Below are 72,089 nucleotides of genomic sequence, written 5' to 3'. Positions count from 1 at the left end.
AGCTTCTTCCCAAGGTCACTCATCTAGTAAGCAGCCAAGCAGACACACTCAGTTCTTTATGGGTCTTATTCTCTCCAGGTATCATCCCTGTGGGATGTGTCTGCAGTAGTGTGATGTGCTTAAGAACAGCACTGTTTTGCATTATAAACATTGCAGGTATGTTGTTAATAAAATAATGATGTTCCTTAGATTTTAGGTGGATTTTGTATTCTAGACATATTTTGGAAACGTCCTACATATTTTGGCTGAATGACCAAACAAACAGACCAATGAAACAGAAATACAAGTAGATGTTACACATAAATTACCTTTATATGAGTGGAAAGGGGGAAAAAAAACCCTGTATGTTATAAGGCCACTTGTGGCCATAGGAGAACCATTCTGAAGAAAGATCAAGGAAATAAGACTGGATTATAGAATGTGAGTGGAGATGACAGTGGTGGGAGTCTTGTGGTCAGGGAAGAGAAGGCTGCTTTAAAAAGAGGGAGAGAGGAATAGTGGGAGCAATCTAAAAAACAAATTCACAATGGGAAGTATAAAAATAAATAAAATGAAGCTCTTCCATTATTTTGAGTCCCATAAGAAACATGCAAAACAACGACTTGCTGTCAGAATGAAACTCTGAGTGTTCCCATCAGAACTAAGTTACATTAAACAGGAGCAGCTCTCATGGTATTATGCTGCTGTCATTTCTTGGTAAATCCATGTCATTAGCATTGATTTCTTGAGGAGAGATTAAAAGAGGTTTAGTTAGGAGAGTAAGGCAGGAGTGGATATTATCCAAGCCAATGCAGCTCTGGGTCTCAAAGATGACATTTTCCTCTCTGCTTCATTAACTTGCAGAGCTTGTTGAGCTTTGGCTGTTTCTAATTAATTCTTTTACTGGCTTTTTTTGAATGTGTATCATCGCTGGCAAACCATATAAAATGAAGAAATCTCTCTAAGGTTTTACCCTTTTAATTATTATTTTTATTGCTTAAATGAAGCTCCAGAATTGCAAATGTTGACATTTTGGTTTATTCTAGTCATTAGAGTTTTCAAAGGGGGGAACAAAAAAGAAAAAAGAAAGAAAGAGGAGGAGGGAAAGGGTAAGAAGGGGAGGTAGCGTTGAGCTGGCGAAATGAGGTGAGGTTGGTTCTCAATTGCAGAGACAAACATTGAAAGGGGAAAAACAAACAGGTTTGTCAAATGTGACCTCCGTGATGGTTTTGCCCTTTTAAAAAAGAGCAGGGAATGAAATATCACTAGACGTAATTCCTACTGGTCTCTTACACCAGCCGGTGCTCAGATTAAACAGGGCTTTCTGCTGTCTGTGCCATTTGCTTTGATTTGAGTAAGTAGCTCCTAGCAAATACGCTACACTTATTTTTTGGTCACTGTTGCTTCTGTGTCCATTTTGATATTAGAAATAAGGAGAATAACTTTGGAAAAAACAAACATCAAGCAAAGCAAATTAGTTAACAAGGCAATTTGCTTTGGTGACCCAGAGAGAAGTTTCTCAGAAAAGCCAGCCCTGGCAACCCTAAGTCACTTTCAGCTAATATTAATTGAACATCTATGTAAAAAAAAAAAAAAAAAAAAAAAAGAAAAAATTATACTAGACATGTGTCTAAAGGCTAGAAGATGTGTGTATGGGAGGAGTGTTATAACGAAGTTTCAGAAAAAGCTCTATTTTAGTATTTTACATTGGGTTTTTAATATAAGCTAAATTGAAATAAAAACAACACCTGTTGTTACCAATAGTTTTCTTCCCAGATATTGAAGAGAAATTTGATATACGAGTCTGTTTTTGTAGTTGAGGCATTTTTTTTTCTACAGAAATGTGTTTATACATGGTGTTCATGTTCTCTAACTGCTCACAAAAGCCTACTTAAGTCATGATGTTACTGAACTATAGTAATGTCCTAATAACACTATGGAAACTAAACACAAAGCACAGCAATGTTTCTGTGGGTTAATGCATTCAGAATTTAAATTTGCATCTCCAGGAATGGGTCTCCTCCCTCTGTGATGGAAGGGAAGTTATCTTAGCTGCAGGTCATTAGAGTCCCTTTCACTTTCATTCAGAGCTTCAGCAAGGCATGGGCTGTAGAGATGTAGGTACAGAGGCAAGGTGGGGAGGTGTCGGAGCATCCTGGGGAGGTGTTCTGAGAAACTGGGGCTGCTAGTCTGTACTAAACCTGGGAGTGTGGCTTGTCCCAGCCAAACCTTGGCTGCTAGATTGTTTTTCATCTGTGTACCCCAAGAAATGCTCGGTTTCCCTCTTGAAATCTCCCAGGATTGATCTCACTGCTTTTCTCTCTCTTTTTATGCCATTCTGAAGGGGTTGTATACTTCCTTTAAGAAGTTTTTGTGCTTTGTTTGTTTGTTTAACCAACTTATATGAAAGCTAAGATGATAGGTAAGAACTTCCTACTCCTATGGAACTCCTACTTCCATACCCATCTCTTCTTCCTTCACTGCTTCTTCTCATGTTGTAGCTTAGAATGGAGAGAAAAAGACTAAATCTATGCAGAATAATTTACATTTCAAAGAACCAGCAGAAATCACTCATGCCCTCCCTACCCAGGAAAGGAGAAAATTGAGGTACAATATAAGAATTTAAAAACAAGCAGCAACAACTAATATTTATTGATTGTATACTGTGTGCCAACTGGTATTTTAGATAATTTATATGTATCAACTCATTTAATATTAAGAGTAATCCTAAAAGTAAGTACAATTATTATCCTTGGTGTACAGATGAGAAAACTAAAGCAATACCTAAGATCACAGAAGTTCACGGGTGATGACAGATTTTTACATAGGTTGAGTCGTCTTTCCAAAGACGACTGCTGCTGAAAGGACCAGCATTGAGACTAGGACACCCAAAATCACTATGCAAAGATAGGTCTTATGAAGATAATTTTCTATGTCCCTCCAGCCTCCCTTTTGTATTAATCATCCCCTACGTTCAATTTAGTCCCTCCTAGTTCAAATTAGCTCTAAATTCTAGCAAGTTAAGACAAGGGAATATTTTTAGATCATCATTTCAGGTGTGCAAGAAATAACTTTTCCTCATTTGTTTATAACTTAATTTCATTTTTAAATATAATTCCCCATTTCACCAGAATTTGGAGAATATAGCTTCATTGTTCTTGAAGTCTCCCTAAGGTGATGTAGGATTCTAGGATCTTATTTACAGGTTGAAGTTTTGAGAAAGTGATGACACCCTATCATCTGTCCATGTAGGCTACCTCAGAGACATCCATTATCCCTGAATACACAATCTCTTCAGGTTCCCAGGCTCCATGCAGCCTCAGATTCACGCCTGGGGACTGGGAATTTTGACTGAGCCTGATAATCCCATGCCCAATGCCCACATACCCTACTGTCATTCTATTTAGGAAGCTTTGACATTAACCAGCAGTGCTGCCTAGATTCAGGGAATGGAGCCTTGTGGCTTTGGACCTCCATGATTTTCTCTCCTTCCTTCCAACAAAGCTTGGGGGAGTCTCCTATCACAGGGAGGGGCACAAGTGGATTTTCCTTTGCACATTTATTCTTACTACTTCTTTCAGACCATATCCTTATATCACTTAATATTTGAAAACATTCTACCTGTTCTGAAGGATTTTGTCTTCTGGGAAAAAAAAAAATCAAAAATATCTGTAGGCTCCTCTAAACTTCCACCCTGAGCATGTTAACAATGGAATCAGAGAAGTCACTGTAAAAAGAGAAGAGAAAAGGGGTTGATGAGGAAGACCCAAAAAAATTTTGTTTCTTTAATGTTTATATTTCAAATTGTTTACCAGTCACAGCAAGAATGAGAATGGATTCCCAGGTAGAGGTAAAAAGGAAGTGTAAAAGAACATCTAAATGAAACAAACTCCATGTGGCAGAAACAGGTAGGAAATGGGGATTTCTGCAGCCACAATTTCTAAGAAGGAAGAGTAGTCAGTCTCTACTCATTATGTGTAATTTGGGTTGAGCCAAGTAGAGTTTACTAAGGCGGGAGAACACAGTCAAAGGAGCCCTGAATAAGCATAACTCTCACACATGACTTCCTGTTCTGGCCCTACCACAGACTGACGATAACTTGTGAATGGAGGTTAGATTTCTTCTCCAGAACAGGGAAGTTTTATTCTTGGATTCACTTGCTTCCTTCAATTTCTGAACCTGTAGTATGTGTATGCAGTATGTGTGAACTTGAAAAAGATGGCCCACCCTCTTAGATATTGCAAATAAAGATGTCAATCTTCTTAACCGGGAATTATGAAATGATAATATTCAGTGTGTTTCCTTTACTCAAGGAATTGACATTCTCAAGGTAAAAAAAAAAAAAAAAAAGAAAAAAAAAATGACCATTAAAAGTAAACTCAGGAAAGCAAAATATTGTTTTCTTTGCTGTTCTGGCCTGATTGTAACTGTCACCCTCCCTTGCTCTTATTCCTGGCATGAGCTACAAAACTTATTTTTTAGACTTCCCCTCTCTCTTGTTCCTCTTTCTCATCTCTGTGAAATTAGTCCCAGTGAGACCATGGCCATGAGTACAAGTGTGTAGATGACCCACTGAGGAGCTTGTGCAGCTTCTGCAGCTGTACTAATGAACCTATTCTCTAAGTACAGAGCCATTGGCATAGAGCAGTCGCGTGTTTCTATACAGCACAGATTAATTTTCCAGGGTTACTGAATGGTCCAACTCTAAATTGTTTACTTTCAATTGTCTCAGGTGCTGGGCTCTGTTGTTCAGCTCCTTCTTAATAAAACCCAAGAGTTCCAGGCTTCAAACTGCATCTGCCTTTTTTTTTTTTTTTTTCTGTTTTTCGTATAGTTCCCTTTAAGTAGCTACAGCTTTACAAGGAGACCTGGCAAGAGTGGAGGATTTTTCATCAGTCAAAGTTATTTCTTTCCAATAGATCTTGAGATTGTGTTTAATTATTTTTCACCCGTGTGTTTTTATTTTATTTATTTATTTTGCCTCCATTGGGAAGCAGAGGAGGATTAGAAAAGAGGATGAATCTGCTTGTACTTGGATGTGTCCTTACATAACCATCAGGTGTACTGGCAAAGAAAGATACTGAGTTTGAAGATATGCTGGAAAGCAGTATCCGGAAGAAAATAAATTAGAGATTAAAAAATGTCTGGTTTTTTGAGTCAAACACTTTTGACTTTCATGAAGATCATAATGAATACAACACAGAAGTAATCCAGTGTTGATAAGTGCTTCAGTTTCGGAGGAAGGAGGTAAATAGGTGACTGAGGGGGTGAAATTTTCAGGTGAGTTACACTTCTTCCAGGCAGGTGGCTAAACCTTGACAAGCTGCCAAAGCAGTTAACAGCAGCCACTGTTGCTCAAGGCACTCTTCCATGCTTTTAACTTTTTCCAAACTGAAATATCTTGAGCAAAAAATGCTGCCAGAAATTGCCATCAAGAGGATTGCATACGTGACAGAAAGTGAGTTTGAGTAAGTGTCTGAGCCAGTTGAGGCAATAGGTGGGCCTTCTGGTGATAGAGAAATGGCAAGGAACAAGGTGAATGGGAGTGGCTGCATGAATACGAGTGTCTCAGGAAAGCAAAGAATTTGCTCTTTAATCTTCCTAGAGGTTACATACAGAGTGAAGCCCTAGTAATCTTGAAAGCAGGGATAATGCTCATTATTTTACTGGAGCATTTCCAGTGTCTAGTATATAGTTATTAATATTGAACATTGATTGAAAAGGTGGAATAGGATCCAACTGGAGTCAGAATGGAAAAAAAGGGCATAAGTCAGCTGAATTAAACGGTGACAAGCTGTGAGTAGTTCCACTTTGTCTTGAAAGCTGGAGCTCCTACTGTGGAGGGCTGGCTTCTAGTTCCAGCTCTGCTGTTACTTGAGCCTCTCCAAACTTTAATATCCTCATCTGTTAAACAAAAATGACAACAAAGAATAATTCAATTATGTTTAATGTAACTTCTGTGTGTGATATTGTATTTTCAAAATGGCAGCTTCTCAAAGAAGAAAAGAGGAGTGTGTCAGAAAGTTTAAAAATAATATAGAAATGTAAACATTGCAGTTAGAAATTTTTAGCATCATGTAGGTTACCTGTCCACAGGGGAAGGTGAGCTTTGCAAAACACAACCCCATCTTCATTAACATTAACATGATTGAGAATTTCTTTTAAACTCAAGCAATATAGAATTTTACCTGTAAATGTTCCATGTCAAAATGAGAGTTTTAAGCAGGAGGAGATTTAAGAGAGTATGGGAGCTTTGCGTGAGTTTTGCAGGACTTATATTAATAGCTCTATTTATTTGTTTCATTAGTGTCTGTAAGATTATCTGTTGGGAATAAAATCGCCCTGAGTTTTTCTCCTTGCCCCTGTTTTCTGCTTTATTTACCCTCTTGGGAAGCTTATGTGAATTGGACACATATTCTTATAGACTGACTAAGGAAAATCTTAGTATGTAGCTTGGAACAAAGATGAAATAGTATCTTCTTTTGGAAGCCTAAGAATGCATAGGGAAGACTAACCATATGGCCACCAGGATAGTATAGTTAAAAGTTATTAAGAACAGAGAGTAGCCCTAGAAAACTCCTTATCTTCTCAAGCAAACTGCTTTACCATGAGCCAAAATATTTTCCTCTCAACATTACATTCTAATAGCTCAAATTCATACAGCAGCATAAATAAAGGGTAGCCAAATATTCTATGAGGTTAATTTGTACAGGGGTTGGTGGAGCAGAACATGCCACTCCACAAGGTCCATATGATTAAAACTTTAGATCTTTATCATAATCTTTTTATAAGCTGGTGCTGAAAAGTTTATGTAGGAACTAGTCAGTGTATTTATTTTATTTACTTTGTTTTATTTTGTTTGAAAGTATTTATATATAATCTTAACAGGAAATATAGATTAAAATCATGATATTAATTAAAAAAACACGGTACTTGGAATTAGATTTAAATTCTAGACGACTGCCTTTGGGCAATTCAGTATCTCTCAGCTTTGTTTTTTTGTTGTTGTTGTTCGGATGGTTTTATTTTATTTTTTTATGTATTTTTGAGACGGAGTCTCACTCTGTCACCCAGTCTGGAGTGTAGTGGCCTGATCTCTGCTTACTGCAATCTCTGCCTCTTAGGTTCAACTGATTCTCCTTCCTCAGCCTCCTGAGTAGCTGAGATTACAGGCACGCACCACTATGCCTGGCTGATTTTTGTGTTTTCAGTAGACACAGGGTTTCACCATGTTGATCAGGCTGGTCTTGAACTCCTGACCTCGTGATCCACCCATCTCAGCCTCCCAAAGTGCTGGATTACAGGCATGAGCCACAGTGCCCAGCCTTCTTTAAAAAAAAAAAAAAAAAAAAAGGTAAAATAAGGGAGACAAAAATAATTTCCATGAAACTTTTCAGTCCTAAACTTTTCAACAGCCTATAATTAAGAATTAAGTTACATGTACAGCATTTCAGATTCAAAAGAGCATCATCCCCTATTCATGGGATACTCAACATTCAATTTGAGACTATAGAAGGTGTGGTTGTATAAGTAGGGTTGAGTTGACCTATGGAAAACCCTAAATCCTGGAACAGGAATTCTGATTTGTTGAACTTAAATTTCATCATCAACCTAATAGCATAGAATGCACTTCCTGGAGAAGATGAATCTGAAAGACTAAAAAAGTGTTGATTATTAGTATGATAATTATTTTACCAATCTGGTTGCAGTCCTTACAGCATTCCTAAGATAGGACTCTATTATCATTTCTCCCCTTTAGATAAAAAATTATAAACCAAAGTGTCAAAGAATCTTTTCCTACATTCTCCAAGCAAGTTAAGTGACACAATCAGGATTTAAGCCCAAATTTCACAATCAGATTTTAAAGCTAAAAGAATGTTGACAGTCATCTACTTTAATAATCAAAGTATAAGACTACTTTGACAAAATATGTGGTTTAAGAATCTTTTACTTTAAATAACAATAAAGGCATATTTAGAAGAGAGATTTTGCAACTATATGACCAAAAGTTCCCTTACCAAAATATCTTTTTTTTTTTTTAAATTCTGACATAACCTAAAAAGGGCATTCTCTAGACAAACAATAACACTGTCAAAATCTGTTTTCTTTTATTTCACTTCTTTTTTCTTAACCATTGTCTTTATTTGGTAGTAAAAATTCTTCCTGCATCAAGTATTAGTACCAGTTTTTTTTTCACTCAGACTAATCAATAATCTCTACTTCATGATGTCTTGCCTCGGTGGCACAGTCTTACTTATTTTCATTTATTTCTTAGCATCCTAGATGTAAATTCCATGAGTGCATCATTAGCCTGTTGGCCTTGCCATTGTACCGTCACTTTGAGGAAATTGAGCTACTACATGGTGCGTCTCTCCTCTGTGGAGAGAGCTGCTGGGTGAGGATGAACAGAAGCTTCCTACAACAGTCATGTAAGTGAGCCACCTTGGAAGCAGCTCCTCCAGTCCCCCATCAAGCTTTTAGATGACTGCAGCCTCAGATGACATCTTCACAGCAACATCACAGAAAGACCTAGAGCCATCCAGCCATGCCGCTCCCAAATTTCTAACCTACAGATTATGAAATAACAAAATCTTACTATTGTTTTAGCCTGTTCTCTGGCCACATCTTGGTTACTTTTGTGTATCTTCTTTGTCTTCATCTTAATGTTGGTGTTTCTCAGCTCATCATCATGGCCCCTTTTACTTTTCCAACTGTATAATGCTTTGGAGACATCTCTTCCATTCCCATTATTTCAGTTACCACCATTATGTTGGTGTTTCCTAAATCTGTATTTTCATCCAAAATGTGTACTCTGATTTATAGATAATATATCCAGGTTCCTTCTGGATAGGGCCACTTGGGTACCTCAAATTCATGTCTAAAACTAATTTCAGTAACAACATTTCTTGCCAAACATATTTCCCAAATGGGTATTCATGATTTTGGGTGATCCCTTTATCATTCAATCTATCATCAACATTAGAAATTGGCAATTAATCTCAACTTCTACGATATATATAATGAATGTCAGTCCCTTCTGGTATTTCTTGCTTAATATCTTCTTCACTTACTTTATGTTTTTCATTCAAAAATTACTGATGTATTTAAAAATGTTATAATTTTATTCAGAATTATTACCGTATCCCACTAACTGGTCTTCCTGACTCTTGTCTTATTCTTCTCCAATTCAGTCTTCATTGTGCTAAAAGGAAAATCTGGTCAAATCCCTTCCCTGCTTAACATTCTTCAAACCATTCATGATAAAACATAAAATCATTATTTAAGATATCCAAATTATTTATAATGTATCAATTTCTTGGCCTATTTTGCCTGGTTACAAACGACACCAAAATTTAGTGGCTTAAAACAAGAAAGTTGTTTATGTTGCTCTACATTAAGTACAATTTTTGCAGGGCTAGTCACAGTCAGATCACCTCTACTTTACTCAAGGTCAGCTGAGGCAACTGAAGGGCTCCGGACTGGATTCATCTGAGGGAATTTATGGGGGCATCTGGGTCTTTCTGTGATGTTGCTGTGAAGACGTCATCTGAGGCTGCGGTCATCTAAAAGCTTGATGGGGGACTGGAGGAGCTGCTTCCAAGGTGGCTCACTTACATGACTGTTGTAGGAAGCTTCTGTTCGTCCTCACCCAGCGGCTCTCTCCACAGAGGAGAGACGCACCATGTAGTAGCTCAATTTCCTCAAAGTGACGGTACAATGGCAAGGCCAACAGGCTAATGATGCACTCATGGAATTTACTTCTAGGATGCTAAGAAATAAACGAAAATAAGTAAGACTGTGCCACTGAGGCAAGACATCATGAAGTAGAGATTACTGATTAGTCTGAGTGAAAAAAAAACTAGTACTAATACTTGATGCAGGAAGAATTTTTACTACCAAATAAAGACAATAGTTAAGAAAAAAGTAGTGAGATAAAAGTGTATCTGTTGGTCAATGTTGGCTGTTGGTTGGGAAGACTCACAGAGTTGGGTCAATCGGTAAGAACACCTGCTCAAGGACTCTTCAAGTTGCTTCTTGGCTATCTCATAGCACAGTGAAAAATATTCAAGGGTAATGAGAAAGCCAAGTGAAAGCTGTGGTCTTTTTATGACCTATCCTCAGAAGCCAGGTATAATCACTTCCTTTATACTCCATTAATTTGAGAAGTCACAACCCCTCCCAGGTTCAAGGGGATGAAAAAAGACTCTGCCTCTTGAGGGGTGAGTAGCAAGTTTCTGGAATTCCATGTGGGACCAGAAATATTGCTCTTGCTGTGTTTGAAGAATTCAATCTGATGCACAGTACCGTTGTTTAATTCACTGCTCATTGTTTTGATATTATAATATTTCTGAATTAATTGCAATTTTCAACAGAGATAACATGTTTGATATAGTTTCCTCCATAGATATTCATCCCTTTGAGTGCATTGTCTGTCAATCACTTCTTTCTTATCCCTTATTCATCCTTCAAGATTTAGTTTGGCTAACATTTTATCTTAAACTCCCTCCCTATATCCCTGGCCTCCAAAGATCGCTCCTCTGGGATCTTTTAAAACTCTGCTTTTAGTAATATCTTCTTCATGTTTTCCCAATATTATATTTTACTAACTTGAATACTCCTCTGTTTCTTCTGTTGGACTCTAAGCAATTTGAGGTCAGTTCTACATCAAATTTGTTTGTATATGTTCTTTGTTAAATGCCTAAAAACTAGTAGGAATGCTATAACTTCCATGTAAATTTTGAATGAATGAGACTGCAGAGATGCTTTGGGATCCTACCGCCAAAGACCTTGTATGTCAGACCAGTTTTCAGAATGTATCCTGGGCCAGTCTACTAAATCTTTGCTTTCGTGAATTAATGATGAGCATTTATTTTGATGGCATTAATCAAAGAAGGATGATAGAACTAACATGATGGCAGGATGATATAGGATAAGCCAAGTGTAGGAGGTAGGGTGTTGCTGATGATCCATAAAAGGACAACAGCAACTGTCTCAAGCAAGGTATTATATGCAGGTAGAGAAAAAGATTCAATGAGCTTTAAAATCTAGTTGCAATCATATGATGCATTAAGCATTTTTTTCTAAAGGGCTGTGGCTACACTGTCCAGACAATTTCTAAACTAAGCAATTCCTGACCTGATTTTTGGAAGCTGATGAGTCACATACTTATAGACTTAGAGGCTTTACTGGTGTAGGTCATTTGTAATGCTCAGTGCTTGTAGTTTAAATTAGCATGGCTTTTACAGATCCCTTAATGTGCATAATCTGACCCAATAGTGAGATGGTTTTAAGAAAGATAGAGTTTAGGGAAAAATATATATGAAACAATTTTTGAAGATTTCCCAAGTGCTAGCAGACTAATTTAAAGGACCTTAACTGAATTCTGATCAGAACCTCTCCAAATATCTCTGTCACATCTAAATGTGGCCATCTGGCCACTCCATTGTAATATTTTCAAATTGTGACCAGCAATGGAGATGTTGAATTTGGGCTCAAACCCGACTTTACTCTGTAAAATAGAAATTGTCAGTGATAGAAAGGAGAACAAGTTTGATTGGCATTTCCTTAGTAGAGAATCCGTGAACACATCAAACACATGATTTTATGTGTATGTGAAGAAATGATGCTTTTATTCCAAATAACTATTTAGCATTCATATATAGTATTTTGATGAAAAAATGATATTCAGTTAGAACCCACTGTGATCTACATAATGTAGAGATATAAAGAGAAATAGTTATTACTCTTAAGACACTAACATAATTTGAAATACAAAATACATGAGAAATTAGAATCCACAGCAGTGCCTGATTATCATATACAGCAGTACTATTGAAACACTAAACTTACAAGATGTTTTGAACAAAAGAGAACCGAGGCTACTTCAGCCAAACACTATACATAATTTCATCTATCACAATAATGCTTTAAGGTATTATCCCATTTTCAAATGAGAAAATTGAACGCATGTGTTTGAAAAAAGCTCAAATTGGAGCTTGGTTCTCACTCCAGAGATATTTATTTTTCTAATTTGCCATCCTGTCACTTATTTATTTATTTTTTTAATGATAGTATGGAGTGACAGTATGAGCAATATAGACAGTATGAGTGATATAGAAATGAATATTTTTGGAATATCACTTTTTTTTTTTTTTTTTTTTTTTGAGACTGAGTCTTGCCCTGTCGCCCAGGCTGTAGTGCAGTGGCGCGATCGATCTCTGCTCACTGCAAGCTCTGCCTCCTGGGTTCATGCCATTCTCCTGCCTCAGCCTCCCTAGTAGCTGGGACCACAGATGCTCGCCACCACACCTGGCTACTTTTTTTTGTATTTTTAGTAGAGACAGGGTTTCAATGTGTTAGTCAGCATGGTCTAGATCTCCTGACCTCGTGATCTGCCCGCCTCAACCTCCTAAAGTGCTGGGATTACAGGTGTGAGCCACACAAACTGAAATCAGTTTGACTTCATACCCGAGGTAGAAAACTAGCCCAGCCTTGAAAGATGAGTAAGTTTGGAGAGGTGAAAATGCAGATAGTAAAATGGGGAGAAAGACACGATTGAACAAATGCAGATGGGAAAGAATTCAGATTGTTGATAAGCAGGTCAATGGGAGTCAATGGGAATCCTTCCCCCCACATCAACCATCAAATAAATGAGTTGTTTAGGGCAATAAAAAGGTAAATAGTTTGAAAGGGAGGTACTGCCCATGGAGGGTCTTGATACCAGTTGGTACTGTAAAAATGTGTATATTTTCTCTTGACAACATATTCTTTTATTTTTCTTTTTTCACTAAAGGTTATTTGATACTACATAGTCTAGTGGATGTACAGTCTTTATATTGCACATGAACTGGAGATGAAATATTACTTTTAAATTTTTAAAATTAAGGTATTACAATTAATGGCAGCATTGAAATGAAGAGTAATGACAGATTCAAATGTAGGACTGCTTCCCACAAGCGCGAAGCCCACTCTTTGTAAGTCATCATGGAATCAAACCTTTCCCAAGCTACGTTTCTATGTCTGCCTTTTGGGAGGACTTGCCATGTAAAACATCTAGGTCAAAAGTAACTCGTTGTAATATACAGTGAGGGGACAAAGGGAAAATGAGTCCAAGATTCCATTCCATTGTCACCATTATCATCCACCTACGCTAGATCCCCAACCACCCCTACCAACTGCTGGGCCCAACAGTTCCATGCTATAACTACAGCAAAACATCCCACTTTTCAGTTCACAAAAACACATAAGTACCTTCAACTCTGGGGGCACTTTAGATACCTGAACCGTTCTTCTTTCCTTTCCTAACAGAAAAATCTAAAGTCAGCTAAATGTTCTTTGTTTTAGCAAGCTTTATTAACCTATTCTCCTACCTGAGTATCTTCATATTGGTGCATACCTATTAAAGCCTTTATCTATTGCATAACATTCACTTTTTTTCTGCCCAAATCTGAGTCCCTTGGAAATAGCTAATTTTGTTATTTTTTTTTTTTTTCTGTCCTCATCCTCAGTGTTTTGCTGATGTTTTAGAATAAATAAATGTTCTGAAGTCTGTGAAAATCTCTGTATTTTAAATCACAATGTTTGAGAGAAAATTCTAATTGGTAAAAATACATATGAAATATAGAAGAAAACCATTCATTTATTTTTATTTTTAGTAAGATGATTTCTGAATGGGAATCTTGATGAACTGGAAACCTGAGACCCTTAAGAAATATTATAGTTTTGTTGTCCATCTTAGGCAAAGTAAAAATGAAATCTGCTAGCCTGGGTTTTCCAACAGGCATGTATGGGAAGGAGGCAATGAGGAATAAGAGAGAGAAGATGAAGGAAATTCCAGCAGGAAAGTAACATATTTAGCTCAAGCAGAGAGAGCTCTTAAGTTAATGAGAAGCCCTACATGCTCTCAGCTTATGTTACTCGTGGAGGAACTGGGTATAGCTCTGAGTCTGGAGGCAGTGCAGGAAGCCACAGGATACCCCATCGCCACCCCTCAATAATCATATTGGTAGCACAGAGGCGCCTTTTTGATGTGGCTTCTGCCATGGAGCAATACAAAGACACCTAAATATGACTGACTCCAACACACAGGATTGCAGGCTCCCTCCTGGCTTCCACAACATAAATGGCCTTTCAAGCAGCAGGAGCCTGGGGGACCAGGCTGGCTTTTGACAAAACTGTAGAATCAGCCAACCTGTCTTCGGCACCCTCCCATCACTCACTTCCATTTCCATGCTGTTTCCCTCTCCTGGAGCTCAGTGCTCTTTCCCTGTTCATCTCTTGCCCTCAGGCAGGGAGTTATCCAGTTGCAGAAATATGGAGTCAGAAACTGGAGCTCTCCTTCTCAGCCTACTGGCTAGGTTTCCTTGTTCAATCTTTGACATCTCTGTTCCTGGGATTTTTTTAAACACACACAAATAAAAGAGTGACACAGAGAGTACCTCTAAAGAATCTTCTGTCTCTTCTTGTTTAGGACATTATTTGAATTAATGGTGAAGGTGAAAGTCTCACAGTAAAGCCAGCCCATTGGTGCATTGTTACTGGTTTAGAATTAATTTACTTTATTTCTTTCTCTTCTCTTTTTCCACCACTAGGAACTGCCTTTGAAGCTTAGACCCATCCGTCTACTACTTCTACTCTTCATGCCTCTTCACTGGTGGAAATATAGGAGTCATCCAGCATCCAGGGAGGAAACTCAGAGGGTAGGGGTGAGTCAAAGGGACCCAACCGGGCTTGTTCTGTGGAGGGTTGAAGCCAAATCCACCAGCTACTCAAGGATCTGTTCAAAATTGGAAGCATGAAATAAATAGTACATCCATATTGAGGAAAGGAAGATGGGGTGAGAAAGTAAGTGTGGGGAACTAAATCAGTGTGGGTAATAGGCCAGGATTAAGAAGAAAAAGGCAGAGGACACAGCAGCTGGTCTGGGGTCCACAGCAATATTCAGGATTTTTCCCCATATAGATAAAATTGCTACTTCAGAATTATTTCTCAAAGTGAGCTAATTATTTTTCTCCCATGTTGATACCTAGAACCAGGTTTCAGGACATCTAGCTGGTGGAGTGTGAGCAGAAGGGGTTAGATGGTTCTGCCCTTCTGGAGCAGGTGTTTGACCACAGCAATTCTGGAGCATCTGAGTCTGTCCTGAAGCTACCTCTTTGAGGTGACAGATGACTCAGCCAGGGGCCAGATGGAACAGGGATTTTATAAGCCTGGCTTTATTTATTTTTTTTTTTTTTTTTTTCCTTTTTTTTTTTTTTTTTTTTTGCCTTGCCTTCACCTCTTCATCTTTGTTTCCTCACCAAAGTCAGCAGCATGATGTCACTGAGCCCAGGTTGGGAGAGTGGAGTCAAGGTTAAGGTATAGCAGAAGAAATCATCATGACTACTCTCTCTTCCCACATCACACTCGATGGCTTACTCTCCAAATGAAGAGCTATGAATATCTAACAGGACAAATAAGCCACGGGCCTGGAGCTCAAGACTGTTTGGTGACTTAGGGATACAAGCTTAAATTGATAGTAAGGATGCCAGTCTAGGACAAACATTCTCCTCCCTAGGTAGTCATCAGTTTGGCTATCTTCATTGGAAAATTGTCTTCAGTAGCTCTCATAAAAAATGGAACAGGGTGCAGATGTTGGTTTGACAGTTCGGACACAGAAACACCTTTCTCATCTGGCAACCTAGTTTCTCAGGGATTGAAGGAAGTTCATCAACACTTTTATAAAGTTCCTTGGCAAGATTAAAAGTTGTTTGAATCGGGCCCTGAAAGTTGATCAATAGCTGCTGGTCTCCCTTTTCAGCACAGAGGCCTGCTTTTTTTTTAAATCTCTGCTAGGGTCTGAAACCTGATAGGGATCATCTTCATAGAGCTGAAACAAATGTTCTATCATGCATGGTACTGTATTCCCTTCCTCTCCCTCTTTCTCTGTGATCCAGTTATTTTGCTGTGGATAAGGTTGGTAAGACATAATCTGAATTAAGTAGTCAAATTAAAAATTCTGAGCACAGGCAAATGGTAATAATGTGCCAAGTGATAAATTACAATTAGAAGAACACAGTGTCTTTTCTGTGAAATTCCTTCTAAAAATACATAACCTCAATATTTTCATGAAGAAAAAATGTCAACAAAACTCAAATTGAGGACATTAACAAAATAATTGGCTTGCAATCTTCAAAAATATCAAGGTCAGATAAGTCAAGGAAAGACTGAGGGACTTTTCTAGATTGAAGGAATCTAAAGATACATTATAACTAAACCAACTCATGATCCTGCATTAGAGCCTTTTGCCAAAAAGGGAACTATTGGTACAATTGGCAAAACTTGAATGGGCATCTGTATATTTGCTAATGGTAATATATCCATATTAATTTCCTGCTTTCCTGTTCTTACAGTAGTTATGGAGGAGAATGTCCTTGTTTGTAAGTGAAACTTAAATATTTGCAGACGATTGGCTAGCACATCAATAACTTACTCTCCAGTGATTCAGGAACATATTTTTGGCTTTTTTTGTTTGTCTGTTTTGAGACGGAGTCTCGCTCTGTCGCCCAGGCTGTAGTGCAGTGGTGCCATCTCAAGTTTAAAAAGCTAAAAAAAAAGCCTCTATTCATAGACATAATGGTTCCAGGTGTTAAAGTTCCTTTAAGGGTCCCCTGTCCTTAAAAAGAGATTAACTTATGTGGGGTTAATGTGCATTTATTTTAGAAAGCAAATATTTAATATCAGGAAAATAGAATATTTTCATTGAAAGACCACTGAATTGGGATATCTGAGCCTTAGTTTCTAACTCGGCATGGGCAGAAGCATGTGTGACAGTTTACCCCTGACACTCAGCTTCCACTCATGTACATGGTTGATCACTCTCAAGCTTTGACAGAGAAATTTCACATTAATTGACAGAATTTAAAGTGCTTAAAATACCCCCACAGAAATAAAGGATGATTCATTTTTGAGAAAGGTATTTTAATTGATTTTTAGATAAATAAGAATGGATAGGTTTTAACCTTCTTTCTAATGTAACTGAATTTATTTCTTACTTTTATATTTTGCGTATAGACACAGACTCCGGTTACTGTAAGTTCTGTTTTCAAAAACAAATGGAGTTGCTCTGTTTGACTAACATTTAAGACATGGGGCTTAATGGTAAAGTTGCACTCATCTCTCATTTGCGACACTGACAGAGGAATCCACAAATACTCAGATTGTCCATGTAAATAATGTGCTTTCCTAACCTCTTTGTTATAGTAGAATCATGGATTGAAAAGATGACTAAGAAAGGAAAAGAGGTTTATCAAACTAATTACATCAAAGGGAGGTGAAGTTACCCTGTTCCTGTTCTCAATCAGAAAAGTAATATTAGTCATCTGAGAAAAGTGATTCCCCTACCCACACTGCCAGGCAACCGCATATCTGCTTTTGGCACCATAGATCAGTTGGCATTTCCTAAAGTTTTATTGAAATCACATAATATATTATGTATTCCTTTTTCTTTGCTGGCTTCTTTCATTCAGCATAATTACTTTGAGATACGTCCAGTTTGCATATATTGATAGATTGTTTTTCTTGCAGGTTAAGTATTACACAGCTATACCAAAATGTGTTATTTCATTCACCTCTTGAAAGACAACTGAGTTGTTTCCAGTTAGGGGGCTCTTAGAAATAAAGCTTCTGTGAACGTTCTTTTACAAGTTATTCATGATCATATAATTTTTTTCTTTTCGTTAAACATCTAGAGATAGAATGGCTGAATCATATGGTATGTATATGTTGAACTTTTTAAGAAACTGCCAAAGTATTTTCACCAGCAATGTATGAAAACCCCAGTTTCTTCACATTCTCACCAAACTGGATATACCTCAGCCTTTAAAATTTTTGCCAATCTCACTATTCACAATAGCAAGGACTTGGAATCAACCCAAATGTCCATCAGTGACAGACTGGATTAAGAAAATGTGACACATATACACCATGGAATACTATGCAGCTATAAAAAAGATGAGCTTGTGTCCTTTGTAGGGACACGGATGCAGCTGGAAACCATCATTCTCAGCAAACTATCACAAGAACAGAAAACCAAACACCGCATGTTCTCACTCATAGGTGGGAATTGAACAATGAAATCACTTGGACTCTGGAAGGGGAACATCACACACCGGGTCCTATTATGAGGAGGGGGGACAGGGGAGGGATTGCATTGGGAATTATACCTGATGCAAATGACGAGTTGATGGGTGCTGACGAGTTGATGGATGCAGCACACCAACATGGCACAAGTATACATATGTAACAAACCTGCATGCTGTGCATATGTACCCTAGAACTTCAAGTATAAAAAAAAAAAATGTTTGCCAATCTGACAGGTAAGTAGTAGTAAACTTTCATGGTTTTAATTTTGCATTTCTCTAATGACTAATGATGTTGAGTCTTTTCCTATGGGTATTTGCTTTTTATACAGGCTTTGGTGAAATACCTGCTGAAATATCTTACTTATTTTTTAAGCTAGGATGTTTGGTTTATTATGGAGTTTCAAGAATTATTAATATAGATGTAAGTCAGACATTGTACATATGTCTTGTAGATATTTTTACTGAGGCCATAGATGGCCTTTTCATTTTCTTAATAGTGGCTTTTGAAAAACAGAAGTTAATTTTTGTGTGTAATATGACACATGTATTATTATTATTTTTATTATTATTATGCATATAACTATTCAATTGTTCCAGCATCCTTTATTGACCTTCTTGGGTTTCCAAATAGATAAAATGCAAGTCTCAATTTCATCAAATAAATTTCCAAGTTGCATTACCATTATATTTTACTTTTAGTATATCAAATACTCTTTACAACTGTCTTCTGAAGCACTCAATTGAAATAGAAATGTATTACAGGATTTTGGCATGGTTTTATAAGGTAATACATAACTTACCTTTGAGAGTATTGTTCTGAAATTAACAACCATTAAAAACACTATGCGTGTCTTTTTTCTTTCATAATATTATTTTTACTCTTTTTTATTTTTAATTTTTTTTTAAATCACCTTTTATATTCAGAGGGTACATATGCAGGTTTGTGATCTGGCTGTGTTAAGTAATGCGGAGGTTTGGGCTTCTAGTGAACCCATCGTTGAAACAGTGAACGTTATAATAAATAGGTAGTTTTTCAACCCTGTTTCCTCTCCCAGCCTTCCCTCTTGGGAAGTTTGCAAAGTCCATTTTTACAATCTTTATGTGTATTCATTTTTAGCTCCCATTTATGAGTGAGAACGTACAGTATTTGGTTGTCTGCTTCTGAGTTATTTCATTTAAGCTAATGGCCTACAGCTCCATCCATGTTGCTGCGAAAGACATGGTTTTATTCCTTTTATGGCGGCATAGTATTCCATGTGTATATGTATATTCATACTATATATATTCATACTTTATATATGATATAGATATATCTATATCATACTTTCTTTACCCAATACACTGTTGATGGGCACCTAGGTTGATTCCATGACTTTGTTATTGTGAATAGTGCTGCAATAAACATAAGACTGCAGGTACGGGTGTCCTTTTTGAAACAATTACTTTTCCTTTGGCTGTATACCTAGTAGTGGGATTGCTGGATTGAATAGTAGTTCTATTTTTAGTTCTTTGAAAATCCCCATACTGTTTTCCATTGGAGTTGAACTAATTTACATTCTCACTAACCGTGTATAAGTGTTCCCTTTTCTCTGCAACCTTGCCAACATCGGGTATTTTCTGAGTTTTTAATGATAGGCACTCTGACTGGTGTAAGATGATATCTCATTTTGGCTTTAATTTGCATTTCTCCGATGAGTAGCGATGTTGAGCATTTTTTCATATTTTTGTTGGCCGCTGTATGTCTTCTTTAGAGAAGTGTCTGTTCATGTTCTTTGCCTGCTTTTTAATGGGGCTGTTTGTTTTTTCTGCTATGTATGTTTAGTGTACTAAAAAATCAGTAACACACTCTTATCCACAGGAGTATGCCCACAGTAAATGCTTTTAGACTGTTGAAATGTCGTGGTTTTTATGCGTGAACTGAGTGTTCTATCTCTTCCTCATGGTCAGAGTGTCAGTTACAATTCTAAAATGCCTCAGTGTTCCTGTACTTAGCACAGTTAACTGAATTTTATTTCTTTATTTGGGATTTCAGATTCTCAATAGTTAAATAGTAAACATCATATGCAAAATTTAAGTGAAGTTTTTAAGAAACAATATACAGGTTTAATGCAGAGATTGCATGATAGCCTTAATGGGAACTTTTTTTCCCCTACTTTTCTAGTAGAATTTTAGCTGGCTATCTACCCAAATCTTGACTTGACCAAATCTGAGGAAAGGAAGTGGTATTTTCTTACTTGTAGATGGCACTTTGTATTTTACAAAATAATTACACATATTAACCCATTCAATAAACATTACACACAACAAATATTGTCTATATTGTCTTACTTAATTTCCCCACTGCCATACAAGTGGGACATAAATCATATAACTACAGTAAATATACACATTATGTATACACTATATACATCTTCATATTCACAAATCTTGAACTGACATTTAGCATTTCATTTAATTATGAAGGAAGGCAACAAAACACAGTTCTGTTAACAATATCTTGACTTTTTCACCAACAGAAGTCACGTTTATGTTCAAATCACATCTAACTTGTTGCAGACATCCCAAAACATTGCATCTGCTAATCATTTTAATATAATAATTGTAGTTATTAAACTGCCTTCTAGCTTGCATTTTTAAACGTTTATATATATATATTTAACATTTTTAAATGTTAAAAATATAAAAATTTAACATTTTTAAATGTTAAAATATATATATATATATATAAATATATATTTATATACTGCTATGCCACACATTTATTGGTTTAGTTGTAGTTGTTTTTTGTTTTTCTTTTTTTCAACAGAGTCTTGCTCTGTAGCCCAGGATGGAGTGCAGTGATGCAATCCCGGCTTACTGCAACCTCTGCCTCCCGGGTTCGAGTGATTCCCCTGCCTCAGCCTCCCGAGTAGCTGGGACAACAGGTGCACATCACCACACCCAGCCAATTTTTTGTATTTTAGCAGAGACGGGGTTTCACCATGTTGGCCAGGCTGGTCTTGAACTCCTAACCTTGTGATCCACCCGCCTCGGTCTCCCAAAGTGCTGGGATTACAGGCGTGAGTCACGGCGCCCAGCCGGTTTAGTATTTTAGTAACTGCATTTCAGTATAATTGGTTTATTTTGAAATCCTATATATTGAGTTATAGCCACTACAAGTTTTAAATGCATTTATTTCATAATATTTAATATAATTTTATACTGAAAAGAAGTCCAAACTGCCAAAGGGGTCTACAGAGTAAGAATGCTTAAGAATTCCTAAAATAGAGTTATATACAGGATCAAGTAAAGGCATTAAAAACATAGTGTTGAGTGTTGAAAGAACAAATCTGGTTGAAATCTAAAGTACAATACCATTTATGTCCATTGAAAAATCAAAGTCACACCACATTAAAAATACATACAAACAGGCAAGCATACATATATCAAAGAGAGGAAAGTTATGAGTAAATGTACATGTGGGAGTGGGCTTTAGGTAGAAAGATCAGGTATATAAGATAAAAGTGATGAAATAAAGATCATGTAAAAATCTATGATGCTAGGTGTCTGCATAGGAGGGTCAAAAAGGAAAAATAAAATGAAGATATTTATGTTGGTTCGAGACCCATCACCTCTAGTAAGCCACGCAATATCCAAAAACATCCTTAAGAGAGAGAGTCCTTTATCTCTGGATTTACAACAGTCAGACTCTACTTATGTAGGATAGGAAGTATTTCTCTCTCTAAATAGCAAGGGGTCTAACATAGGGATGCTCTTGGAGTTTCCTTTATCTGCTCTTATCAACGGAGCCAAGAATTTTTTTTTCTTTCCATCACCACTTGTCACTTCATCAATATTTAAAGCAACCCTGTTTTTCTAAAATATGTGGGGCTTGTCTTCTCAGCACAAATGGCCTTTGAATGGCGTCTTAAACAAACCAAAACAGTGTTGGTCCATGTGTGTGCCTGTACACTGAGGCAAAGTGTAAGTATATACTATCTGTGTACCACAGATCACACTCTGTATTCCACATGTATTCCCCACAGCTCTTCATTTCAATCCTGACCACATAATGCATTGCTTCACAACATTTGTTAACTGAAAATACATTAGAATTGTTTGACAGCAAATAAGACATAATTGTCTTTGTATAAATTATGGATTTACATCTTTGACCATGGGAAAGCCATATAAATACTTCCAAACGTGTCAAAATTTCTTTTAGTAGATTTGAATTAGTATCCTATATTCTCATTATTTATCAGAAATATCCCCTTTTCTCATGAATTTTATGAATTTGACCCATGGCAGTTTATCTTAAGACATATTATTGGCACACTAGTTTGTTGGCCACACTTTTCCCTTGACAAAGCTGGTTACTCTGCATTCAAATGTTTGTCTTGGAAGCTGATCAATGAAAACACATGGAAATATGGCGGGGAACACACACTGGGGCCTGTCTGGGGTGTGGGGAGGGGGAGCATCAGGAAAAATAGCTAATGGATGCCAGGCATAATACCTAGGGGATGGGTTGATCTGTGCAGCAAACCACCATGGCACACATTTACCTATGTAACAAAACTGCACATCCTGCACATAAGCCTTGGAAATTAAAAAATTGGAAAAAAAAAAAGAGTGTTTCATCTTTCTCTATATGAAATTTACTACATTTAATTCACCAGAATATAAGTGCTATGAGGACAGGGTTTTTATTACTCTTAATTCTCTTACATATCCCCACTGAGTTATTCCTCAATAAATATTTGTTGAAGCAATTATATAAGCAATAAAAGAAAATATAAGGTAAATTACATTTATTTTTTAAAATTTCCTTCTAGTTTATATTTCTGTTAAGTTTCCCATAATGTGTAAGGTTTCTCATATAATTTTCTAATAAAATATTTAAAAATATCAGTTCATTTTTTTCAGTGGTTTCCTTGCTTACAGCCTAGCAATTCTTGACAAACTATGGTGATTATTTTTAAAACTTATTTAGGAGCTGATGAAAGCAGAATAACATTACCATCTCTAATGTGTTCTAATTATTTAGAAAAGAAAACTTTTATTACAATTTACCGGTTTAAATCACATACTGTATGCTGCTCGTTTAAAAAATACATTAATTCCAATGAGTAAATAAGCAAATTTTCAATATATTCTGTCAATCATTACTTAATATTTAAACTCATGCTGAGATATCCCTATATTGTACTTTTATAATATTTTATTCTAAAAATGTTTTCCCATCTGTTGAAATTAAGAATAGATATTTTATGACTAATTTCCATCATATATTGAATTCCCAATCCAGACCTTTTAATACCTGTATTACTTAAACACAAGTTTTCTGTCATATAAACTAACCACATTACCTACTATTAAAAGTTCTTCCCAGAAAGTGATTTTGGCAAACTATATAGTTAACCAACTATTAAAATCAAAGCCATATGAATTATATACTTTTTAAAAAAATAACTGATTAAGAATATTAAAGGAAACAAATCTGCGTGCATTTCAGGGTAACCAATGTATGTGATTTATTAGGATTTTTAAAGAGTGTGGGACAATGTTAAATCCAGTTATTCAAAAAGGACGAGAAAATGGGAATAGAAAACAAAAGTGTATGAGCTCCTAGAGAAAGTAGATAATTTAATTAGAAATGACTGGACAGAAAAGTTCCATTGTGGGAGGGACAAGAACAGTGAAAAGAGACCAGTTTTATCAGGTCAGCTCATTGCTTGCCAATCTTATTTAAACTTCATCACTTTCCAGATTGGAAGGGTGAGTTTCTAATTAGCTCCTTTTTCATCAGTCAAGGCTCAATCTCTCTAAACAATCTTTGGGTAATGATCTTATCCCCACTTTGATCAACTTTGGGGAAATTGCAGAGCCAAATATTAAACAGGTGCTTATGAAATTTTGCTCAACCACCTGTTCTCTAGACCCCTCACTGACCCAGTTAACAAAGATCAGTGTACTTCAATTAGTCCAAGTGATACCAAATATAACCAACCCTTAATTAACACTGGGCACTTTTCTCTCAACCTTGCGATCTGATTGTCTCAAATTAATCTTCAGTACATTTTATATCTCAATGAAAGAATCAAAAAGAACCTGTACCTCGAACCTAAAATAATATATGTATAATCTTGGCTACAATAACAAGGCCTATAATCCTCCCCCACTTAATTTACTATTCATTTAATTTGTTCATATTTTATTTGCCTTGGGGCTAAAACAACTGTTTGTGTAGAACTGTTAAAGCATTTTCCTTATGCTAAAAATAAATGTCTCAAACTTTGCTGTCCATAAGAATCATCTGGGGAATCAGTAAACAAGCAGAATCCCAGATTCTAGGTCTCACTTCAGAATTACAGAATAAACCTAGGTCGGATGTAGCCTAGGGATTGGTAGGTTCAACAAATTTTCTAGGTAACTCAAGTGTAGACCAACACCTGACCTGAGGATCATGACAACAAACTTTGATTTAGGAAAACCAGCTTTGAATGACGCGTCTCAATTTTTCGTTGAATATTTATTTCATTGTTTAATTGTAAAATAATACTTTAATGTAGGGTAACGGGACTATTTCCAGCAAAGAAAAATCCCGTAAGAGGTAAATGAAAAGTGTCTGGGACTTATAAACAAAGAGATAAGAATAACTCTTTAATTTTTCTCCATGCTCATCTCCAATTTGTTAATCCTTTTATTAATTGTAAAAAAAAAATCAGTTTCTATCATTTTCCATGAATATATATACACATTTATTATGTGTGTATATATATGCATGTGTGTATATATATATAAATAAATATGTATATGTTTTCCTGGAGTGTGTGTGTGTGCGTGCATGTGTGTATATACACACACACATGCTTAGGTATATATTTGGAGACAAGATAAATGCCCTCTCTACATGATGGAGTTAAAATGTTGCAGTGGTTAAAGGTTTGTGGTCAGGAGTCTCATAGTCTGCATTTGAAACCTGGCTCTACTGTGTACCAAGTGGGCAAAGTTCTCTATCCTGTCTAAACCAGCTGCTGCTTTTTCACCTGGAAAATAGGGTTAATGGTACATATTTATTAAGATTAGTGTAAAAATTAAATTTTGGCTCATAGATATTGCTTCACATATGATTGTTTACTGACAGATAAGTGTTCTCTCACTTCTTTTTACTGTTTATGCCACTATATATTTAAAATTTCTCTATTAAACTGGAAGTTTTATTTTTTATTACCTAGTATTATAAGTGTGCCATATGCATAAAAAATTCCATTTCTTAAAAAGGAATGTTTCTTCTTTAAGGACAGGCAATATTTATTACTACCTTTACGGTAGCCAGTAGAAAGGCACATGCTTAATGCAACATGTGCTCAGTAAATATGCACTCAGGTGAATTACAATACTAACCAAGTAAATTATATGTGTGTGTGTGATGTGTGTGTGTCTGTATATATTATCTACCATTGTATAACAAATTGTCTACAATTTAGCAGCTTAAAACAGCACACATCTGTGACACATATTGATTATCTCAACATTTCTGTGAGTCAGGAATCTTGACACAAATTAACTGGGTTCCCTGTTTCAGGGTCTATAACAAGGTTGCAATCAAGCTTTGGGCCAGGGCTTCAGACTCCTCCAAATGCCTGACTTGAGAAAGATTCACTTCAAAACTCACTCACGTGGTCGTAGGCAGAATTCAGTTCCTTCCAGACTGCTGGACTGAGGACCTACCTCTGTTCCTTGCTGGTAATTGTTCAGAGGCTGCCCACAGTTCCTCACCACATGTGACTCTCCAGCTTACTTCATCAGAAAAAGCAGGAAAGAAATTCCAGGAGGAGACTGCTGAAAGCAAGATGGAAATCAGTCTTTTGTACCCTAATTATGACCATACTTTATTCTAGGCAAGTCTCTAGGTCCAGTCTATGCTCAAGGGGAGAGAATTACTCAAAGGCATGAATACCAGAAAGCAATGATAATTGGAAGCCTTGTGAGCTTATGTTAAAAATACCACTATATATGTACATGTGTATGGTAAGGCATACTTAACACTTTAAGTAGCCGGGAGGTGATTAATAGGGACTTTTTTTTTTTTTTTTTAACTTTAAGTTCCAGGATACATGTGCAGAATGTACAGGTTTTTTTTACATAGGTATAGGTGTGCCATGGCGGTTTGCTGCATCTATTGACCCATCTTCTAAATTCCCTCCCCTAGCCTCCCACCCACCAGCAGGCCCTGGTGTGTGTCATTTCTCTCCCTATGTCCATGTGTTCTCATTGTTCAACTCCCACTTAGGAGTGAGAACATGCAGTGTTTGGTTTTCTGTTCCTGTGTTAGTTTGCTGAGGATGATGGCTTTCAAGCTTCATCCATTTCCCTGCAAAAACATGATCTCATTCCTTTTTGGGTATGTACCACATTTTCTTTATCCAGTCTATCACTGATGGGCATTTGGGTTGGCTCCATGACTTTGCTATTGTTGCAATAAACATATGTGTGCATGTGTCTTTATAGTACAATGATGTATATTCCTTTGGGTATATACCCAGTAATGGGATTGCTGGGTCAAATAGTATTTCTGGTTCTAGATCACTGAGTAATTACCATACTGTCTTCCACAATGGTTGAACTAACTTTCATTCCCACCAACAGTGTGAAAACATTCCTAATTCTCCAGTGCCTCACCAGCATCTATTGTTTCTTGACTTTTCAATAATCACCATTCTGACTGGCATGAGATGATATCTCACTGTGGTTTTGATTTGCATTTCTCTAATGATTAGTGATGTTGAGCTTTTTTCATGTTTGTTGGCCATTTAAATGTCTTCTTTTGAAAAGTCTCTGTTCATATCCTTTATCTACTTTTTTATTTTTGTTTTTATTTTTCTTGTAAATTTAAGTTCCTAGTTAAATTCTGGATATTACACCTTTGTCACATGGGTCGATTGCAAAAATTTTCTCCCATTCTGTAGGTTGTCTATTGAATCTGATGATAGTTTATTTTGCTCTGCAGAAGCTCTTTAATTACATCCCATTTGTCAATTTTGGCTTTTGTTGCAATTGTTTTTGGCATTTTTGTCATGAAGTCTTTGCCCATGCCTATGTCCTGAATGGTATTGCCTAGGTTTTCTTCTAGAATTTTTATGATTTTGGGTTTTACGTTTAAGTCTTTAATCCATCTTGAGTTAATTTTTGTATAAGGTGTAAGGAAGGGGTCCAGCTTCAGTTTTCTGTATATGGCTACACAATTTTCTCAGTACATTTATTAAATAAGGGATCCTTTCCCCATTGCTTATTTTTGTCAGGTTTGTCAAAGATCAGATGGTTGTAGATGTGTGGTGTTATTTAAGAGGCCTCTGTTTTGTTCCATTGGTCTATATATGTTTTGGTACCAGTACCATGCTGTTCTGCTTACTGTAGACTTACAGTATAGTTTGAAGTCAAGTAGCATGATACCTTCAGCTTTGCTCTTTTTGCTTAGGATTGCCTTGGCTATATGGGTTCTTTGATTCCATATGAAATTTAAAGTAGTCTTTTCTAATTCTGTGAAGAACGTCAATGATAGTTTGCTGGGAATAACACTGAATCTATAAGTTACTTTGTGCAGTATGGCCATTTTCATGGTATTGATTCTTTCTATCCATAAGGATGGAATGTTTTTCCATTTGTTTGTGTCCTCTTTAATTTCCTTGAGCAGTGATTTGTAGTTCTCTTTGAAGAGGTCCTTCACTTCCCTTGTCAGCTGTATTCCTTGGTATTTTATTCTCTTTATAGCAATTGTGATGTGGAGTTCACTCATGATTTGGCTCTCTGCTTGCCTATTTTTGTTGTAAAGGAATGCTTGTGATTTTTGCACATTGATTTTGTATCCTGAGACTTTGCTGAGGTTGCTTATCAGCTTTAGGCGTTTTGGGGCCGAGATGACAGGGTTTGCTAAATATAAAATCATGTCATTTGAAAACAGAAACAATTTGATTTTCTCTCTTGCTATTTGAATACCCTTTATTTCTTTCTCTTGCTTGATTACCCTGGCCAGATCATCCAATACTATGTTGAATAGGGGTAGTGAGAAAGGGTATCCTTATCCCTTACTGGTTTTCAAAGGGAATGCTTCCAGCTTTTGCCCATTCAGTACGATATTTGCTATGGGTTTGTCTTAAATAGCTCTTATTATTTTGATATATATTCTATCAATACCTAATTTATTGAGAGTTTTTAACATGAATGGATGATGCATTTTATGGAAGGCTTTTTCTGCATCTGTTGAGGTAATCACGTAGTTTTTGCCTTTGGTTCTGTTTATGTGATGGATTACATTTTTTGATTTGCATATGTTGAATCAGCCTTGCATCCCAGGGATGAAGCTGACTTGAGCATAGTGGATAAGTTTTTTGATGTGCTCCTGGATTCAGTTTGCCAGTGTTTCATTGAGGATATTCACACAGATGTTCATCAGTGATATTGGCCTGAAGTTTTCTTTTTTTTGTTGTGTCTCTGCCAGGTCTTGGTATCAGGGCAATGCTGGCTTCATAAAATGTGTTAGGGAGGAGTCCCTTGTTTTCAATTGTTTGGAATAGTTTTAGAAGGTACCAGCTCCTCTTTGTACCTCTGGTAGAATTTGGCTGTGAATCAGACTTGGTCCCGGGATTTTTTTAGTTGGTGGGCTATAAAGTACTGCCTTAATTTCAAAACTTGTTGATATATTCAGGGATTTGACTTCATCCTGGTTTGCATAGATGTATTTATAGCATTCTCTGATGGTAGTTTATATTTCTGTGGAGTCAGTGGTGATATCCCGTTTGTCATTTTTGTTGTATCTATTCAATTCTTCTCTCTTTTCTCATTTATTAGTATTGCTAGTGGTCTATTTTATTATTGTTTTCAAAAAACCCGCTCCTGGAGTCATTGATTTTTTTGAAAGGTTTTTCGTGTCTCTATCTCCTTCATTTCTGCTTTAATCTTAGTTATTTCTTGTCTTCTGCTATCTTCTGGATTAGTTTCCTCTTGCCTCTCTAGCTCTTTTAAATATGATGTTAGGGTATTGATTTGAGATCTCTCTAGCTTTCTGATGTGGGCATTTAAGGGTATAAATTTCCCTGTTAACACTGCTTTAGCTGTGTCCCAGAGACTATGATACGTGTCTCTTTGTTCTCACTGGTTTCAAATAACTTCTTGATTTCTGCCTTAATTTCATTATTTACCCAGGAGTCATTCAGCAGCAGGTTGTTCAATTTCGATGTAATTGTGTGATTTTGAGTGAGTTTCTTAATCCTGAGTTCTAATTTGATTGCACTGTGATCTGAGAGACTGTTTTGATTTCCATTCTTTTGCATTTGCTGACGAGTGTTTTACTTCCAATTATGTGGTCGATTTTAGAATGAGTGCTATGTGCTACTGAGAAGAATGTTTATTCTGTTGATTTGGGGTGGAGAGGTCTGTAGATATCTCTTAGGTCGACTTGATCCAGAGTTGAGTTCAAGTCCTAAATATCCTTGTTAATTTTCCATCTTGTTGATCTGTCTGATATTGACAGTGGGGTGTTAAAGTCTCCCACTATTACTGTGTGGGAGCCTAACCCTCTTTGTAGGTCTCTAAGAACTTGTTTTATAAGTTTGAGTGCTCCTGTATTGGATGCATATATATTTAGGATAATTAGCTCTTCCTGTTTAATTGATCCCTTTACCATTACGTAATGCCCTTCTTCATCTTTTTTGATCTTTATAAGTTTAAAGTCTGTTTTATCAGAGACTAGGTGTGCAACCCCTGCTTTTTATCTATCATCTATCTATCTATCTATCTATCTATCTATCTATCTATCTATTTATTTATTTATGTTTTTGCTTTCATTTGCTTGGTAAATTTTCCTCAATCTCTCTATTTTGAGCCTACGTGTGTCTTGGAATGTGAGATGGGTCTCCTGAATATGGTACACCTATGGGTCTTGACTCTTCATCCAATTTGCCAGTCTGTGTCTTTTAAATGGAGCATTTAGCCCATTTATATTCAAAGTTAGCATTGTTAGGTGTAAATCTGTTCCTGTCATCATGATGCTATCTGTTTTGTTTGTTTGTTTCACACTGGTTGATGGAGTTTCTTCATAGCGTCATTGGTCTTTATACTCTGATGCATTTTTGCAGTGGCTGGTACCAGCTTTTCCTTTCCACATTTAGCATTTCTTTCAGGAGCTCTTTCAAGGCAGGCCTGGTAGTAACGAAATCCCTCAGCATTTGCTTGTCTGGAAAGGATTTTATTTCTCCTTTGCTTATGAAGCTTAGTTTGGCTGGATGTGAAATTCTAGGCTGAAAATTCTTTCCTTTAAGAACATTGAATATTGGCCCCCAATCTCTTCTGGCTTGTAGAGTTTCTGCCGAGATGTTCACTGTTAGTTTGTTGGGCTTCTCTTTATAGGTGACCTGGCTTTTCTCTCTGGCTGCCCCCAACATGTTTTTTTCCTTCATTTTGATCTTATAGAATCTGATGATTATGTGTCTCAGGGTTGATCTTCTTGTGTAGTATCTTAGTGGTGTTCTCTGTATTTCCTGAATTTGTGTGTTGGCCTGTCTTGCTAGGTTAGGGAACTTCTCCTGGATGATATCCCGAAGTGTGTTTTTCACTTTGTTTCCATTCTCCCCGTCTCCTCCAGGTACTCCAATCAATCGTCAGTTTGGTATTTTTACTAAGTCCCATATTTCTTGGAGGCTTTGTTCATTCCTTTTCATTCTTTTGTCTCTAATATTGTCTGCATGCCTTATTTCAGCAAGGTGGTCTTCAAACTCTGATATTCTTTCTTCTGCTTGGTTGATTCGGCTATTGATACTTGTGTATGTTTCACAAAATTCTCCTGCTGTGTTTTTCAGCTTCTTCAGGTTATTTATGTTCCTGTCTAAACTGGTTGTTCTAGTTAGCAGCTCCTCTAACATTTTATCAAGGTTCTTAGCTTCTTTGCATTGGATTAGAACATGCTCCTTTATCTCAGCATAGTTTTTAATTACCCGTCTTCTGAAGCCTACTTCTTTCAATTCATCCATCTCATTCTCCATCCACCTCTGAGCCCTTGCTGGACAGATGTGATCATCTGGAAAAGAAGCACTCTGGCCTTTGGGTGTTCAGTGTTTCTTCATTTACTCTTTCTCATCTTCGTGAGTTTGTCTAGTTTCGATCTTTGAGGCTGCTGACCCTTGGATGGGGTTGTTGTGGGGACTTTTTGTTGTTGTCAATGCTGTTGTTGTTGCTTTCTGTTTGTTTGTTTTTCTTTCAATAGTCATGTCCCTCTTCTGTAGGGCTATTGCAGTTTGCTAGGAATTCACTTCAGGCCCTATTCATCTGGTTAGCTTCCATGCCTGGAGATGTTACTCAAGGAGGATGGAGAAAATCAAAGATCTGTGCCTGCTCCTCCTTCTGGGATCTCTGACCTCGAGTGGCACAAACCTGATGTCAGTAGGATTGCTCCTGTATAGGGTGTCTGACAACTACTGTGAGAGAGTCTCATCCAGTTGAATAGCACAGGGAACAGGACCCGTTTAATGAAGCACTTTGTCCTTTGGTGGAGGAGGTGTGGTTCACTGGGGGGAAACCCACTTGTCTGGGCTGCCTAGATTCCTCAGAATTACCAGGAAGAAAGGCTAAGGATGCTGGTTCACAGATACTGTGGCCTCTCCTCCCTCTAAGGGCTCAGGCCCAGAGAGATCTGGGTTCTGTCCCTGAGCCTGTGGCTGGAGTTGTTGCAGTTCCTGCAGGGAAGTCCCTCCAGTGGGGAAGGATGAGTCAGGGTCAGGCCTGAAGAGGCGCTCTGGCCGCAGTCTGCCACAGCCAGTGTGTTGAGTTGTGAGGGACACTTTTTGGGACCAAGTCGTCCTGCCTCCCCAGCTCCAGCAGGGGAAAAGTGTGGCCTGGAGCTATAAAGATGGATGCCACCCTTCCCCTGCCCAGTGAGCTTAGCGTGTTAGGCAGTTGTGAGTCCCAGTGCTGGCTGCTGCCCCTCCCCCAAGGATCTTGACTTAGACAGCAGGCAGTCACAGCTGTGTTGCTGATCACCCTCCCCTTGGGAGCTCTGCAGGCTTAAGCAGATTCTAGCTGAGAGGCTGATGAGAATGTGCGCAGCTCCGAGGTTGGAGCCCTAGGCCCCAGTGATGTGGGATCACCAGTGGGATCTCCCGCTCTGTGGGTTGCGCAGTTCCATGAAAAAGCATGATTTCCCTGGCTGGGTAGCAGGCTCAGTCTCCACCTCTCCTGCCCCATATCGCTCTCAGGTGCGTCGCTGCACCACTCTGCTCTTTCTTCCTCTCCGTGGATCACACCAGCCACCTAGTCAGTTCCAATGAAAGAACCTGGACAGCTTGGTTGCTGGGGAAGAATTCACACCCTAATGATAGTTCTTTGATCGCTGCTGTTTCTAGTCAGCCATCTTGACCCCACCCCAATAGATCCATTCTTCTAAAGCATTTATTCTCAAACTCTAGTCTATCTTCAGAATCACCTAGAACCATCTACAGAGTTTCTGATTCAGTAGATCTGGCATGGGGACTGACAATTTTACGTGTATAATAAGTTTTCAGGTGATGTTCTTGCTGCTGGTTTGTGACAAAACTTTGAGTAACCCATGTTTTGAGCATATACCAGGTCTTACTGTACAAAGATAACCAGGACTCACCTCCTATCTGTAGTGTGAGCTCATTTTTCAGTCAATCTGGCAGACTTCCTTCTGTCTGCTGAAAGAACTACCTATATACGCCAACTAGGTCTATTTCTGAAAGAGACATTAAGGCTTCATTGGGTAGAGGGGTTTTCTTTATTAGCCATATTCCTGATGAGTAAATGAATGGAGTGTAGAAAAAGTATAAGTAACCTAATCCTTGCCCGAGTTTTAAAAAAATAGTTAAATTTAGGATGAACACTAAAGAATAGAAGAATTCTGAGAGACAGAAATGGAGATAAAGTGAGGGACCTAGTAAGATCACTCTTTTGTTGTCCATTGCAGAACATTCTTGACCTCCAGATTAAAAAGGAGAAAGAGAAGAAGGAGGAGCAGGAGGAGGAGGAGGAAGAGAAAGAGAAGGAGGAGGAGGAAGAGGAGGAGGAGGAGGAGGAGGAGGAGGAGGAGAGACCTAAAAGATCAATTAACACCATGGAAAGCACTTTGGAATTGCTTTCTAAACTTGCTATAATGAAAACAAATGAACATTTTGATTAAATGGATATCATTAGGATGGCATGTTATGATCTCAACCCCTGGTTTAATGATCTTATTAAGACCAAGAAAAATTCATTATGGACTCTCAGTTAAAATTCATTTTACAGAGCTAAGGACAAAAGACTACCTGTTTGCTCAGGAGAGAAAGACTGTCTTGAATGTAAGAAAAAAAAAAAAAAGAAATTCAGCACTGAATAGTGTATATAACTATCTTTATTTCAAAGTGGGGAAAAGTGTAGTCAAAGACAACAACAGTGAAAAGCACAGACTGGGGTGGAAAAAATGTAGGTCATGGAGGAGCTTTTGCTTCCAATCATTCTTTGCCATATTTTGCCTCAGCCCATCCACCCCAAAAGGAGGAACTGTGTGATGATGTGATAGGGTAGATAAACTGGGATAATCACAACCTCATCATTTTTACTTGGATTAAGGAAGAGGATTAAGACAAAATTGTCAAGGAGTGTAACGAAGGCACATTACAGACAGGAAATCAGGAGAAGCAGTGATGAGTGACTGGAAGAGAATAGCCTGAGAACCAAAATAGGAGAAGGAAGTGAAAATGGAATGGATCAAAATTAAATCAGGGAGCATCCATGAGATTCATAAAGAATGCTACATGTCAGCAGGAGACAGTGTTTGCCCCCAAAATGCTATCATTGAGACCTGTACTATAGGGACTAGTTACATTGAGAAAGATGATAGAATGTCTTTTGGCTGAAGTCTTCACCTAAATATTTGAAGAAAAAAAAAAAAAACCTATTAGACTACTGAGGAACTCCCACTTGAAAGTGTTTAAGATCAATTCACTTAAAACCTTAAGGACAAAAATCTAACAACAGTGCCTGTGGCCTTGCCAATGGCAATCTATTTTCTGTGTCTTGTCAGGGGACACTGAAGGGAGGTTATAGCTAACTGCTGGCAGTCTTCTTTCATGTCTCTCTCAAACACAGTACTTCAACCCAAACCATTTTGACATTGCTTTATCTGTTCAGACTTGACTACATACAACATTAAGACCTCAGCCACATGAACAGAGAAGGGAAAAGATAGAGGTTGAATCAGGCAAGACAATGGATAGAAAAATTAGACTAACTGTAAAGCAGCGCCTTTAGAGTAGTCAACTACTGTGCCAACTTTGTAAATTCTGCTTGATTAGATTAAGAATTAACGTCTGAGAATGTTCAATGCTGAGTGAGGTCCATCCAGTAAATTATGCTCAAACTCAAATCAATGGGATGCTACACGTTTTTATTATGAGTGGAAACAATGGCTTAGGTTAGAGAGCAGGGGATGATAAAATACAACTAGAGGATAAAAAAATGAGCACAATGTCAAAACTCTACCCTTTGAATAGAGCAATAAATGAGGTTAATAGCTCAATCAAAATAACTGGGCCACCTGACAGAGGAGTATATAAAGTTTGTGACCTTACATATTGACAGATGCTAAGGTTTTCCCCTCTGGCACAATGGAATGGTGATAGGTTCGCTGTCTAGAGAACTGAGCTTGTTGATATCTTTTTGCCCATTTCCCATCTAGTTGAGATGGAAAAAGCATCCATGGCTAATGGGAAAGGCAGTAGTTGACAGAACACACTACCACATTTGATATAGGTCATTGCCTGTGCTTCTTTCTGCTGATGGGACTTCTTCTCTGCTAAACTAGACAGTCCCATGTGTTGTGTAATTACTTCTTCCAGTCACTTGTATATTACCTTGTTACCATTTCCTTCACAGCCAGGGTGCAGAGGGATCTTCTGTCTTTCCTGAAGACTGAATTTCATAACAATCTTCCCAGGAGACCTTGTGGAACAGTAGGGAAAGCACAAGTTTTAGAGTCCAGCAGAAATTGTATTTAAATTACATAAATGCTATTTGGGTTCTGTGTTTAACCTAAGGCTCAGCTCCTCATCTGTGAATGGATATAGTATTGTCTATCTTAGTGTGTTATTGAGATAATTAAATGAGAAAGAAAACATTTAAAATCTCTAGCTCACTGGCTGACACTCAACAAGTGTGAATTTCCTTCACTCCACCCTATATCATCTTTGCCCTTCTCTTACATAGGGTTTCATGGGACTAACCTTCTGCCGATTAATGTACTCCATCTTTGTGGTCCTCCATGGCATCTTACCTTCAAGCACAACACATGCCATTGGGTATTGTTTTACTCAAGGATGGCTAGGTGTGTGCCTCTAACGGCTCATGGGGAAAAACAATCTCTCTGTTTAATCAAGGGTGTCATTACCAACCAGATGGTTGAATATCTAGAATTAATCAGTTATTGGGTACCTGTAGAATTTAAAAAACAGAAGGCTGCCAAGTTAAGACAGCCTTGACAACTTGTATATACCTTGAAATTTTGTATACACATTGGCAGATGTAATATAAACTTTACATCATTTCCATCTTATTATAGAGTTGATACTAATTGGATCTCACTAAGCCTTGACTCTCATTAAATGATGCAAATATAACCTATTTTCTTTCCCTTGCCAAGGTTTTTTTCTTTTTTTTTCCTGTTGTTGTTGTTGTTTGTTTTGAGGTGTTTTATATTATTTTGTATTATTTGATTTTGCCATATGATGGTTACAAAGAGAAGAGGCTAAAATATTCTTGAAAATGAATCAATAAATAATTTGTCTCTTAATCAAATAACATGAGCCAGGATGTTTGCATTTAGAATGTTACTGTGGCATTGTTAAAAATAATATAAATTTGCTGACTGGTAGCTGTGTCTCAAGGAATATGCCAAGTCTGAGAAGAAGTAACTTTTACAAACATTTAGGACTATGTAAAACCCTGAGTAATGCTTGAGAAGTAGTCACAGAGCCGGGCTAGTCAATTTAAATCAAAATATATAAAGGAGGTCCCAGAACTTCTTTTGATAAGAGAGATAAAAGAGTTTACCTACAGAAGTAGGCGTGTTCAGTTTCAATGGAAAGATGGTAAGAAGCATTCAGAGAATCTGAATCCCTACTAGAAGAAAAACTAGAAAATAATTATATTGTGAGATAATAGTAAGACATATGGGCATCTAATGAGGAAGCCTATTGAACTGCATACCAAAGAAACCAGCCTCTCATGGTGATGGGGCCCTCAGAATAAAATGAAGAGGAAGCTCCTAGGTAGGAATATCATCAAGTTGGAGAAATCGGCATGGAGCCCTAGTTGTCTTACAAGCAGGGCTTGAGCTTTCTGAGAGTATTATTTCGTTGTTTTTCCCATTGAAAGTTTAATGCAGTATCTCTGGAGTTTCACATTGACTCAGAGAACCCGCAAAACCTCCTGGACTCCAGGGTGGGACCAGGATGAGACTTTTCAGCAGGAGTGAGCCTCTGAAATTGAAAGGGTATCAGGGGACTATGTAGCAGTTTAGGTGTAAAGCTACTGGGATGATTTCAGGGTTCCTCTTCTCTAGAAGTTTTAGGAGAAATGCAAGCGAAAAAATATTTCTTGAGTTATTGACATAACACCTAGGGACAAATAGTGTCACATACCCTCTGAACATAATATTTATGAAATTCCCCTTCACATTGTATAGTGATCCACTGATAAGGAGGAAAATTATTATATGTCTCTTCATAAAGTGGGTTGAGTGGTAAAGAATAAAAACATGAGTGTCTTATTTCTACAAAATATGTGGGCTATTTCTGGATGTAAAAAATCTAGTTTTTCTAAGGTAGCACTATCTCATAGAAATATAACACATGGCCCATATGAAATTTTAAATTTTCTAGTAGTAACATCAAAAATGAAAAAATAAACAGGTACAAATTTTAGTTAATATTTGACTTAGAGATAATAGCAAATTCATATGCAGTTGTAAGAAATAATATATTAAGATCCCTGTACCCTATATCCAGTTTCCCCCACAGATATCTTAGTACAATATCACAACCAGGATATTAATATTGATACAATCCATGAATTTTATTCTCATTTCCCCAGTTTTACTTGTACTCATTTATGTATGAGTGAGTGTGTGTGTGTGAATTAGTTTTATGCAGTTTTATCACATTGGTTCATGAGTCCACCACTGCAGTCAATTCACAACAGTTCCTTCACCAGAAGCATCCTTCCTGCTATACTATTGTAACCACAACCACCTCCCACTACCTCTCCTGTCTCACATTCCTAACCTCTGGCAACCACTAGCCAGTACTTCATGCCTATAATTTTGCCTGGTACAGTTAATTAATTTTAATAACACAATTTATTTAACCTAGTATATCCAAACTATTTCCATTTTAACATGTATCAGTATAGAAATATTAAGATAGTTTATAACCTTTATATAATACCAAGTCTTTAAAACTGAGCTGTATTTTTATAGTACATCTCAATTTAGATTAGTGATAATTTGAGTGCTCAATGGCTACATGTGTCTTATGGCTACTGTATTTAGCTCAGATCTAGGAGATGGATTTTTGCCCTAAATCTACCATGTCATCCAATTTAGAAGTGTAAAATCTAGGGAAATGTAGAAATCAGGGAATGTTGGAGAGCTGAAAACAATCTTAATGTTTAGCATTAGGAATCTTATGTAAAAAGTTGTACAATACCCTAAAAACATTAAAATTATGTTTACAAAGAAGACAAAATAACCTGATACAGGGTGACTACGTATTTCAGTTTGCCTGGGACTAAGGAGTTCCTTGAGACATAGGCTTTTCACTGCTATATAACCCCATGGGAACCCTAATGCTAACTTGATGGGAAAATCCTTGTAATGGTTAATATACATATGTACATATGTAATATATATCAATATATGCACATAGATATGAATGATTTATATATGTTTTATACACAAGAGATCAGCAAAAATATTCATAGAAAAGTATTTTAGAAACCAATGTAGTAAATAGGGAATCATTTTTAAAAGTAAAGCTGAGGTATCACATTAAAATAATTGGCCTATGCAAAGCAGGCATAGAACAATAGGGACTTGGGAGGGCTCTCAATTTTTTCATTGTAGAATTACAAATGGGACTAAAAAATCTTAACATCTCCTCCACTTTTAAAATTCTGCAATGATAATTCCAAATAAGCCTTTGTACAGCCCATAATTACTACCAAAATCAGGAAGCAATTTCAATATTCATGAAAATGTTTATAGACTATCTGTGAAGCAAATATGACTTTGAAGGACAGGTGAATTTGGTCTATGCGAATGGAAGAAGGGAGGTAATTCCCAGAAAATGAACAACAAGGAACTCAACAAGACACAGAAATGAAACAATTGAGCTAAAGTCTTTCTAGGAAACACTTCAAGCATGAAAAAAAATTATTCTAAAAGAATTTTATTGATCGCCCTTAAATAATTTCTCTCTCTATTAACAACTGAAGTTTACATTTGCCAAATATTTTATAAACACAAGGTATGAGTTTAAGGGAAATGGTCACTTGTTTTAAAATTTATTTTGGTTTAGATCACATATCATTCAAAGTCTTTATCTATGTAGATAATAAATAATAAATAGCTTTTGATGCTGGTGGGAGATGTGGGAAAGGGAAACTTGCCTTTCATTATTACGTCAGTTCCAAAAAGTTAATTTTTCTAGTACACCATTGTTCAAGTTCATGTTTTTATCTAAAAAGACTTTGATAACAGTCATAACAAAAGTTTCACCGGTACCCGGACAAGTCATTCCTTCACTGTTTCTGTGAAATAATGGTACCCAGTTACTTTTTCAAAACATATAAAGATATTGAATCTTCCTATCCATGATCACGGAATGTTTTTCCACTTACATGTGTCCTCTCTTATTTCTCTGAGCAGTGGTTTGTAGTTCTCCTTGAAGAGGTCCTTCAGAAGCAATGTGGAAAGGATTCTCTATTTAATAAATTGTGTTGAGAAAACTAGCCATAGTTTTCTCAGAAAACTGAAACTGGACCCCTTCCTTATGCCTTATTTAAAAATAAACTCAAGGTGGATTAAAGACTTAAACATAAGACCTAAAACCATAAAAACCCTAGAAGAAAACCTAGGCAAAACCACTCAGGACATAGGCATGGGCAAAGACTTCATGACTAAAACACCAAAAGCAATGGCAACAAAAGCCAAAATTGACAAATGGAATCTAATTAAACTGAAGAGCTTCTGCACAGCAAAAGAAACTATCATCATAGTGAACAGGCAACCTAGAGAATGGGAGAAAATTTTTGCAATCTATCTGTTTGACAAAGGGCTAATAATCAGAATCTCCAAGGAACTTAAACAAATTAAAAAAAAAAAAACAAAAACAAAAAACAAGAAAAAAAAAAACCTATCAAAAAGTAGCTGAAGGATATGAGCAGACACTTCTCTAAAGAAGACATTTATGCAGCCAACAAACATATGAAAAAAAAGCTCATCATCACTGGTCATTAGAGAAATGTAAATCAAAACCACAATGAGATACTATCTCATGCTAGTTAGAATGGCGATCATCATTAAAAAGTCAGGAAACAACAGATGCTGGAGAGGATGTGGAGTAACAGGAACGCTTTTACACAGTTCTTGGGAGTGTAAATAAGTTCAACCAAAGACAGTGTGGCAATTCCTCAAGGATCTAGAACCAGAAATACCATCTGACCCAGCAATCCTATTACTGGGTATATATCCAAAGGATTATAAATCATTCTACTACAAAGACACATGCACACGTATGTTTATTGTGATACTGTTCACAATAGCAAAGACTTGGAGCCAACCCAAATGCCCATCAATGAAAGACTGGATAAAGAAAATGTGGTACATACACACCATGGAATACCATGCAGCTATAACAAAGGATGAGTTCATGTCCTTTGCAGGGACATGGATGAAGCTAGAAACCATCATTCTCAGCAAACTAACACAGGAAGAGAAAACCAAACAGTGCATATTCTCACTCATAAGTGGGAGTTGAACAATGAGAACATATGAGTAGAGGGAGGGGAACATCACACACCGTGACCTGTCAAGGGGTGGGGGGCTAAGGGAGGGATAGCAATAAGAGGAATATCTAATGTAGATGATGGGTGCAGCAAACCACCATGACATGTGTATACCTATGTAGCAAACCTGCACGTTCTACACATGTATTCCAGAACTTAAAGAGTATAATAAAAAAAGAGGAAGAAAAAAAAGTATAAAGAGAAACAGACAGAGACAGAGACATAAACAGAGACAGAGATAGGAAGAGCAAACCTTGAAATGAAGCAATTTAGTTAGGTTCTAAATTGTGAGCAAGAGAAGAAAAGAAAGATGAGGAGTGATGATCAAGGTCCTAAATTTAGAATGAGATTCATATGTGGGAAGTGAAAAGACTGGCTTCTCTAAGCAAAAGATTCTTTGCAGAGTTGGAATGATAGAATAGGACCAGATTGAGGAAGGTCACATCAATCTGAATAGTTTGGAATTTATCTTCTAGGTAGTAACAAAGTACATGAATTGTACATGAAGTGACATCATGGGAGTGGCATTTACTCTCAGGCCGGTTTAATGCACTGCTTATTTCTCAAATCAGAAAAATTCTTTTCATTGACATTCTTTAAAATTATTTAAGAAGAGCCAATGCTGATAAAACAAACTCCTTTTGCCATCATTTTATCCTTGGATGAGAGTTTTTTACTCAATACATGCCTCAGTTTTAGAAAAATGGCTCCATTCATGGTAAGACATTTTCACTTCATTAATTTTGTTGCAATATTTTGGCAACTTTGAACACCTTAAAGCATTAGAGTATATTTTGATATATCACAGGAAACAATGTATTCTTAACGTTGGATAGTATAATACATAGCAGACACCACAGAGCCAAGTCATAATCCTTTACAGAAAAAGCACATTCAAACATGTTTGAAATTTCAATTAAATAACCCCACTGAAGCCCAGACCACCAGTTATCATTAGAAGGCAACAAGTCAAGCTTGAACCTTAGAAACGATTATAGTAGTAAAAATAACAGAACTCAAATAAAATTACATCTCCACCTATTCAACATGTGAATGAAAATTTAAGGTAAAAATCCGTAATTCTATTTATCCAGATGTGTGGATGATGCTTCTTTTAACATCCCAAATTCACAAAGTAAAAATAACACATACCTTCTTTATGAAATAAAAGTAAATTGTGATTAAGAGGAGACAAAGTAAAAAATGCATGATTATTGCTTGACGAAATAACAGCAATAAAAAATTGTCTCCAATGAACTCTTTGGAAGAGAATTTCTTCCAGTTTTCTAGAATATTATGGCTCAACGCCTGTGTAAACACATTCAAGAATGTGTGCAAAATTCATTCAAAAATTTTATTAATTCCTTTATTCATATATTCATTAAACATTCATTATATGTCAGGCATTGTACAAAGTGTGGGGATACAAGGATATAATACCATTTATCTGAACTTTGACAAGTGTGAAAACTCTGAATAATTAAACCCTATGGGAAGAAGTGTCTAGATTTTCAAATTAATGAAATGAAGTATGAATATACTGGATACATGAATAATACTGACACTTTTGTCATTAATCTAGAGAAATAAGCATTTGCAATATTATTTTCTGCTTATCTTCTGCTTACTGATCTAGCTTGAGAAGGGAGTAGCTGACAATGCCATCTTACCCAATCCTCCCATTTTTTTCTTTGTAAATTACCCATTTCAACTCATGAAATAGGCTCCTATAGCCGTATCGTAAATATGACTCTACCCTTTCTTGACCACTCTTATTGGAGTGAAGGAGGACACCTGATGTAGGAAAAGCAACTCCATTACATAGGCTTAGCCAATCAGATTTTCTCTTCTGGAAATTTCTATTGGGCCTCAAAACATAGCTCAGTAGCTATAGACAATAAACTAATAAGAACATGTAATGTTGGAGATAGAGTGGTTGTGTTTGGGTTATGCTGAAATGTAAGAGTAAGTAATCTGCAGGAACAGAGAACCCTGACATGCAACAGATTGGGGAGGCATGTTTCCAGAAGTCATACTTCTGCTAGTCAAAATGGAAAATGGTCCATGGCCACTAAGGCATTGGTCGGTTGAGGCATGTAATGAGATAGTGAAATCTGCAGTCAGTAGGAAAAACAAACAAACAAACAAACTAGCAATTGGACGTTTTATTATAGTGTCGCTATCATCCATGATCTTTAAATGGACTAAAGTGGACTATGGAAATATGCTCTCTGGGTTTTTTTCACTGAATCAAGAATTTCCAACAATATCTCTTTAGAACTGCATCTCTTCATTCACAAGGTCATTTCTTCTAGGTGACATGGTTGTCTTTGGCAGGCAGAATGACAGAGGTCAAGCATACGGTGTGTGTCAAACAGGTTTTGTAGGATGCAGAGGTAATAAAAACTTACTCATAAGTCAGCGTTACCTCTAGATTTGGAATACTTTTAGAAAGAAAAATTGGGTCTTCATTTACTGTAGAAGAAATTTGCTCTTAAGCAACTCTGATATTAAAAAATCCAGGTGTGTTGGGTTTCCTTTACAAGAAGGCATGTTGCAGCATCTGCCCCAGGGACAAATAATTTCCTCTCAAGCAATTTATTTTCCAACTAAGAATGAATGAAGACATGGTGGTAAAAGTATGCTGGGTAATATGACAACAGGCTGGGCATTGAATTCAGTTCTTTCTGTGCCCATATGCAAGAGGTTGGTGTTCATGAGTTTGCCAAAGGACATAGACACTCCTCCTCTTCTAAACATCTGTGGGTGATCCATTCCCCCCCAAATGACAGTATCTGTCTTCCTGCTAGCTGGTTGGAGAGCTAGTGTGCCAGACTCTCACAGCTGTGGGGGCACAGCTGACTATCCATCTTCAAAATGCACCACATGCCAGTGGTTTGAAATAGCTTGGAAAAGTCACTTCTTACAAAGAAAAGTTTATCTGAGAGCTGAGCTTCTCATAAGGACTATGTTTCACTTTCCCCTCCACTTCTGCTCACAAAGAGGGCAGCCCAGGTAGGAAGTACCTTTTATCAGATAATGACCTTGCCTCTGGGGACTCTTTCCATCAGATTTCAACAGCATGACTGAGTCACCTGGGCTGCATGCTTTGAGAAACATTCACCACCCTGAATAAAGGTCATCCTCATTTTCCAAACATGATGGCAGCTAGATATTTTTAAAATTACAGTTACGTCCCTAGGTATTCATTTGTTTAACTTATTTGCTGCTATTTCAAATTCTATGTTATATTTTGAGGAGAACTCCTTATATTTATGTTTTAAATATTAATGTACATAGAATCTAATCATTTAGCAAAATGTGCCCCAAGGCATCCAAACAAGTAATAGGAGATATATACACGCACACACACACACACACACACACATATATGTGTGTATATATATGTATATGTCTGTATATATACATATATATGTGTGTGTGTGTATATATATAGGGGAAAAATAGGGGAAGTTTTTAAGGGACATAACTGTAATTTTAAAAATGTCTAGCTGCCATCATGTTTGGAAAATGAGGATGACCTTTATTCACACACATGTATTTATATATTTACCTATGTATATATACATATATATGTAAAAACACACATGTATTCATATAGTGTGTGCATTCAGGCATATAAAGATACATATGTACTCTGTAACCTATACAAAAATACTGTTTTATTAAGTAACATGACATTTAATGCCCTAATTATATGATTCATCTGGAGGTTTTACATACATCTCCATGGCAATATCGCCCTACTTTTATTTAAGTACAAATTAATCAATGCAAAGTGTGCAGATAACAAGGAATTGATGTAATTTCTAGTACCTTAAATTATGGCTAGGTTCATAAGATTGACAAATGCATTGATTGACAGTTCCCTAAGTTAACTGGTTCTTTGAAAAAATTGATGAATCTTGTCTAATAACAGATAACTACTTCTCCACCCAACAAATGGCTCTTCTTACAGGCAAGAGTGTTTTTTGATTTACCTAGTGAATATGATTTCTCAGTTCATATCTCAGATTATTTACAAATGCATCTTAAGGTCTAGTGCTCATTTATTAATAGAATAGGAAAAGTAAAAAGGTTTATAATAAATAAGCATTTATATTTTGATACTTTTTTTTTGTAAAATTAAAAGTTCCATTATATGTAAATTATTTGGCATAGTGCCATAGTTTTGTTTTTTTTTGAGACAGAGTCTCACTCTTGTTGCCCAGGCTGGAGTGCAATGGTGTGGTCTCAGCTCACTGCAACTCCACCTCCTGGGCTCAAGTGCTTCTCCTGCCTCAGACTCCCTAGTAGCTGGGATTATAGGCTCACATCACCATGCCCAGCTAATTTTTGTATTTTTAGTAGGGACAGGATTTTACCATGTTGACTAGGATGGTCTTGAACTCCTGACCTCACGTGATCCGCCTGCCTCCGCCTCCCAAAATGCTGGAATAATAGGCGTGAGCCACCGTGCCCAACTGGCATAGTTTTTTGCACAGAAAAAGCGCCAGTGAATGTTTGTTATTTTGTTACATTAAAATGATGAGGTACCATGATAGCCATGTCAGAAAGGCCAAATGTCATGTTCTGCTTTCTCTGCGTTAGGGGAAATGATGAGCAGAGGGACTGAGGGAGAACTGAATATGCTTCACATATGGATCCATTAAATGGGTCCATGTATATTCCAAAAGATTCATGCTGGCGTCCAACAGAGGTAAAAGACCAGCTTCTGGAGAGCAGAGAATCAGGCAAATAAATCGTTGATTTTAGGTAGATATGTCTGGAAATTATTTAAGAGATGGGATAAAAAACATGAACGGATTTAAAACTCTTGTAGTTGTTATCCCCATCTAAGTAATATTGTCTCTTCAGTGGTTGAATCTTTAAAGAAAAATGCCATGTTTTAATACATAAAATCTATTTTTGGTAATGAGATTACCGTTTTATTTACATGTCTTGCTTTTTGAAGTTTTACATTAGATATTTGAAAAATTAAAAGAAAGACATTTGTTTCAGTTAAAACATTAAAAAAATCAGTTTTTCATACCAGTATATATAATATACTAGTCTAGTCTAAACACGAGTAATTATCTTATTATGAATAAAATTACACTAGTAATTATCTAGTAATTACTATAGTAAAAGTAAATGCATACACAGTATGTAACATTAAAAAAAGGCAAGACAGAGAGTTTTGCATAGTTTAAATAAAAAATGAGAGAACATCTACCTCTCTTTTTACACACATCAGGTTGACCAAATGTGAATTGAGAGAGATTATCAAAAGTATTTTATATATGAAAAATACGCTATTTATAAGTATCTTGTTTTAAAAACAATTGAAGTGTGGGGCTGCTTAGGATAGTACTTTGGTGCCTAGTTCTATTAATTTCCTAAGGACAATAATTGCTTATATTTGAGTATTCATAATATTTCAAAACACTTTCACATATCTTATATTTTTCTGTTTCTCAAAAGAGTCATATAATATGGCGAATATTTATAATTAAACTAATTTTGAATGAGTAAGTGGAACCATAGGAAATAGACATAGTTACCAGAGCTTACAGAGCAAATTACTTTCTAGAGCTGTTCTAGGGACCTGGAAAGGGACAGACATCCCCAGGGGCATCTTCCCATCAGAAATGGAAAGTTCTGCTTTGCCCCAACCTGCATCTGAAATACTGATTAATGTACTAGTTTTCTCTCTCCAGACACTTTTTCAGATAGCATCTGTCAAAAGCTGCCTTGGACAAAGCTCAGAAGGAAACTTGTGTATGCAAATCCTTTTCTTTAGAGGAGAGAGGGAGGGAGGGTATCTGTATGACGTGGGTGTCTCTTCTTTCTCAGACTGATATCTCTATCTCCATTTGAGTTCTCCTCTGAACAATGACGGATACTATCTCAAAACCAGCTTTTCCCTCCTCGGCTGACCTACAGAAACAATAACTACAACAAACTCCCAGTGAAAGGAGTGTGTCCTTTTCCTTTTGACTGATAAGAGTTCACAGCATTTTCAGAATAAGCAGCAATTTTGTATTATCTGTGTTAGGAGTATGCTGAATGTGTATGGGGCAATAAAGATGGGGATAAACAGAGGAGATGGGCCACAGGGAACTTGCTTAGGAGAGAATTGGGCTGTCATTTGAGGAAGAGGATAAAACAGATGGTAACAAAGGGTCTTCTCTTCTGAAAATCATCCTTCTTTAGTATGTTGAAAAACTTCAAAATAAGAAGAGCAGCTTTGCCTCTTTAGCACTTTAATTTTCTGTAATTTTCTTTGATGGAACAGCTGATCCACATAGTCACCTCAGGTATTATCTAAGTGGAGATTGAATTACTTGTATACTACTACCAAATGTAAAAAAAAAAAAAAAAAAAAAAAAAGAATTAAAAAATAAAAATTCATAAACTTTATTTTCACCACCGTTTTCTTTCCTTATGCTTGTTTGGAATAGTAATTACTTATTCTAACCCTGTTTAAACTGCCTTTCGACAAATATACTAAATATAAAATTTAAACACTTAGACAGAATTAGAAGATGCCATTGAGCAAAGCTGTGTTCATTATCTAACCAAAGAAAAGAAGTTGAGAAGAAAAAAAAAAAGCCACAAATGGCAAGACTTTGAAGAATCTACTTATCTTTTCCACTCCAGTGATTTTAGACTTTCCCAACAAATTGAAACACCGTTTTCTAAACAATAATGTAATGTCTTTTTGACATCACAAAAGAATGCTTTTAAGGCTAAAAAATGCATTTCCCTTATGTAATCAAAAACAAAAACCCTATAAATTATAATGCAATGAACAGTTCAATTCCTCTACTGAATATATTTAAAGGTTATGTGCTGATTAAGCTCTTTGTCATTTGTGTTAACTGTCTAGTGAAAGCTTTCTGAATCTGGTTTAACCCATATTTAAATGCCCTAGTGGTAGCCCTGAAATAAAAACGTGGAAAAGTAATCTTAGCTTTTGTTCCCTTATATATTTTAATAAATGTTGTCGCATGTTTCTAATAACATTTACGTCTTACACAGAATGCCAAATGGTTGAGTCTTTCAGGTGAAATCCCAAGAACAAATTTACACATTAAAATGTAAAGCAAGTTGACAATGAGAGCAATGTTTTCCAGAGGAAGATGATGTGATTTTTCTGTTTCATAATAACTCTTTGTAGTCATTTCAGTTTTACCTATAGATAGGCTTTGCTAAGACTTTGCAGAGTATCTTTATTTTCCCTTTGTTATCCTCTGCATGACTGAGAGTCTTAAAACTATCTTGTGCTTTCACAGATGAATAGATTCCACTTCTTTAACATAATCATTTGCAAGTTGATAGAAACATTTGCTAGATAAAACAGATGGAATGTGATTCAATCACCTTTGCATGAAACTTCTGCACAGAAAGAAAAACCAATCAATCAATCAATTAATAAAAATAAAGAGAAGACCCTAAAGTATTATTAGTGGGGATGCATTTACATAACAGAAGATACCAGAAGACATTGCTGCAGTTTGTGAGGTGGCCGTATTTGAGACATCGTTAAATGAGGATAAAATAAAGGCATCTGACAACCAAAGGCTGTCCATTGACAGTAAAACATCCAGCTTTCTAGTTGCCAACACTTTGATTTCAGGAAAAGGAACAGGGGGACAACCATAATGTAGATTTAGTTTTCATACTTAAAAATGTAACTGTCTTTGGGAAACAAAAATGCAGCAAGCTCAGTTTATTATAGTTTAATAAGTCTAAAACAGAAAATTAAGCAGGAGGCTCCTTTCCATGATAAATGTCTGCTGCCCAGTTAAGTGGTAAAAGTGGAAACAAAAGAACATCCAATAAACATGGATATGTATAGAGAAGGATGAGCACATGGGGACAACTATCAATCCTGTTCATGGACTCTGTAAATTCGGACAGGTTCTTTAAATGATCTAGGTTTCACACTGTAAGTGTTTTGAAATACAATGAACCATGAAGATCTCTTCCAGCATTAAGATTTTTATTTCTGAGACTATCCCACCTGTTGTTGGGATGTCAAGTAAAATCTGAAGGTCTTCCTTGAACTGTGCCTCAGTCCCACAGCAGGGACAGAATTTTGGGCTGGAGAACCAAAGTTCCAACCATATGAAATATTAAGGATGTTTTCCAACCTGGAAACTGTGCTACAGCCCTTCTTTCTCCACCCTAGAAATAACTTGCCATCTATGGTGTCTTCAGGCTAGGGATCTGTCTGGTTTTTAGACTGGGTAAGTGAAATAAGCCTACCTATTTCAACGATGTAGATGACTCTGGAGCAAGTAAAACTTTCTTATTCCCCCTGAATACTCATTCTTTTGTGCTTATAACTTTTCCTCTACATTGTTTCTTCTTCCAGTTCCTCAATTCTTTCCATTCTTAATATCCAAATTTATAGAATACGTATGGTAGGTATTTAAGAGAAAATATCATATCAAGTAAGTCATCAACTCCTGTTTTTGTGTGAAAATAGATCTGATTTTAGTAGTAGTATAAGAAAGCTGACTCTCTTATACTACTTATACGTTCTTCTTATGAGAAGACTAATAAACATAAAATGAGCATTTTAAAAAATACAAATTAAAGAAGTAAAAGAAATCAATCAATTGATATTTAGCACATGGAAATGTTTTGTATGCTATTTCTCCTTTAAATTAATGCCTTGCTGATATGATAATGCACAAAGTACCATTGACTCTCATTTATTGAACATTTACTGTGTGTTAAGGGCATGAGCTCTGAAGCCAGAGCACTTTTTTTGAATCTTCACTCTGCCACGTAGTGGCCTTCAGTTATTCATCTTCTCTGTGTCTTACATTCCATTTACAGTGTGGAAAGAAATGAGTAAAAATAATATAGACCTCACAGGATTATTGAGAATATCAACTAAAGTGATATTTATGAAACAGTTAGCATTGTTCCTGAAACAAAGGTAATATGAAAATATAATTAACAATTATTATCAATACTATTACTGTTATAATTATTTGCACACAGTATGCATTACTGACTTTAGTATTATCCTAGTTAATTCTCCTCTGAACTCTATGAGTTAAATACCATTAAAACCTTCATTTTAGATATGAGGAAAATAAAGCATAAAGGAAGTAAGTATATTGTGGAAGGTTGGAAAATAAATGGTAAATCTCAGACCTGCTCAGAAATTCTCCTCTGTCTTGTCCCTCTTTGAGTTCTCTCTGGTTGGCCTACTCTTCACAATCCACACTTCTCCTTTGGTCTCTGCCTAGGACTGTGGATTATACCAGTGAACCTGTCTGATTTTCAGAACTGTGTCTCTTTACATATGACCTGTTTAGTTTTGAGAACCATCAATCTAAAAGCATAAGAAAAGAAATGCTAGTATTTCCTAGACTTCTTGAAAACATTGAAGTAACTCTTAAATATAATATCCTAGAATTCTTGAAAACATTTAAGTAATTCTTTTTCACTCTCAGAAATTTAGTGTTTATCACTTGCCATTGTCCATAATCAGAGATTATAGTTTGTCATTTTAGAAGATAATTCTACACGCATGTGCATGCACACACTCACACACACATTAAATCCTAATGGTGGATTTTTAGCTTGTATATTAGGGTAGAAATTCGTGGTTAATTTTTATTTATGAAATATCATTTGTTTCATTCCTGAAAATACTAGATAGGCTTCAACGCATATCAGAAATACTGGAATTATGTAATATAACCATGAAACCCCTTGAAACACAGAAGGTTTTAAAATAGTTTCTTTTACCTGTTCTTGTTCAATATCTGAATGAAAATAAACAGTGATAATTCCCCTGCTTTTCCCAATTTTACGATTTATCTCCTAGGGGTTGGTTGACAACTGCAGATCTGACCACCTCTTCCCCTACTGCTGTTTTGCAAAATGAGGGCGTGCTGGTATGTCTGAAGTAGGATCACCCACGCCTCCTCCATGGGCTAATAACCACTATGCTGTAGTAAAGAATTTGCACGACTTGTAGTCAAAGTACACTCTGACTTTTGATCTCTCTTTTTATTCACCAAGCCTCCTGCAATACAGTTCTTCAAAGTGTTTATAATTCAACCCTGTCTCTACTAAAAAAAATACAAAAAACTAGCTGGGCGTGGTGGCGGATGCCTGTAGTCCCAGCTACTCGGGAGGCTGAGGCAGGAGAATGGCGTGAACCTGGGAGGCGGAGCTTGCAGTGAGCTGAGATCCGGCCACTGCACTCCAGCCTGGGCGACAGAGCGAGACTCCGTCTCAAAAAAAAAAAAAAAAAAACAAAGTGTTTATAATTCAATGCAACTCCCTTTCTTTTACTTTTTGTTCGATTTTTTAATGTTAGTAAAATACACTTACCACAAAATTTACCATTTAGACATCTTTAAGTTTACCATTCAGTGGCCTTAAGTACATTTATATTGTTACATAACCATCACCACCCTCTATCTCCACAACTTTTTAAACTTCCCAAACTCAAACTTCACAATAATTAGACAACTCCTTATTGCCTCCTCCTCCTAGCCATGTGAAACTGGCATTCTACTTACTGTCTCTATGAACTGGACTACTTCAAGTTATGTCCTATACATGGAATCATAGTGTTTACCCTTTTGTCACTGGCTTATTTCACTTAGCACAATGTCCTCAGGTTTCACCCATATTGTTGCATGTTCTAAGGCTGAATATCGTTTTATGTAGACAGTCATGTGCCTCATAACAACTTTTCAGTCAATGTCAGACTGCATATACAAAGGTGGTCCCGTAAAATTATAATGGAGCTGAAGAATTCCTATCACCTAGTGACAAGGTAGCTGTCATAATATGGTAACACAATGTGTTACTCATGTGTTTGTGGTGATGCTGATGTTAACACATCTATCACGTTGCCGGTTGTATAAAAGCCTAGGACATACAATCATGTAAAATACAGAATACCTGATAAAGACTGTAAGTGACTATGTCATTGGTTTATGTTTTTACTATACTATATTTTTAATCATTAAAGTATAATCCTTCTATGTGTGTGTGTGTGTGTGTGTGTGTGTGTGTGTGTGTGTGTAGATATATATTTAAAAAGTTAACTGTAAAACAGCCTTAGACAGGTCCTTTAGGAGGTATTCCAGAAGAAAGAATTGCTGTCATAGGAGATGACAGCTCCATGCATGCTAATTGCCCCTGAAGACCTTCCAAGTGGGACAAGATATGGAGGTGGAAGACAGTCATACTGATGATCATGACCCTGTATAGGCCATGGCCAAATGTTCGTTTGCATGCTAGTTTTTAACTAAATAGTCCAAAAATTTTGAAAAAAAAATAGAAGCTTTTTGAATAACTATTCAAAGAAAGAAAATATTTTTGAACAACTTCACAAGGTATTTATATTTTAAGCTAAGTGTTATTATAAAAGAGTCAAAAACTTTTAAAAGTTTTTAAAGTAAAAAAAAATGTAATAAGCCAAGCTTAATTGCCTATTGAGGAAACATAAATATTTAAAATTAGTGTAGCGTAAGAGTACAATGTACTGTGTTTATAAAGTCTACTGTGTAGAGTATGCCATATTTTACTATTTTAATATCAAATGTTAATATAATATATAATATATTTTAATATTTCCTCAGCTATTTCATGCTTATATTAACTATATTTTAATTGCTTATACAAGATTCTTATGGTGTCTCAAGGAGACCTCATGAAAAGTAACCAAGATGGAATTTAATGATCTGATTCATGATTTTTAATAGCACCTTCATCCTGGATAATTTAATAGTCTAACTGTAGACTTTCTGTGTATTTCGTCAATTGCCACATTAAAAATGTAAGGCACTCAAGTTAAAGATATAAACAATTGCAAATATGTATACCAGTATTTGAAGTATGCTTTCTCTTTTCTCTAGTTACAACACAGGTGATCCTCAAAGGTGTTCTGGCTCCCTGAGAATTCATCTTCTCCATCTTAGAAATCTATTCCATGTCTGAAATCCAATCAAGAAGAAAAAGCCATACCTTTGAAGAGTACCCCACGTGAGTCAGCTGTAGTGAGAATATGACACAACTCAGAAAATAAGGAAGTTGGAGCTATACATGTGTGTTAATTACTCATCAGAACCATGGACTCATCTGGAATTTCCAGTGTGAATCATTTTGACCGAAGAACAGGCCATCCACCAAAAGCTATTTGTTTGCTCGCTTTTTATTTTGTATGCAGTTTACAAGAATCAGGGGGTAAAATGAAATACGCATTAATGACAATAAAAATCAAGATTCTGCTAGACCATTTACGGGGAAAAGCAACTGTAAATAGATTGGAAAGTGCCACCAAAGAACTTCAGTGTGCCTGTTCCTCTCTGTCTCTGTCTTTCTCTCTCTCTCTGCTTTTAAGGATGCTCCTCCCAACTTCAGCAATCAAGGCAAAAGTAATCCCTCAGGGAATTCATAACTCTCCATGAAAGAAAGTAATTTTTACTTTAAAAAGGAACATTGGTTTTTCAAATTGGTAGACAGACAGACATATAATGAAGGTAAAATGGTCCATACTGTTACAGCCCCATCTCCACTCACTCACTCACTTGTGATTTACCCTGGGTAAATAGGATGTTTCCTCAGTGGTAATTTAAACATGTGCTGCTCCCACTTCCGAACTTGCTATATGTCTTCAATCACATTTTGACTATGAATGGATGGGAGCATCTGAACTTACTGGTTTCCATTGCTAGCTTTAAAAATTGTTGTATAAATCTCATATATGTAACAGCATTCAAATAATGGTAAAAAACAAATAGTAACACAAAATCGCTTATTAATATACCAGAATTTTGGATTAGGAAAAAATAAACATCATGTTACCTTCAGTCCCTCATCTGGAAGAGTTTCTACTTCTGGAAAAAGATGTTAAGGAAAGTACTTCAGTTGACTGCCAATCTAAAGTCAAATTAGATAGCAAGGACCCTACATAGTAGCATTTCACTCTGTCTCTGTCACTCAGAGGCAATCACTGCATCATAAGCTAATAGTTCTGATAGTTCCTTCTGTTTTAAAAAAATAATAATAATGGCTACCAACCTTCAGCTGTTCACTATTTTTTCTGAGAAAGACAATGTACCTTAATAATTTCTGAAGTCATCTTGAATGATACAATATTGAGAATAATCACCATTGAAATGTGTATTAAAGGTGTAAACATTTGTCCAGACATTACCGATAGTAATATTATAATAGTAACATTAAAGCAGCATAGATACTACCTGAGGAGATGTAACACAATTAAAAACCAATGTATAACATTTTTTATTTCTAAGTCTATATCCATCCATATGAATTCTACATCTTGTGTTCATTTTGTTAAACTAATCCAACAAACATTATTTATCCCTAATAATGCTTCTTTCATATGTTCATGTCTACTCATAAAATGCTACAAATAAGTATTTAAGCATCAGATTTAAGAGTATGATTAAGGAGCTGGAAATATGTTTAAAAAATCCTTAATATCACTCTAGAAGTTTACATCTATATCACTTAAAATCCTGTCAAAACTTTGAAAACAAAATGTAAAACTTTCTTGAACCTATCCTTAATATTCTTATTTTACTTGTTCATGTAAATTTTGTTTAAAATTTTAATTGAAAAGTAATATATGACTTCTCTGGATAAAAAGGAATATATTATTTATTGCAGAAAATGTAGATCATCAAAAAGGCAGAAAAAAACAAATCAGTACTGTGTTAGTCAGTGTTCTCTAGAAAACAGAGCCAATATGTAAGAAGAAATTTACTATGAAAAATTGGCTCGTATGATTATGGAAACTGAGACATTCTGTGATTTTCCTGCAAGCTGAAAACTCAGGAAAGCCAGTGGTGCCATTCAGTCCGAGTTTAAAGACCTGAGGATTGGGTGATGCCCACTCAGAACCACATCTGGAAGGGTAATCTACTAAGTCTATGCAAGATTTAAATGCTAATCTCATTTGGAAACAACCTCACAAATACACCCAGAAATAACTTTGAACTCATTTTGATATCTCTAGCGGCTATTAGGCTGTTGATTTTTACCATAATTGCAGGCTGATTTTCAAGACTACCATCAGCTGAATGGGGGGTGGGTGGTGTGGAAACAGGGATCATAAGATGCTATTAATCTCACTGTTCTTTTTTATTATTATTATACTTTAAGTTCTGGGTTACATGTGCACATCGTGCAGTTTTGTTATATAGGTATACAAGTGCCTTGATGGTTGTTTTTACACTGTTGGTGGGGGGTGTAAATTAGTTCAACCATTGTGGAGGACAGTGTGGCGAATCTCACTGTTCTTAAAATAATCAACCGTTTTTCTCGAATTACTGCTTCTTCAATTGTTGCAAGCCTCTGATTAATTTCCAGAGTTCTGAAAAAGTTGATTTGAATAATCTTGCCAGTTTTTTTGTTTTTATGGATAAGAAAATTTTGGGGGACTTTAATTGATCATTCTTGCTGACCACACATTTAGCTTTATTTTTTATTATTTTTATTTAATTTTTCCTAGTTTTAAGTATAATTGACAAACATTTATGTATTCACAGTGTACAATGTGATGATTTGATATATTTGTACATTTTGAAATGATTACTATAATCAAATCATTTAACACATCTATCACCACACATAATTAGCTGTGTGTGTGTGTGTGTGTGTGTGTGTGTGTGTGTGTGTCTATGATGAGGAAACTTGAGATCTCTCTTAGCAAATTTCAAGTAAGCAATAGACCATCATTAACTATAGTCACTAAGTTGTGGATTAGATCCCTAGAATTTATTCATCTTGTAACTGGAAGTTTTCACCCCTTGACCAACATCTCCCCAATTTCACCCACTCCTGGGCCCTGGCAACCACCACTTTATTCTCTGCTTCTATGAGTTTGAGTTTTTTACATTCCATAGGTAAATGAGACCATTTGTTTTTCTGTTTGACTTATTTCATTTAGCATAATGTCCGTGGTTATCCATGTTGTTGCAAATGGCAAGATTATTTTCTTTTTTATGGCTGAATAATATTCGTGTGTGTGTTTGTGTATGTATGTATCACTGTTTATTTATTTATTTATCCATAGACAAACACTTAGATTGTTTCCATATCTTGACTATTATAAATAATGTGGCAATGAACATGGGAGCAAAGATGTATCTACAATATATCCTTTAGATATACAAGAGATATATACCCAAAGGAAAGGAGATCAGGACTTTCTTTCCTTTGGATATATATCTAGAAGCAAGATTGTCGAATTATATGTCAGTTCCATTTTTAACGTCTGAGGAATCTCCAAAGTGTTTTCATAATGGCTCTATCAATTTATATTACCACCAGCAGCATGCAAGTGTTCTCTTTGCTCCATACCGCAGTCAACATTTGTTGTCTCGTCTTATTGATAATGGTCATCTTAACAGATGTAAAGGAATATTTCATAGTGGTTTTGATTTGCACCTCCCTGAAGATTACTGACACTGAGGGTCTTTTCCTATACCTATTAACCATTTTTTATGTATTCTTTGGAAAAAATGTCTATTCAAGTCCTTTGCCCATTTTATAACCAAATTATTACTTTTTGTATTATTTAGTTGTATTTTTAAATATAATTTAGATATATTAAAACCTTTTATCAGATATATGGTTTGCAGATATTTTCTTCTATTCTGTAGATTTAATTTTCATTTCGTTGATTGTTTGCTGTGCAGAAGCTTTTTCGTTTGATGTAGTCCCACTGCTAAATTTTTCTTTTGTTGCCAGAGATTTGGTGTCATATCCAAAAAAATGACTGCTGAGACCTCTTGCTTTATTTTTAATAAACACTCATTTTAACTTCAATATTAATTGATGACTGTTTTCTATGTAAAAATTGGCATTATAAAAACATTTCTTTTCAAAATGTATCTGGGGAAGGTTGTTGATTTTATTTCTGTAACTAAAAATCAAAAATATAAACTTCCCAAAATGTAATTTTTTAAATATTCTTAATGCATGGTCCTCCTCGTTGGTTAAATTGTCTTAGTTTCTGATTGTTTTTTTTGGTGGTAATTATTAGATGGCAATAACCACCCACTGATATTCTCACAGACTTTCTCAGAGCCAAAGAGATGTCCCCCTTTCTCAAACAAGATATAAACAAATTACTTGTATAAAAAGCCATAGCACAGAATGAGCAACCTGCTTTAACTAAGGAAGGTGCAAGGCTGATAACCAGTGGAAACCACAAATCAAGCTGCATTCACAGACAGAACCTCATAGAATCACCGAAGTAGAGAGTAACCAGACTCCAAGAAAGAAATCTTATGTGCACATGGGATTAGATAAGTTTTATTGTTTTTCTTTTTAATAAATAAAGAAAATGAAATAACTGTATTCTTTGGTGGGCACTTTATAGCTCCACTTTGGTTAGGGGTTGCTTCTTTTTTGTTCAAAAATATGAACTTAGGAAAAGCCAATTTCACATGCTGTTAATTTAATTCTCAACAATAAAACCTTACTTCTACTCATGCAAAATGAAATTACCCTTTCTACACCCTTCTTATCTGTCAAATGATTTTTACCCCAAAATAAACTCTGAAGATTTGTCCTATATCCTCATTTTGCAGCAAAATTAAAAATAGACAAGAAGTAATATATTGTGATGAATCTAGCCAGTCCTGTCACTTAAAGATGTTGGTACAATGACCCTGAAAGCCACCTTCTCAAGATTCACACCTCCAGTGAGATGATAGCTTTTTATGGGGATATGTGGTGTTAACTCTGCATTTAATGGAGTATGTAGAAGCATGGTAATTTTGGGGGGCAATTATGTAGAGTAAAATTACCTACAATGTTTTAATCCGGCTTTAAGAGGTTTTATGTACCTCTGTCTCATCATCTTCAGCGTTCTTGACAGAAAAAAGTCAAGAAGGTGAGTTTATGAAATAGGAAAATTTGTCAGATATCCGCTTCTATATAGTATTTTATATAAAATACTGTATATTAATATTAATATTAAATATTTAAAATATTATTAAATATATAAATAGTAATATTAAATATTATATTTAATATATAAATACACAGTATTTTATATAAATATATTATATAATACATATTATATTTAATATATAAATATACAGCATTTTATATAGAAATACTATATACTTGTATATATTATTATATATTACATAATATATATAAAATACTATATAATTATAATGCTATATATACTATACTGCATATAGTTATACTATATATACTATACGACATAGTTATAATACTATATATAATATATACTACATAGAAACTATAAACTATTATATGATAATTATATATTATATTAATAGTATATAATATACTATATATTATATATGTAGTATATATTATAGTATATTTCTATACATTATTATATACTATATACTATTACAGTATTATACTATATAGAAACGGATTCTTTCCCATTCAATTAAATGTTGTCTACATGATTTCAAAGTATTTTAACTAAGAATGCACACCAAATATGTACAAACAAATAAACATTAATATGAAATATTCAAACTTCTAAAGGTCCAAAGTCCTTGTTCTCCCTATAGGCTTCAGATGTGGGGACATAGAGAAATCTATACCTACAAGTGTGTATATGTGAGTGTGTGCATACATTTTAAATACAGGGCTTTGAAAAGAGCTGTTCAATAGATACTCCTTTGCTAACCTATATTGGGGCAAAAAGAGGGAAAAATACTCAAAGTATAATTTTAATTAAATGTAAAAGAACATAAAAACACAGATATAAAATAAGATACATAAAATTATATGGCAATAATTCTGAAAATTTAGAAAACGTCAATAATTTTCTGAAAACATCATAATTAGCAAAGTTAAGTTCAGAAAAACAGGTAACTTGTATAAACCAGCTGCCTTATGGAGACCGGAATGGCAATTAAAGTCTGCCAATTACACTCCCACCAACGGTGTAAAAGCGTTCCTATTTCTCCACATCCTCTCCAGCATCTGCTGTTTCCTGACTTTTTAATGATCACCATTCTAACTGGAGTGAGATGGTATCTCATTGTGGTTTTGATTTGCATTTCTCTAATGACCAGTGATGATGAGATTTTTTTCATATGTTTGTTGGCCACATAAATGTCTTCTTTTGAGAAGTGTCTGTTCATATACTTCGCCCACTTTTTGATGGGGTTGTTTGGTTTTTTCTTGTAAATTTGTTTTAAGTTCCTTGTAGATTCTGGATATTAGACCTTTGTCAGATGGATAGATAGTAAAAATTTTCTCCCATTCTGTAGGTTGCCTGTTCACTCTGATGATAGTTTCTTTGGCTGTGCAGAAGCTCTTTAGTTTATTAGATCCTATTTGTAAATTTTAGCTTTTGTTGCCACTGCTTTTGGTGTTTTAGTCACGAAATATTTTCTCATGCCTATGTCCTGAATGGTAATGCTTAGGTTTTATTCTAGGGTTTTTATGGCTTTAGGTCTTACGTTTAAGTCTTTAATTTATCTTGAGTTAATTTTTGTATAAGGTGTAAGGAAGCAGTCCAGTTTCAGTTTTCTGTATATGGTTAGCCAGTTTTCCCAATACCATTTATTAAATAGTGAATCCTGTCCCCATTGCTTGCTTTTCTCAGGGTTGTCAAAGATCAGATGGCTGTAGATGTGTAGTGTTATTTCTGAGGCCTCTGTTCTGTTCCATTGGTCTATATATCTGTTTTGGTACCAGTACCATGCTGTTTTGGTTACTGTAGCCTTGCAGTATAGTTTGAAATCACGTAGCGTGATGCCTCCAGCTTTGTTCTTTTTGCTTACGATTGTCTTGTCTATATGGGCTATTTTTTGGTGCCATATGAAATTTAAAGTAGTTTTTTCTAATTCTGTGAAGAAAGTCAATGGTAGCTTGATGGGGATAGCACTGAATCTGTAAATTACTTTGGGCAGTATGTCCATTTTCATGATACTGATTCTTCCTATCCATGAGCATGGACTGTTTTTCCATATTTGTGTCCTCTCTTATTTCCTTGAGCAGTGGTTTGTAGTTCTCCTTGAGGAGATCCTTCACATCCCTTGGTATTCCTAGGTATTTTATTCTCTTTGTAGCAATTATGAATGGGAGTTTACTCATGATTTGGCTCTCTGTTTGTCTATTACTGATGTATAGGAATGTTTGTGAATTTTGCACATTGATTTTGTATCCTGAGATTTGCTGAAGTTGCTTATAAGCTTAAGGAGATTTGGGGCTAAGATGTTGAGGTTTTCTAAATACACAATCATGTTACCTGCAAACAGAGACAATTTGACTTCCTCTCTTCCTATTTGAATATCCTTCATTTCTTTCTATTGCCTGATTGTCCTGGCCCGAAATTCCAATACGATGTTGAATAGGAGTGGTTAGAGAGGGTATCCTTGTCTTGTGTCAGTTTTCAAAGGGAATGCTTCCAGCTTTTGTCCATTCAGTATGATATTGGCTCGACCATTGTGGAAGGCAGTGTAGTGATTCCTTAAGGATCTAGAACCAGAAATACCATTTGACTCAGCAATCCCATTACTGGGTATATACCCAAAGGATTATAAATCATTCTACTATAAAGACACATGCACACATGTGTTTATTTTAGCACTATTCACAATAGCAAAGACTTGGAACCAACCCAAATGTCCATCAATGACAGACTGGATGAAGAAAATATGGCACATATACACCATGGAATACTATGCAGCCATAAAAAAGGATGAGTTCATGTCCTTTGAAGGGACACGGATTAAGTTGGAAACCATCATTCTCAGCAAACTAACATAAGAACAGAAGGATAGTATTAGGAGAAATGCCTAATGTAGATGACAGGTTGATGAGTGCAGCAAACCACTATGTCAGTGTATACCTATGTAACAAACTCATATGTTCTGCACCTGTATCCTGAAACTTAAAGTATAATTGAAAAAAAACTGTGCAAGCTAAAACAGCCAAAGAACGGCTGGTTTTACTATGAATTTTAAGTTTTAATGATTATACAATTTTAACAACACTTTAACTGTCATAAGTGTTATAACACAATAGATATTTTGTGAAGTCATTTTCTGAAGGCAGTGTAATTTCAATTAAAAAAACTAACAAAAATAAAACTAAAAAACAAAAAATAATCTTAGCAAGGCAATCTTAATTATAATTTTCCATGGAATTATTTGTCATGTAATATTAACAGATATAATGTAATGGTATATAAAAATGCTATGCCAAAATATTTATTCCAGAAACACAAGAATGATTGATTCAATATTAAGAAATCAACCAGGGTGAGATGGCTGATGCCTATAATCCCAAAACTTCGGGATACTGAGGCCAAGAGGATTGCTTGAGACCAGGAGTTGGAAACTGGCCTGGTCAAACTAGTGAGACAACCATCTCTACAATAAATAAAGGCCAGGCACAGTGGCTCACACCTGTAATCCCAGCACTTTGGGAGGCCAAGGCGGGCAGATCATGAGGTCAGGAGATCAAGATTATCCTGGCTAACACGGTGAAATCCTGTCTTTACTAAAAATACAAAAAAATTAGCTGGGCGTGGTGGTGGGCGCCTGTGGTCCCAGCTACTCAGGAGCCTGAGGCAGGAGAATGTTGTGAACCTAGGAGACGCAGCTTGCAGTGAGCCAAGATCAGGCCACTGTACTCCAGCCTGGGCAATAGAGTGAGACTCGTTCTCAAAAAATAATAATAAAATAAATAAATAAATAAATAAATAAATAAATAAATAAATAAAATTAGCCAGGTGTGGTAGTGTAAGCATGTAGTCCCTGCCGTTGTGCTATTTGGGAGGCTGAGGCAGGAAAGTCACTTGAACCCAAGAGTTACAGGTGCACTGAGCTATGATCACGTCATTTAACTGCAGTGTAGGAGACAGAGTGAGACTCTGTCCCAAGGAAAAGGAAAAAGGAAAAAGGAAAGGAAAGGAAAGGAAGAAAGAAGGAAGGAAGGAAGAAAGGAAGAAGGGAAGAAAGGAAGCCAAACACTGCATGTCCTCACTCATAAGTGGGAGCTGAACAATGAGAACACATGGACACAGAGATGGGAACATCACATGCCGGGGCCTGTCGGGGTTCAGGGGCCAGGGGAGTGACAGGAGAAATACCTAATGTAGATGACCGGTTGATGGGTGTAGCAAACCACCATGGCATGTGTATACCTATGTAACAAATCTGCCATTCTGCACATGTACCCCAGAACTTAAAGTCTAATTAAGACAGACAGACAGAAAGAAAGAGAGAGAGAGATGCATGTAATACATAAGGAAATTGGAGGTGAAAAATATAATTAAATAGCAAATACTGAAAAGCAATTATTCATGGCATCTATCACTGAACAAAATCCCACGAAATAAAACACATGCACACACACACAGGCACACCAAACAAAGCAAAAGTCTCCAGGTAAACAGAAATCTAAGTGCGGCATGTTGATTTTTATAAATACTTTTTGTTGTATGATTAAATATTCTTTTTCACGGAGGAATGATGCAATTTTCATTAAATCAGCAATAAAAAGGAGAAGCCCTCCATTAACTATGATATTTAATCATCATGGTTTTAACAATTCTAAACCAATCATTTATTCATTCAACAAATACCAATTGCAGACTTGGTATGTACCAGACACTGAGAATACTGCAGTGAGTAAATGATCCTATCTTGAGGTCTTATAAAACTATTTTTTCTAGTGAGAAAAACAGAAAATAAAGAAAGAACAGAAGATATAAGATAAGTGCTATGGTGAAAACCAAAACAAGAAAACCAATCTTGCAAATGTTTCCTAAAATTAATATATAGATATTCTTCAACCTATTAATAGATATCCACTCCTGGAAATCTATTTCCCACAAACAAAATAGCAAACAAATTAATGTCTACACAAAAAATATAAAGACTGAAGAAATTGTGGCAAGTTCTTTCCAAGGAGTATTATTCAATCATTTAAGTGAATGAATTGGATTTCTACCTTTTGACTTGAAAAAAAAAATCACCTCTTCTAATTAAGAAAAGGAATAAAGACACAGGTAGAATATTCTATTCTTTTGATGGAACAATAGTCAAGGCAGGCAGATCACTTGAGGTTAGGAGTTCGAGAACAGCCTGTCCAACATGGTGAAAATCCGTTTCTACTAAAAATATAAAACTTAGCTGAGGGTGGGGTCTCACTCCTGTAATCCCAGCTACTCACTCAGGAGGCAGACGCAGGATAATTGCTTAAACCTGTGGGCAGAGGTTGCAGTGAGCCACGACTGCACCACTGCACTCCAGCCTGGGCAACGGAGAGACGTCCTGTCTTAGAAAAAAAAAAAAAAAAGCAATAACAAATAAACAACTATATTGTCTATGTGTGTGGTTTATAGATCTATATACATAGATAGATGCCTATTTAAGATTATATGAGGGTTAGGAGAACATCTAATAGATAGCAAACAATGGTAACCTGGTGGATGAAGTTAATGATTGTGAAAGTAAGCAAAACAACAAAGCCAAAAAATCCAGATAATAGCTGTGTGGTTTAGTATTTGTCCTTTTATGGGGTTTATGAGGATGTGTGAAAAGATTGTTATGAAATGTTCATAGTGGTAGTCTCAGGATGGTATGATTTTAGGTTGTTTTCCCATGTATCTTGTTTGCTATATTATTAAATACTAATAATTGAAATTAAACACAATCCCACTAATTTGCTGATGTGGTACAAATGAGTTTCTGATTTTAGTGCAGTATTTCCTGTAATGTAAAGTGTTACTTAAGAAGTCCTTGCTCTGAAGAGTGAATAAAAGTAAAAATCTATGCTGCCTGTATCAGTCCATTTTCACACTGCTGATAAAGATGTACCCGTGACTGGGAAATTTACAAAAGAAAGAGGTTTAATGGACTTACAGTTCCACGTGGCTGAGGAGGGAGACCTCACAATCATGGCGGAAGGGAAGGCAGAGCAAGTCACATTTTACATGGATAGCAGCACGCAAACAGAGAGAGCTTGTGTAGGGAAACTGGCATTTTTAAAACCAACAGATCTTCTGAGATGTATTTACTATCATGAGAAAAGCATGGAGAAGATCCACCCCATGATTCAATTACCTCCCACTGGGTTCCTCTCAGAACACATGGAAATTGTGGGAGTTAAAATTCAAGATGAGATTTGTGTGGAAACACAGCCAAACCATATCACTACCCAAGAGAATACTTCAAGAAACATGTATTTTTCACATACCTTTAACCTACAATGAGATTCCAGTCTGGAAGCTCAAATAGAGAGATGAGATAGTTTGTCCACCCTTGATGTCCCACCTTCCCTTCAGCCTTAACAAGACCAAATTAAGCAGAATAGTTTTATAAGTTGAAAAATCAACTTGCCTTTGCATCCCTTTAAGACATTCCAAGCATGAATTTCAGTTACAGCATTTGTTACTCCAGAAATGGCTAGAGTAAATCATGCTGTTTAAGGTGAAAAATATAGCCTGCACACCACCATTGCTCTCTTGCTGCAACCTCAGTTCAAGTTCTTTTCTTCCTCATCAAAATGCAAAATACTGTTTCAAAAATTAAGCTAGGCTCTGAGTGTTTATCACGAAGTATATTTGTATTGTCAGCTCTCAGATGCATTAGGCAGTTGGCCTAGTCTGAGTAGATTCCTCAGTGTTTACAGATCACCCACCACCTTGAGAGTTAACAAGAGTGTGCCAGCAGTCTACCTACAGGGGAAGCTCCATGAATACACATCACTCTCCCACTCATGACTAATAATTTAGTTGGTTTCAAATCGTAAGTATAATAACAACCCCACATTAAAAGTCTGCACATCAGACAAACTGGTGGTTATTTCAGCCTCCCAATTCACCTACCATGTTTTAGAGAAGAGAGACCATGAAGCAGGTAAGTCCCATGTCAGACACAGTCCTGGGATATGTATTCATCTGTAACCTTAATGAGAACCTCTCATGATAAAATCCAATATGGTACCATACAATGTAATACAATACAAAGCAGCACAATACAATACAATACAATACATTTTCCCTTGGTTGTGGAAAAAAGTGTTTAACAAGAAATCTATTTTTTTAACTCTTACATTTCTATAATATAAATGTTTCTTAGGGTAGAGAACTGTGAGTAAAGTATCTAAGTAGTGTAAGTAAACAATAGTCATATCCTGAGAATAGTCAAAATCAAACAGTTTTTTCTGAGCAAGGATTTTTCAATCTCCACATGGGTTCTGCACACAACTCTGAAGCAGGATGCATTTGTTTCTAGCTTCCATTTCATCCAGTTCGCACATCCCTTGTGATGTTAGTTCAGGTGTTTTCAGTGTCCTCACAATAATAATAGTAGTGTGGAAGTCCTGTCACTATGTGACTGTTCGTCAGCTAATTATAAAAGACAATTATAGCTGGAAAACTATTTTAAATATACATAATCATATATTTATAACTTTTTAAAGATTTTAGGGATATTGCTGCCAATTCCACGTTTTTTTATTCTCTAAATTTGATCCAATTCTTCTAAAGATCCTGCTCAGAGATTATTTTCAAAGACATATTATATAACATTTAATTAAATTAATGCTGACATAAAATCCAGCCCAATTTAATCTTGGTAAGTGTAGAATTCACCTGGTAGAAGCAGAGAAGCACACGGTTTAGAGAGAAACCCACTGGTCTCAGCCATTGTGTGAGCATTAGTCCACAGTTTGACGGGGAATGAGAAACATCAGTTAATTTAGAAGGTAGAAGTCACTTCTGAAAGAGCCTAGTATAGTAAAAGGGTAAAAATCATAATAATAATAAAGAGCATATATTATGTATTAGGTGCTGTGCTAAACCTTTTACACATCCAAAGCCTTTTTATATTAATGGAGCTAACTCTTCGCAGTTTGATATCCACATTGCATTCCCAATATCTGCTCTTGGTCTAGACACCATTCACTAAAATCCACATAAACTTATTCACATCCACTTGCAAACATTTTTTTTCTGGTTAATAGTGAAAAATCTTATTTTTGTTTGTTTGCTTTACATTTCTTTTATAATTTCAGTGGACAAGACACTGAAGAATTCGAAATTCCATCTCACTTCCCAATCAACACATTGAAGAACAACCTACATCAGAAAGTTCGTGCTGGCATTTGGAAAAAGAAAAGATAGAACACATTTCTGAAATCTGTTGGATGAAGAAGAACCAGGCAAGGACTCAAGTTAAGGGCAAGGGATTTTTCCAGTGGGGTTAAATTAACTGTAAACCTCGTTCTCTTCAAATAGGATCTCGCACATATTCTTTGTTTTTCTTATATAAACGCAAAACGCAAAAATATAATTGTTCTATTTTGTGTAGAGCTCACCAAGAAAAATGAGCTTCTAGAAAAGCAAATGCAATTTTGACAGAAGGTAGAGAAGGCCCCCTCGCTCCAGTGGAAAGAAAGGCCATCCTTGCAATCGTCCTACAAATGAACTGTGTGTCTTAGATGGCACCAATATCTTTCCCAGTATAGCATCCATATATAGAGCTTTCACTCAAGAATATTTTGAGTGGCATCTACAATGTCACTGCAAGTAATGGTATGATTAAAAGAATTAAAACCAAGTCAAGATAAATCAGACATTGTAACGATATCCCCTATGACTCATCACTGCAAAGTTAAGAAGGCTGGACAGGTTTCAGGGAAGAGAAGGGAGAAAATTCTTGAGGTGAAGGATGATTAGGACCCTAGGAAGTGTATCAGGGCTTTGAGGCACAACAGATAAAGGAGGAGGCCAAGATTGTGGTGATTAATCCCATTTACCTGCTGCTTTTAGGAGAGCCATTCCAGTTTTCTTATATTTTAAGTATAGATAAGAATTTCTTTTATGTCTACATTAAAAAAGAAAAAAAAAAATGAAACCACTATTACTTAAATAAAAAATCAACACTCTTATCCTCACCTCTCATCTAAGAATTATTTTAGAAACTTGTTAAAAATGCAAAGACCACACTTCTAGAGATTCTAGTTCACAGATCTGAAGTGGGCGTCAAAAAACTTATTTTGTTGTTTTCTTTGGTTCTTTAGTTTAAATAAACCCTTTGGTTGATATTGATAAAGGTGGTCCCAGACCACACTTGGAGAAATACCTCTCATGAAGCTCTATGTTTTCAAATTAAGACTAATGCTCATCTCCCAACACTTCCAACACATTTTATGTCCTGTAGCTCCCCTTTATCTGATGAAGATCTTTTTGTCTTCTCTAGACATATAAGAAATCTTATTTATTGGCTACGAACAAAATCAACTCCCACCATTTTACCAATGAGAGAAATCTATCTCCCTGAAGATTTGTTAATTATTTGTTTGTGTACCTTTTATATAATAGAGGCTTTGCTTATGAATATTTACATAATTCTGTATCTCTGTAATTGAGATTGTGCCTACGTCATTTCCAAATAAATTTCTAATATATTTTATACTGTTTCTGTCTACATATCCATATTGCTATGATGATATTGAGAAAAATCAATGTTTTTTGTTTAGGTTTCTGGTTACCTATTTATCTAAAACATATTAGTGGTTTTAAAACCTTTGTATAGCATAATAATTTTCATATAAAATTGCAATAGGGACCTCAATATTGGAAAAAATACATAAATTCCCTAGAGACATTAATTGTTGGTTGTTGAAAAGGCCCATCTCCATGGGCATGCTCAAGCATCCCCACGGAACCCTAACTTTCTTCATAGAACAATTGGAAACTATTGCCTACGATTTTACAGCTTCTGTATTTCTATCTGAAAAATGGGCTTTGCCAGCATGCTGCTTCTACACAGGCTTTTCCAAGGACATTCAGTTAAGCTGTACATAATGCCAACGATTTCCAGTGAGTCTGGAAATAGCAACACACGAGAATTTCTTTTTTAGTCAATGTAAATCATAAACTTAAATTCTCTCTTGCTCGTCCTCTGCCCACCCTCTTTTGCTTTACGTCCACATGTGTGAGTTGGGAGAAACACATAAAGTGGACTGTTCATTAGGAAAAGAAAACTACAGCCCTTAAATCATGAATTTATGCAATTTTTAACTGTTTTTAACAAGCACAAAATGGTTCATGGGAATTATGCAAGTATAGATCATTTTAATTTGAATCATTGTGGAATCATAAAAGACTCAGTTCTTTCATTTTGTGCCTTCAAGTCAGCTACTTTGATTAAAAAATAATAAAGCATGAGAGCCGTAGGGTCCTCACAGGTTCTCGGCACTATCGTGGCTCCCTGATCTTCCGTGCTAATTCTCCTCATTAATATTAATAAAAGGCTGATAGGCCATTGCAAAGCATGATACGAAAAGCCAGCAATTAATTGCTTGTAGTAGTTTTATGCTTATTTTGCACAATGAAAATAATGCCTGTGGACTGACTATCAGCAAATCAATAATATCAACTGTGTTGAAAATGAACACCTTTGGTTTATTTTTTATACATGTCCCTTAAATCTGAGAAACATAAATATCCAGTGATTTTTTTTTTAATTTATAGACTGAAAAATAAAGTATTTTATTTTATCTGGCACTCTTCTACTTGGGGAGATGAAATGCCATGCATATACACATGTATATTTCAGATTGTCCAATCAGTTCAATTAGTACATTCTAGGTTGTTGTGCCCTTATTTAGATGCAGTTGAAAATTAGAAGACTGAACACATGGTGAGCTGGATAAGCCATTTTGGAGACTGTAGATCAATCTTTTCAATTGATTTGATATATTAACCAGTTTTACTGATTTTTAAAATCATTTTATTAATCAATCACCTGATACTTTAAGGTCAAATTCCCTTCTTGTCAGATGAGTTTTAAAAGTTCTATCCAGGTTTAAAATGTCCTAGATTTAGAGGCAATAAGTATCCCTTCTTCTTACCAGAGACTGGAGAAGAATACTTCTGCTTCTGGTTTCTTACTTATGAAAACTGCACAAGGTCTGCTATAACTTTATCATTAACAAATTTGTGTTAAATATATAAGTTTACTTAGACTCTTTCCGTGTTGGGGCCCTATTCCTTTCCTCTGACATTCTACTTTGGTGTCATGACAATGATTCCTGTGCTGTACCTCATAAATCTAATCATAGGTGTTTAATCAATAAATCAAGTTGTCTACATATGTGCATACATATTGTTTAGAAGAAAATACATCAAATAAATGATTTTCATGGAAACATTTTCTAAGAAATGTAGCTTTAAAAATATGCATTTTTAATAAAATAATCAACATAACAAATATGCACAGACAACATAGTTCGTTTAAATATCATGGTACTCAAAATAACTTGACCCAAAATTCTGATACGAAATCAATAGGGTAATAAAATGAAAATTTTAATTCAGCAAAAATAATGTTCTTCACATGGGATCTCTTCATGTCAGTACATGTCAATGAGGGTAACCATTTCTAAGTACAAGAATAGTTACTGAGTAGAAGTCTATATCAGTTGAAAGCCAAACTGTCAAATTAAAAACGATACAATTCCAATATAAGAACTGGCAATACAGGCTTCCTGTCACTTGCTCACGTGTTACTTCAATTCACAACCAAAGAGAGCCACAGAGTGAGGAACACTGTAGGATGCAGAGAAGAGTTATTTCCAAAGACTGAGGACTGAGGCAAATACCAAATTTTCTCAGCATCTAAATGGCGTAGATTTAAAAAATGGCCATCTAAAGATTGTTTGTTTTTTATATTAAAGTTCTACACTTCCAAGAGGTTACCATCAGGTGATTCACGGCATTGCAGATTTAGAGCTTTGACTTACTCATTGTGTCTTAGAGATAAATGGTTATGAATCAAACACTGGATTTAAAGTCCTTTAAAAAAACATAACATTATTAATGCATTAAGCAACTCATCACAATGAAAAATGTTAAAATACAGAAAAGTTGTAGAAAGCACCACCAGCAATGTGACCACTTTTTTCTATTCTTCTTCTATAATAGATAATAAATCACTAATTCTTCACTTATTTATCTATATTTCTGCACTTTCCATAAACATTGAGATATTTTTGATATAATCAATAGAAAAAACTGTGTATATATGTTTATATACACACACTGTGTATGTATATATATACTGTGTGTATATATTTATATTTATACACTGTGCATGTGTATAAATATATGTATATAGATATATATAAACCATAGGAAAAACTGTGTATGTGTATGAATACATATATACACACACACAGAGTTTATATATATATACACACACAGTTTTTTCTATTGTTTATTCCCACAAAAGCATACACACACACACACCCACCCCACACACTTGAAAATCTAAAATCCCATCTCCAAAAGCAGAAGGTCCCTGTGAAGTGCTTCTTAGTGTTATTGAAAGCTGCATTTTACTCTAAGTTTCCTAAAATCTAATTTAATTTCTAAGTGTTTCAGAAACTAATGTAAAAAGGAAAACATTTTATGGTGTATAACTTTCATTTTCTTATAAAGTATAATTTGAAAATTAGTCTCCAGAAATAATTTTTCCTTCCAGAAACTAAACTCAACTAATGGATTAATCTTAGACTGCACTATTTCTCAGATGAATTTTTAGAGGGTGCAAAAAACTTTTTGTATTTGTTAGAGATTCAAACATTTTTAAAGTTGAAAAGTAATTTAGAAGGCCATCTATTTCTACCTGATGTTTTATGAACAGGTGAACTGAGTCTATGAAAAATAGATAGTTTTTTTCTAAGAACATTCATCTGATCAGTAGTAGAAGCTCACCTGGAAGTCCCTGGTCCCCGATCTTCCTTATATCCCCATTTTATCCTCCCTTATTTGGTCTCAGATCTTGACAGTGCATCTCAGTGTCCCCGTCTACTCAGCTTGTTCTTCTCTCTTCCACTTGTCTTAAGTTCTGGCTAATAAGTCACTGCAGGTGCTTTTATGTAACTGCTCCCCTTATTAGATTGTGGCATAACTCTCCTCTCCCTCTAGCTAAGCAATCTCAACTCATCTTCCCACAAAAGCATTTTTTTCTTTTGCTTTTAGATTCTAAGTCTTGCCTCTTTCTGTCTTCTTTCAGCTGCATTAAAACATACTGGGTTCCCCCTCCCAGACAGCCCACCTGCCCTAGACCCATATTTTTCCATTTACTATGATCATTACTGTATTTTTACCCAAATGGGTGGAAGCCTTTACTAGTAAACCTATGTATAGATTGTCTATGGAATGGCTTAGTATTGTTCAGGACAAATATTAATACATATTTGAGACATACTAGAACTCAAACTGAATTGTATTAGCTTCTTTTATATCTACGCTTCACTTTGCCATGAGAAGACCAAGTTAATGTTTCAGCATTCAGTAAGTGTAACGATGTGTAGCTTACGTTTAAGGATATCCACAGTGGAGAATAATACAGGCAGTAAAAGATCTGTATCCTCAAATAGAAAACTAACTCAACAAGGTAAGATTTAGATATATGCCACGCAAAAGTTGGCAACTAAATATTATGCAGGAAGAGAGGAGGGGTCTGTTACTTTTGCTGAAGGTAAAGAGAATATTTACAGGTTGGATAATTTTTTCACAGTACTATTTTCAGTGATTAAAATGACAGTTACGTAAGATTGAGTTGAAGTGCCATTTCTTCCTGTCTTCCAATGGAAGCAACTTTTTATGCCTCTCTTTCCCATGAAACGTTGAGATAATTGTGATGATATTAGCAGGCTTTTTGTTTATCGTCTAATATTCTCTTTGGATTTTTCCGTTCTATTGTTATCTGATGATGTTTGTAAGTACTTAATGCATACAACACGGCTCCGATATGGACTGAATGTGCTCCCAGTGGATAACATGTAAGGGACAGCCCAAACCAGGGGTGTCACATCTCTGTGGGCCAAATAATATCATATTTTCACTCTTTTTAAAAATGTCACTAAATGAAGCTTTCAAGATCCTGAAACAATAATGACTGATCAGAACGTGGTTATCATCTTTTATTCTTTCTCAAATGTGGCGCCAAATAACACCTCGTTAATACCTATATTGCTCTAGCTTTTGTCGTAACAGTAGTATGTTTTAATTGTCTTAACAAACTTGGCCCCAAGGTTAACACATAACCAAGGAGTTATCTTGATGTGATAGTGTCTGCAGGGACCAATAGAGGAACCAGCCAGAGTTGGGGCAGGAGATGGAGATTGGAAAAGGGTTCTTGGCTTTTCATTATTTCCAATGGAAATGTCTAATGAAGCAGTCTTTGTTGGTCTGTTTAACCTATTTTTCAGATCTTAAAGATGATTTTTATTCCTAATGTATTTATAAAATATGATAGACAAAATAATTTAAGCCAGGGAATTTGCAACAGATGGTTTGCAAATATGTGTTCCATTTGTTTCTCACAGATAAGCCCTTCTAAACATGTCTTTCATGAGCCTCACTGAGGCAAAGTCAGGGTCAGTGTCAGTCAACTTCACCTTCCTCACAAAATAGGGAGATCATGGAAGAAAGTGGTTATGGCTTTAGATAACTTAGAAATTTTCTGAAAGTTTTTCCTTGCACACACGCACCCACAGGCGCGCATGTGTGTGCATGCATGCGCGCACACACACACGCACACACGGTACTTCCAGAGAAAGTTTTACTTTTCAAATGCACAGAGATAACAATTCTCCTATGCAAGTATATCCAATTTAACTCTTGCTTTTGCTGGACTCTTTTATTAAACGCAATGGGTTGTTTAGGAGAAGACATTTTATAGTTTTGGTTTCCTATAGCTTTCTTTGACAGGTCATCTCAACAATGTCAAGAATGCATAAATGAGGGAAATCAAAGGGTAGAGAGAACACAGAGATGAGGGGGAAAACTTCAACACTGTTACAATCTGCCCATTTCCACCTTAAGCTAGCCTTACC

This window comes from Papio anubis, chromosome 19 (genome assembly GCF_008728515.1).
Source record: "Papio anubis isolate 15944 chromosome 19, Panubis1.0, whole genome shotgun sequence".
NCBI lineage: Eukaryota > Metazoa > Chordata > Mammalia > Primates > Cercopithecidae > Papio > Papio anubis.
Note: the sequence above shows the minus strand (reverse complement) of the source record.